This window comes from Rattus norvegicus, chromosome 20, assembly GCF_021556685.1.
Source record: "Rattus norvegicus strain SHRSP/BbbUtx chromosome 20, alternate assembly SHRSP_T2T, whole genome shotgun sequence".
Lineage (NCBI taxonomy): Eukaryota > Metazoa > Chordata > Mammalia > Rodentia > Muridae > Rattus > Rattus norvegicus.
The window spans coordinates 51,384,993-51,457,081 of NC_141553.1; positions in this window are offsets into that span (position 1 = coordinate 51,384,993).

Below are 72,089 nucleotides of genomic sequence, written 5' to 3' on the forward strand. Positions count from 1 at the left end.
AGCCTAGATTTCACTGAGACTGAGCCCCAAAGGACCAATGGGGACACGATGTACGATAAACACTAACTAGAGTCTGCTGTGTACTCTATCATCTGGCAAAGGAACGGTTCAAGTTGCCATGAGTGTGACATTGGAGAAACCTTTGACACATTAAGCATGCTGTGTGATACTCGGGCCAGGACCCTCCAGGACAATAACCTGCTGTCAAAGTGGAGAAGCCACTTGGAAGATTCCTTCCTTCCCACCATTGTGTAAACACCTGAGCAGTGTTACTGGAGGGACGTGGAGGGCCAGCCTTGACCTCCAACAACTGCAAAGGGTGACCTGTGTCTGAAATGCACATCAGCCAGACACAGAGGACACTTTGGTGCTATCTGGCAAAGGGCTGACTGCCTTGTTTATTGTTTGTTGTGGGAAGAAGGGTCTGGAGACTGGAGAAGATACTTTGTAAGTACAAGTAGAATCATAAAATGAGACCCGAAGCAAATAGTGTTCTAAGAGAATCCTAAGGTTCCTCCGGTTGATCAGCTCTCCAAGGCCAACTCTCACAGGGGAAGTTTATGAAATCCTCTTGATTACAAAGTCATGAAGGGGCTCGGTGAAGACGCAAGGCAGATTCTCACCACGACACCCTGTCCTGTATCCATAAAACTTAAGTTCTAAAGAGCTATTCCTACCGTGGACACAGGGGAAGCAAGACAAAGCCACTCAGATGTTTTGGCTGTGTCTGCTAGAAGAACTCAGTGTTTGCAGACTGTGTATTTGCCTCAGTGGAAGCAAAGACCTACTCTCCCGGATGCACAGCACTTACTAAGCTGCCAGGGCCCGAATGCCTTTATTGGAAGCAAGGAATGGGAATCAATGTGTTCTGCTGGGATTGTTGCTTTGAACAGAAAAGGCTGGAACTGTCTCACTTTGGAGGGAGGGGGTATCACGAAACCAGTTGGTAACTGTTCACCCTCAGAAGTTTTCGGGCTCGTCTCCAATGGAGAGCTCTGCAAGAACACATAGCATTATCATCAAGACTTAGGTCCAAATACCAACCGCTTTATCAGAAAGAATCCCAGAAGCTATTTTCCTACAGAACCATTCTTCCCTGACAAAACCCAAAAGCAATCTTTCTTTCTCCCCTGGCTACTCAAAACTGAGACCAGGGATTCCTTAGCCCCATATTTATATTTCCAGACTGACTAACCAGGCTGAAGAAAATCCTAGTGTCGTCTGAAAACTTGGATCTGAAGGTCAACTCTTAAAATTGAAAGCCTGGTACTTCCGGATGCTGATGGGGTGTGGGGGAGGGGCGCAGATCAGTGCCTTGCTCAGCCACCATCAGAGAAGTTTCCTCTTGCAGCACGTGGGGACAGACACAGAGACCCACAGCCAGACGTCATGCAGAGAATGAGAGACCTTGGAACACTCTACCCCAAATGGGATGTCTCCATCAAATTCCTCCCCCACCATAGCTCAGGGAACAGAGAGGAAGAGAGGCAGAAAGAGTGTAAGAGCCAGGGGGTTTGGTGAACACGAGGAAGACGAGACCCTATAAACCAAAGGACTGATGTACACGTGAACTCAGAGAGGCTGGGCAGCAGGCACGGGACCTGCACGAGTCTGCACCAGGAGGGCTGCCTGCCCAGCAGGAGACACTGACAGAAATGGAACTCAATGGTGTTATCAGGCCTCCCTCTTCCTGTGTGTGTGTGTGTGTGTTTTAAATTTATCTTATTTTTAATTTAACTTTTTATCTACTTCTCTGTCTCTCTTCTCTACAGGCTTTACTTCCAGCTTTAGTGGGTATTTTGGCTTTTTATCTATTTTTTTGTGGGATTTCTGAGTGATAGAATGAGTGGCTCGCCTGTCTGTGATACTTCTCATGCCTCTTCTTGGGCTCTTTTCCTTCTGTTTGTTTGTTTTGTCCTATTCCAATACATTAGCTTCTGTTTTCTCTTATGATGGTTTATTTTATTGTTATTCCTTAAAAGCTTGTTTGTTATAGAGTGAGAGGTAACACAGGAGTTGGATCCAGATGAGGGGGAGGTCGGGAGGAACTGGGAGGACTAGGGGTGTCAGAAACTGCACTAAGAATACATTATGCATGCGGGGGTGTGTGTGTGTGGGTGATACCCTACTTTTAAATTTTAAATAAAAGGGATATTTTTTAAAGAAAAAAAACCTTCGAAACTTGAAATTGAAAGTTTTATTTCAATTGTTAGTTGATTTTACTCAAAAATGAATCGCCAAGAAGTACCTTTGGGGCGGCGATGGGGGTGGTGAAACCTGAACTTCATGGATTTTGCAACTTACTGGAAGATTTGTACAAAATAAATTCTCTTGAAACTCAACACCTGGCTTGACAGCTTCACTAATTACCGCCCTTCCGACAGAGGAAAGCCAAGGCCTGAGGCCCCGCAGACAGATTAGCCACAGTTGCTCAGAAAGGCAACAATGTAGCAGCGGAGATAAACCCTGGGACAGAAACCCGAAGTCCTGTGCATATCCAAACAGGCTGCCTCTCGCCACCAAATCCCCTAAAGTCACCCTCCGCTTCATTAGCACACGAAAAAGAGGTAATTGAACATCCTCCAGCCGTCCATCAAGGGCCCAGATCAATCATTCATGGAAATTAAGTTTTGATAAGAGGTGTTTAAATGTTGTCAAAGACTTTCTGACTATGCCCTTCCTTTGGCCTTAAGAAAATTCCAGGCAGCACTCACTGTCCTAGGCAGCAAAGGCGAAAGAGTTAAAGGTGGAAACTGGATCACTAGACCCAAGCATCCGAAGAAGGAATCCAGTAGGTTCGTTTCCATAAAAATACTGATTTGGGGAGAAGTTGTTCCCTTTTCTTTACAGATACATCATTTGGACAGTGGCATGAGCCTCATAGAAGGATATATATATATATATATATATATATATATATATATATACATATATATCTTAGTTAAACATGTATTCTAAGAAAAGATAAACACACACACTCTCTCCATATATATGTATATATATATGAATATGAAACAAGATCTTGCTATATAACTTGTGTCAACCCTGCTCAGCCTTCCCAGTGCTGGGACATGTTGGTTTTATGTTGTCAGTACTTCTTAACTATAATGGCAAAATGTAAGTGGATATACCTCTTATAATATTTATAGTGTGTGTGTGTGTGTGTGTGTGTGTGTGTGTGTGTGTGTGTTTCACGAATGTGCGTATGCATGAGCCATGGTGCATTTGTGAAGGTTAGCCGGCAACTCGTGGGAGTGGTTCTCTCCTTCCACTGTGTGGGTCTCCAGAATTAAACTCAGGTCATCAACTTGACCGTAAGTACCCTTGCCTACCTAGCAATCTCTCTAGCCCTTGGAAGCACCAATTGATGACATGTTGAAGTGTTTTAACACATGCATGTATTGGCTCACAGCTGTATTATTACTACAGGAGGCCGAGGCAGGATGATCGCTATGAGTTCCAGGCCAGCCTGGGTCATTGAGATGCAAACGTTAAATGACCGACCGATCACATGGTTAGCATTGCCGGTATTCCCCCCAAAATCACCTGGTTTCTGCCCCCAAATCTGAGAATGGAAAGCAGCAATACTAATAACTCCCCAGAGATAATAACATTGTAAACACTATATGTCCAATGCAGCCAGTCCCCATAGACTTTCTAAGATACACTATTTTCTAAATTATCGGATGCCCAGAGAATTCACTGCTAAGATATTCCTTGGTTCTTTTTTCCAACTATATTTATTTCTTTTAGCCTGCAAATATTTGCAAATCCTCAGAAAGTTACTGGGGACATGCTTCTCTTTGGTGCCACAAATATCAGTCTTTTAAACAGTATGGGTCAACATTTCTATCCATCCTTGCTTTGGAAGAGCATTCTAAACCAAGAGTAACCTGTTTTACTTGTCAACAATGAGTTTTGGTATTTGTGTGAATATACGTCACCACCTTTTCTTCAGTCTCCTCTAGCTCAGACTTACCGAGCCCAAACACAGACTCACACATTCCATGCAGCCCAGAGCTAATAGAGCAGAGTTCCCAGACACAACTTTCTGTCTGTCACTTACTCAAAACCCTGGCTACAGTGCAGAGTGGAGAGGTCAGGCTACAGAAAAAGACCAGAGCTTCTTTCTCCTTTCAGGTGGTTTAACCCCTGTGGAAACCTTTGATCTGTCGGTCAACAAACACACACTCCTATATTTTGTGTTCCCCGGTATAGATTTCAGAAGTAGGAGGAGAGGCATGACCCACAATGCCCACAAAAAAAAAATGCCTTTTTACATCAACAGTCCAGACACCCTACTCAAAGAGCAGCAACCCCTTTCCCAGCAGCCACCTCCATGTTGACTGGCACCACGCACTCTCCCTCAGGAGGGAGAGACAAATTAAAGCAACTGAGGCACACAAAGCTGCTTTTCGTTTTGAGAACCATATGCATGCACTCACGTCCAAAAATGAGTGAGCTCTAGGCTGGCAAGAAAGGCTTTGCTACCTCTCACATATCCCTTATTTTTTGAGATAGGGTTTCATGTAGATCAGGCTGGCCTGGAACTTGCTATGTAGCCAAGGTTAGATACTTTGAGCCTCCTGTTTCCTTCCTCCCCTCCCCCGGTGCTGGGATCCTGCTGGGATCATAGAAGTGTGCTGCCATGCCTGGTATATGTGGTGTGGGGAGCAAGTATATTCCACATAGTCCCTCAGACTCTTTATAACCAAGACATGTCTTGATTGATCAAGAAGGCTAACACAAGGTCTCTAGGAGGCCTTCTTTCCTAGTAATCCCCCTCCCCAAAAGTGAATTAATTTACTTAGATGAATACAGTTAATCTATAAAACTATAAAACAAGAACACAAACAGAAATGGAAGAAAGACAGACATATTATGAGACTTAGAGGAAAGAATTCAGGGCAACATTTTTAAATGTCAAGGATAACGAGGAGTTAATAAAGACATAATTCCTACAACCACTGGGCACACAAATTCAAGGCAGCTAACACACACAGCTCTCTTAACACCCCTTTCCAACCAGGCGGTTGTGTGTGTGTGTGTGTGTGTGTGTGTGTGTGTGTGTGTGTGTATGAGAGAGAGAGAGAGAGAGAGAGAGAGAGAGATATTAATAGGTACAGTGCCTATGCAGAAACCTCCCTCCCTTTCAATCAACTCTCTCACCCTTCTTTTCTCATCCTGAGAGCTAAGTGAGTTATTTTTAAAGCTTCTTGGCTGTAGGAATCATGACACACAGACGTTTGAGCCTCATGACTTGCCAGGAAGCCTCCTGGCGTGTGCTTATTATCCTGACTAATTATTCTCAACGTCACATTTCACTCTTAAAGTGTCCTGCGGTAGCCGATGAGTTATATGGTCGCTTTAGCCACAGGATGCACGCATGCACACGGCGGCTGAATGTGTGAGTCAGGGTTCTCCAGAGTCACAGAACTTAGGGAATGTCTCTATGTAGTAAGAGAATTTATTGTCGTGATTTACAGGCTGTAGTCCAACTAAGCCAACAATGGGCAGCTGGGGATGGGAAGCTGGGGATGTAGTTGCTCAGTCTCGTGAGGCTAGTTATTTAAGCTCGCCTTCTATAGAAATAGGCTCCAACGGATGGACTGGCAAGTAAATGTAAGCAGTCAGAAAAGAGCGAGTCTCCAATGTTCCGTGTAGGCCTCCAGCAGAAGGTATGGCCCAGATGAAGGTATGTTACCACCCTGCCTGCTTCTTCAACTTGCTTTGTCCCGGGCTGACTTTGAACTCAGAGATCCTGGGATTAAAGGCATGTATTGCCTTGCCTGGACCTAAGTTTTTCATGGCCACCATGCCTCAAGATTTCCATGTCAAGATGCAGGTCAGAAACGTGTGTCTTCCGGCCTCAAGATCTAGACCGCAGCTGTGCTCTCCAATTCCAGATTGTGAAGTTTATCCCAGATGTTAGTCAAGTTGACAACCAGGAGCAGTCCAACCACAGTGAAGGAATACATGCATTACCCTAAGTGTAAGGGATCTATCTGTATCTTGGGGTGTATCTTGGTCTTTACTCACTTGGAATGTATAATTAAATTGATATATGTATATAATGTATAATTAATTTAAACATGAAAAAAAGAAAAAATAACCCTAAACTAATACAATCTCTCTGAAATAACCCAGAGTCTTGCTGAATGTGGGCTCTCTTCTCGTTCCCTTGACCGTACACTACTAAGGAACCCAGTCAAGTAAAGTCTAGAATAGAAAAGGAAGATGAAATTAGGGGCATGGACTGGTGATTACTGCTGGCATAGATGCCTCTCAGACCAGCGCAGAAGTTGTTCCGGGAGGGAACAAACTGCTTTACATATCATTGCTGCCCACCCCATGAAGGGCAACAGCAGTAAGAAAAAAAAGAACTCAGTGAATATATTAAATTATGATGGAAATTCACACCTGAGACACTTGATAAAGACGATCCAGAGATTTTTCTAAATTTGCATAAAGCAAAATATATTTTAAAAAAACAAACAAAGCTCTAGACATCTTCAATTTTAATATTAAGGCTCATAGCTCATACCGTATGTCTTACGTATAAAAAAGATTCAAACTGAATTTCCAGTTAAGCAAATCTACGACAATTCTTTGTTTAATCATTTGTCCAAAATAAGCTTGTTATGAGGAAACTTATCTTTACTGGTGGCCATCCTTATCTAAGTATTTCCCTGGAATAGTTAGATTTCCCTGGCAAGGTAAATATTTCTAAGCAATTCTCAGAAGTTCAGGAGTTAAACATTAAATTTAACAAAATTGAGACTCCACTAAGAGCCTTGTGATGACCTGCAGGCATGTTCCAGAGTGACAAAGATTAGAGGGTGTTCTCAAGTAACACCCATTGTTCTGGCCCCCCTTAAGGACAAAAGGAGAAGAGAAAGCCATTACTGCTCTTGCAACCACTTCTCAATTCAAATGCTCCTTAAGAAAGCAAAACAGAACAAAACACCTCAATTTTTGCAATCTGATACTCTTCTGCTTACTCAAACTTTCAGATGTTTGTTTGTTTACTTTTAAATTAAATGAGCTTTCTGACTTTGTTCACGGACCAAAATTCAGGACCAAGATGGCCAAAAGAAATGGTAGACTGGAAGTTAGTGTTTATTTTCCATTATGTAATGTGTTTTAATTTCAAGGATGATCCAAAAATCACATAGAGAACGTATCAAATGCTTTCACCTGAGGGAAGCTATTTGTGGCAGTCCGAGTCCAAAATTAAATTTCGAAGGACGTTTTCTTCAGTATGGGAAAAGTACATATGCTAACCTTAAGCCTCGAGGAAGAATCAAAGGCAGAACACTCTCTGTGGAACTCGTGGCTTACCCATATGGGAAGCTCCGGGTTTTTGTTTGTTCGAAAACAAAGGAGATGAATTTTAACACTGCGGCAGGTGACTCGGTCTACCAGACATTAAAGACAAGGCAGTTTTCTCGGCTGCAGTGATGCAGATGGTGAAAAGGAAAAGGACAGACACAAGGACAGACTATAAGAAAGACTGACAGGTGAACAGCATAAACCCTTTACGTGTAGTGTGTCTCTGGGAGTGTGTGTCACATGTGTGCAGTGCCCACTGAGGCCAGAAGAGGACCTTGGATCTCCCGGGGCTGGGGCTGCAGACAGTCAGTTGTGAGCCATCTGATGTGGGTGCTGGGAACCAAACTGGACACCTCCGGAAGAGTGACATGTGCTCTTAGTGGCTGAGCCATTCTTTAGCCCGAGGAGCTAGCATTTTTAAAGTATGAGGAAAGGACTCGTGTGTTGATAAATAGAGCATAGGTACTCCGTAAAAAAGCTAAAGCTATATCTTTGTATCTGTTTGTTTTCATGACAGAGTTTCTTGGTATAGCTCTAGCTGTCCTGGAACTCTATAGATCAGGCTGGCCTTGAACTCACAGAGGTTCGCTTGCTTCTGTCTCTGGGGAGCTGAGATAAAAGGGGTGCGACATTACCACCTGGCTTTGTATCTAGTTTTTGTATGTATGTTTGTTTGTTTGTTTATTTCTTACTCGTTTTGGGGGTGGTGTGGGGAGTGTTATTTATGTAGTTGGCTTGGAACTCTCTATGTAGACTTGAACTATTTTGCACTAGAGAGATGAGCCAGCTTCTGGTTCTGAGGGCTGAAATGAAAGGTAAGCACCACCATGCCTGGTCTAACTGTGTTTTTTTTTTAAACAAACAAACAAAAACATACACTTTAGATAAATTAAAAGCAACATCAATATATCTCATTATGTTAAGATGAAAACAGTTTTGCCTGTGCCTCCGTTCAGACAGCTCGTGTAATCGGGCCGGACTCTAGTTCTTTCAGGGTGGTCCTCCTGCCTCGGCTGTCCTGGTGCTTGAATTACAGGTTTTCACGCACGGCTAAATTTGTGCATTTTAAAAAGATGTCATATACTATGTAAAGCTGAGCCGCAGATAAGGAAAATCTTTCACGACGGGAGAAGGAATTTGAATCTTGGACAGATGGAGAGAAAGATACGAATAATAAGATCAGCCATCCAATGCTAAAGGCAAGCTATAGAGGAAATCAAGCAACTCAGAGCAGAAGGCACATCAGTGTCCAGAGAGAAACACACGCAAGCTCAACGGTCACCAGGAAATAAGCAACCCAAGCGGGAGTCACTGCTGTATGCCTGTCTGAAATGGGAAAGTGTCTGAAAGCCTGACCTTACAACGACGTTGGCGATGACTTGTTTGCTGCACCACACATGCTGCCAGTAGGGGTGCAAACTGGTGTAACTGCTCTGAAAATCAATTTGGTGATATTTCTTCAAGGTTGAAAAAAAATGCATGTTCTGTACCTTCACGATCCCACTTCAGGAGTATCTTAAAGAGATAGCTATTGCCATGTGTAAGATGAGCCATCCGAGGAGGTCACAAGAGCCTCCTCCGCACGGTGAACATTACCATAGTAGAGATAAAGAAGTGAATGGAGTCTCTAGAAGTGGAGCACTACAATATCAGTAATAAAACTGACCTCAGCAGAATAGCCAGACTAAGAAAATTCACCATGTCTACTTAGAAAAACGTTAAGTTGGACAAGCAGAGGTAGGCAGAGCTTTGTGAGTTCAAAGCCAGACTGATCTTTATAGTGAGTTCCAGGCCAGCTAAGCTATATAGTGAGAGCCTGTCTCCAGAAGAAACAGACACACACTCTCTCTCTCTCTCTCTCTCTCTCTCTCTCTCTCTCTCTCTCTCTGACACAAACATACACAGACACACAAATACACAGGCATTCACACGGACTGACCCCTCCCCACACACAGACACACAGACACACACACACAGACACATATACTGACATACACACATACACTGACACACAGACACACACACATACACTGACACACACACACAGACACACACACAAACACACACACACATAGAGACACACACACAAACACATACACAGACACACACACACACACACACATACACACACACAGACCACCACCACTACCACCACCAAACAAAAACCCAGCAAACATATATACACCCTGATTGTATTTGACCTATTTTCGAATCCAACAGTACTATGGAAACATCCAAACACAAAGTGTAAAATCACGCATAGAAATAACTGGTGAGAATAGGGGAGAAAATGGAAAAGTATACAGGTTTGAACATATACAGACACACATAAAAGTATAAAATGTTATGATATGTAACTATATTATATATGAGATATTTATATATTATTTATAAAGAGTGTATATGTGTGTGTATATGTGTGTGTGTATATGTGTGTGTGTGTGTGTGTGTGTGTGTGTGTGTGTGTGTGTAAAGTTAGCAAAAATAGATTTGCTGAGTCTTGGAAAGTAGACCATTAGAGAATTAGATGTATTAAGATAAGAACTGGTTGTATTCTTGGCGTTGTTAAAATATATTGGTTAATAAAGCCTTATGTCTTAACAAAATTTATAAAGATATGTGTGGCTAGAGAGATGGCTCAGTGGTTAAGAGCACTGACTGTTCTTTAAGAGGTCATGGGCTCAGTTCTCAGAGCCCACAACAGGCCACTCACAACAGCCTGTAAGTCCAGGTCCAGAGGATCCAATGCCCTCCTGGATGTAAGCGCATGGTTTATATAAACTCATGAAGGCACACATTTTTGCACATGATTAAAAAATTAATCTTGAAAAAACATGGTGTGAGCTGAAATGTTGGGAGACTGTTGAATTTTAGTTGGTGTTTTTTCAAAGATGTGTAACTTTAATATTCTCTTTGATGCAGAATGATACTGAGCCGCTGGAGTGAGAGCAAAGGTTGCAAAACTTGTTGGACTTGGTCTGCTTTGCCTGCCTTTGGGGCTGTGAACCAACACCAAACCACCGAGGGCAGAGAATCCTGCTTCAGTGTGCCTGAGCCCACCATGTTGTGACATTCAGCCATGTCTACTCTGAACAGCAGGAGCACTCTGTATCGCCTGTGACCAGCAAAGCTGTGGGGAAACACCGGTGAGTAAGGGATGAGAGGGCACGTGATACAACACAGGGTCCGCTGTGTACCTGGGGCCTCAGTTCTCTCTGTGAAGAGGTATAATACCTATATGATGTTCCAAAAATCAATAACCAGAAACTGGTCTCTTGGTCCAGTTTAATGCAAGTAAAAGGAATTATATGCCACTTTTGGGTAAAAGTTCTCATTATAATGTGCCTGCCAAATTTGAATGGAAAAAATACTATTACAAAGAAGATAAGACAGAACCTTAACCAGGTTGATTACAATGACCAAACTAAAAAAAAGATGGGTGCTACCAGCCTCGCAGAAGCAGGCTCATAAATGAGAAAAGTTATTATCTTATGATGAGTGGAGGATAAATACTTGAGGTTAAAACCCTGGGCCTGGGCCATTGTAGACAGGTCCTCTGACAACTGCCAGCCCACATTACTTTGTAATAAAAGTTGACTAACTACTCTTTAGGCTGAAAACATATGTTAACAAAAGAAACGGATACATGGGACAACTGAAAATTGATGTCGCGATTTTTTTTTTTTTGGTTCTTTTTTTCGGAGCTGGGGACCGAACCCCGGGCCTTGCGCTTCCTAGGTAAGCGCTCTACCACTGAGCTAAATCCCCAGCCCGATGTCGCAATTTTAAACTAGGTCTGATGCAGGAACAAACTGAGACAGCTAATCCTGGGAGAGATCATTCTTTAGCACAGTCCTGTCTGGAACTTACTATGTAGCCATAGTAACTTGATGTAATCCTCTTGCTTCTGCCCCTGGAGTGCCAGAATTACAGATATGTTCTATAGCTCTCATTCCCCGCCCCCATCACTCCCTTTATCCCCCGCTTCTCTCCCTCCCTCCCTGTCTTTCCTCTCTCCTTCCCTCCCACTTTTGCTGAAGATGAGACCCAGAGCCTTGCACATGTTAGGCAAGTGCCTTAGCACCGAGCTGTATTCCCAGTCCCACAAATCTTAACCAAGCACCCCCTCCCCCCGTCAAATGTTGGCAGGAAAAGGCCTAGCCTGTCTTAGTGGTTTATGTAGAGTATGGATTTTCTATTACTGATGCCTTTCAGGTTTTAGATCAATTTCTGTTAGATACTGGATATACATATTGTTAGAAGTAGAGTAGCTTTTCAAAGCTTTTTTTTGTTTTTTTATGTGTGTATCATATTTAAAGTATCTTCTTTCTAGCCAACAACGGAAGGAAAAGCTGATATTTAGCCACGAACACTTTGATGTATCCAGAATACCATACTCAGACATTTCAAGTGTGAAACACTGAGAGGCAGCTGGGCTAACTGGTCAGAACGAAGTTGTTGGGGACCTCCACCAGAAAAGAGTCAAATTAGTAACAGAGACACCTAAAATTCATAGATTCGAGCTGCTTGCAGTCTGCCATTGCACGAATGAATGTAAAAGAGAAACCACCCAAACATACAATTTTCTAATAGGAAGTTTCTAAACTCTAACATCCAGCTTGCTTTGAAAGTTCTTTTCCAGCACACAATATCATCTTAATAAGTGAATTAGTTACAAATTGACCGTCCACTGTCAGATGTGAATTGGGTATTTTTTTTTCAAGTAATGACCCCCATCATTACTAAAGCTCAAAGTATCCTTCCAGTTAAAAGAGGCAAAATATTTTTCTTTTACAGTACTAATGTTCGACACACACGCCTTCGTTCATATATTGTCCACATGTTGCATTAGGAGCCACAGAGCCATATTTAAAATTTCATTAGGGAAAACCCCACACATACTCATCTCAGGTGGCTGTTGAAAGACGGCCGCATGGTGCACACAGCTTCCCACTGCAATCCTGTTTGTAGAACTTTGTGAAAGCTACAAACAAATATGGCTAAATTTGGGGGAGAAAAACCTCCTTCCACTTAAGGTACATTTTGAAGGTCACGAACTGTTAACATATTTAAGATTTTAGTGTGGGGTTGGGGATTTAGCTCAGTGGTAGAGCGCTTGCCTAGGAAGCACAAGGCCCTGGGTTCGGTCCCCAGCTCCGAAAAAAAGAACCAAAAAAAAAAAAAAAAGATTTTAGTGTGGAACGAAAAAGATTTACTGAAGTAGAGGCTGTATAGTTCTTCCTAAAAAAATATGTACTCAGAAACTTTCATCCAAATACTCATTATAAGACCAAGAAATCTATTCCCCAACAAATGTTAGCAAGTTGTAATGCCTCTGATGACTTTAGCATTCCCAACAAGACAGGAAACAATCCAAACTTCCTTTTAAAAATAAAATGCACAGGCTAGAAACTTTTGGAAGGCACCCTCTCCAACCTACTTCCTTTTGGGAGGGCTGAGGAGTCACTGGCAACAGAACCCAGGACAACTCTAACACCCTCACCTGTAGACTGCAAGGAGGTCCGCCTGGAGCTTTCCCTAAATACAGAGCAACCCAGAAATGCCAGTGGGCAGACCAATGGGCATTTGTTTATAACTGCCTGAATCATTTATCAATTAAGCCTACATCCTGGTCTGAGGCCGAAGAGGAAACAGACAGAAATAACTTGAGACAAATTCAATCCTGGTCTAGTCGTCAAGCTGCTCACGGTGCCTGAAGGAACCTGATAGTAATTTAGATGGTTAAGACTGGTTTGTGAATGACTTAGATTTATCAGTGAGACTCATTTCTGGGCACTGAGTTCCTTGTCTTTGCTCCTGTGCTCAGCATACACGTGTCATTCATGTAAGCTTTCCGCCTAGGAAGATCCCAGTGCTCAGACCTCTATCAGCGGCCAGTGGGCAGTATCCTCAGAGAGTTAAAGAGATCCTGGTCTGAAAACAAGCAGTGGCCTTTGTAGCAGAAGTTTGTTTTCTTGTAACCTAAAGAAGACAATTCAAAACCCAGTGCTGGGACTCCAAGGCAAGAGAGAGTCTATTTGGTTAAAATAATGTTTACTTTGTGTCGGAAACAAAGGATTCTAGTTTCTGTCTGCCAAAGGGGGTAATTTTAACTCTACCTGCCCCTAAGAGACATTGTCACAAGGGAACAAGGAGGACCCAAAAAGCTCCAATGCAGAGGGCCTCTTAAGAAGATGCAGACCGCACAATGTAATATCCTCTTGGCCTTTAACGTTTAAACACATTGAAAACAGGCACTGAGACTCACAAAAGGGTGATAGGCTATTTTTACACAGAAACAGATTTTTGCTAAACAGTTTTTGAAACATGGCACGTATTAAAAGCCATTCAAGCTGTAAGAATTTTTTTGGCAGTGGATTTCTTGAGTACTATAGAGGACAGCTTGACTTCCTGCATCTTCCAATGTCTAGGAAATAGATAATTTATAAAGTCAACTATGTACCATGCAGCATAGAGTCTAGAAGAACATCAAGTCATAGAGGAAAAACGAGATGCAGAAGAATGTTTAGTTTAGGTTGATGTCATATACTTTTATTCAAATCAGAAAGGCCCAATTGCTGGTTTTACCACACCAAGAAAAGCTACCATACATTCCACTTTTCAGGCAACTATTGGAGAAAATCTGTCTTTATATCTATATTTCAGGGTACAAAAGATTTGGTAACATTAATTAGGTATGTGTATTAAAAAAACCATAATTAACAAAAAAGTTGCTTAACCCTCTCTAGGACACATAGTTTATGATAAAAGAAATGAAAAAACACTAAACAAACTTTAACTAATTGAGAACGCGCTGTGTTTTAAGGATTTCACTTTTTTTAATCAGAAAATATTTTTTAAATTGGATTTCCTAAGAGCCAAAAAGAATTTAGAGAGGTACCAGAAGGAGAAGGGTCAAACATCCTACTGAAAACTTTTCCAAGGCAGAATTAGGAAGTGGTGCTGCTACTAGACTCTGGAACAAATGTTCCTCGTGGTTTTGTACCACAATGTTTAAAAACATCATATTTTAATTTCAGGCCTTATAAACTAAAGCTGCCCCCCCCCAAAACTAATTACACTATTATTTTGGATCAGAGTTTGTGGCTGACAACATCTGTTAGAAACTCAATTGTGCTTCCTAATTAAAGAACTAAGTCTAGTTGATGAAAAAAAAAGTTTAATTCAAAGGGAGCTGCAATGCTGTGAAAATAACCAAATAATTTTCCTCCACAAATATTCTCCCTGGGAGAAAGAGGATTTCAGTGGGAACAGAGCTTCCCAACTGTCTGTGTCATGAATCTACTGCATATTTTATTTATTTTTTCCTATTCACTGGGTCTTTCCTGTTACTTTATTTACAGCTGAAGACGCGCTTAACCAATGTTTTTTCTTCCCACAATTATTCCTCCTCCACTGTTTTATTCAGCAAAACAGAACAGTTTCAAAGCAAAGCAGTTTTAAGTCAGACCTTTCCCTTTTGTCCTGTTTACAATTGCCTATTGCACCAAAATATTTAAAACTTTTAAAAGGAATCCTTGAAGGTTCCTTTTAAAAAGAAAAAAAAAAATCAAACCCTCGCAGAAAAAAACGCCCAGCCTGCCTGTGAAAGAGGCAGCGCATGGTTCATTGACCCCCACAGCGAATGAACGTGACCACGCAGGGTAGGGAGTCACCTACCTGGCACCTGCCCAAACCATCCTCTGCCGGTGCCTAACCTATTCACTAGCCAGGAACTGAGAACCTAAAGAGGTTCGGAAAGGTGAGACTTAACCAGGAACTTAAAAGTATAGACCTGAGTAGGACTCATCTTTCTAGATTTCAAAATGGGAAAAGGAGGAGCGGTAGCTCCGGGCGCCACCGCCCCCCCTCCAGCTTTGCACCCCCAAGCTCAGCACGACGCGGTGCTTACAGGTAGGGAAGGTGTGAAGGCTGGGAAGCTCCAGTGGCCCTGACTCTGGTTTAGGGTGCCTGCCCCAGGCAGATTGCCTGGCTTGTTTACCAATTACTCTGGATCGCAAGCCCAGCCATCCATGCTACAGAATCTGCTCTGCACTTAGAAAGTGACTGGCAGCACCCTAGCCCGAGACAGTGGGAGTCCCCACCCCACCCCCCACCCCCGCCAGGAGTTCTCGCAAATTTGTCTCGCACAACCCATTCCTCCCAGAGCCTGGAGGGACGTGACACAGAAAGATCTCTCTGTGACCCTCAGGGTCTCTGTCAGCACCCCTGGCTCTCCGGTTCTCCTCATCTCTTCTGAACGGACGCAATCTCTGGATCACCCTAAACCTCTCTCCTCCTTTCTTCCCTCCTCCTTTGATGACTTTGAAGAAAAGGGCTTCAGTTCAAAGAAGATGCAGGAAGGCTATGTCTGCTCCCTCTCACCTATTGGAGGGTCTGGCAGCACCAGTGTTCCTGCAGGGTAGATGTCCGCCCCCACCCCACCCCACCCCCGTTCCCGCCTTTAAAATAATTTGCGCTGTCTTGTACTGCGTAGTCTAACTGTGAGTCGCTAGCTCCGAATTCCTTTTCCAACTTGGGATGGTCCTGAGTCTCCCTCCTCTGGGTCTTACCTTGTCCCCTCGCCTCCCACCGAGTCTCGGAGTCCTAATGCTGGCATCTGGGACGAGCTAGCGACAGCCCTCAGCTCCATCCCCAGAGTGGCTCTGCCTCTCACGTCCCTCTTCCAGCGCCTAAAACTTCGGGGGCAGATTTTGAGGTACTGACGAAGAGTAAAACATGGTTGTCCCTGTTCATTTGGGGCAGGCCTTTCAGAAATCCCGACATTATATTAAGTTTTCATTCCAAAATGAGGTGTATGCGACTCTGTTTTATTAACTAACGGGTGACATGAAATTCGACCTGTTCTTTGAACAGACTGAAGGGATAGATCCTAAGTTCTTCCCTTCTATCCCGTTTTAAAAATTTAAATAATGAATGCCTTCGGAGGGATGAAGCAACAGGAGGTCCCCTCTGGTTAACTGTCCCCAACACTGGGTGTCTGTCTTTCCCCACACAGATATCCTAGTTTAAACACTACCCCCCGGTTCCATTCTTTGAAAGCACATTTCCAAAGGTAGCAAAAGTAACGTTTTAAAGACCTTCCACTGACCCACAGCTCTTCGCAGTCCTAAGCCGCACACCTGAACAGCCCCGGCAGCTCCCGACGATCTCCGGCCGCAGAACCTTTGGTCTTCCCAGTGCAAGTTTTCTGCGCCTCAACAGACTGGGAAAACAAGCAACTTCAATGAATGCAAACTAAGCTTTCCCAGGAGAAACGTCAAAGCGGCTACAATCCGTCTCTGATTACACAAACATACCTAAGGGCAGGTTGGAGAGTGACGAGGGCTTTGGGGGTGGGGGTTTGTCTGCTCAGAGGTGGCTGAAACCAGCTTCCCCATTGTTATTTAGCTAAGAAAAGCCAGCTTTTGTTTTGTGGTAGATATTAGGGGTTAAAAAAACGCAGATGCCACAGTTCCCAGGAGTCTTTGAGATTACGGAAAAACCTAACCTCGAGTGAGGAATTTGGTTCTTTTAGATTACAGCACCGTATGAAGTGTTAAGGTGTTATGAGGGGAAAACGTTCAGTCATTTAAAAGTATTCTAGAGAGGGCTGGAGAGGTGGCTCAGTGTATTAAAGCGCTTACTGTCAAGTCCGATGACCAAGGTTCATCCCCCATATAGTGGAAGGAGAGAATCGACTTCCACAAGTTCTCATTGTGGAACGACCCCAAAACCTAAATATAATTTTAAATCTTGCATCCTACTACCTGCCCCTATATTTCAGTAGCTCAGCTCCCCTCTGGTGTCTGTCAAAGTAGGAAAAATGGCAACACCAAAACATACTGGATTTTTGCCCTGAAAACCCGAATCTCAGAGTTCCTCAAGTTACCCTTATGCAAACTTGCATTAATGGAAGGAGGCACACACTTCTGGTTCCCTCCCTGACCTGCAAAACAGAGCCAGAAATCCCTTCGTTCCTGGGCCCACATGTGCGAGGGAAAAGCACTTTCCCCACCCAAACAGCTCCGGCAGCTAATGGAAGTGGCTCATCCAACAGTGGAAGTGTGTTTGTGTGAGGGGGTTTGGGGGTGGCTGGTGCACACGGGGCTGCAAACCACTCGGTTCTGGTTCCCGCAGTACCAGCCGGGCCAGCTCGCCTACAACCCGCTTGCCAGGCTTCGGAGGACCGGGTCGGGTCCCAACCAAGGACCTCTAGGATTGGACAGCCTCCCGCCACGTGACCAGCACAGGGCGAGCTCGCGCCCCGCCCCTTCCCGCCTCGCGCGCGCGGGCGTTCCACGGAGCACTGCGTACCTTGTGCTCACTTTCACTTTCTGGGCTAGAGGTTCACGCACGAGTGATTACTTTTTTGTTTTGTTTCGGCGCTTTTAGATTTCTTTTATTTTTTTTTGAGGCAACCAGTGCAAGAGGGAGACATCGGAGGAGAAAGGAGTCGCACACGTTCATGGTTGGGGGTTACGTGGGAGGAGTGGGAAGGTTGCGTGGGGGAACGGTTCTTGGCGGAGGGAACCCGGATTGCTCGCCTTACAAGAGCACTGCTGTCTGAGCTTGTGTGTCCGTGAAATGTCCTGGGAAGTGACAGCAACCGCCAGGGCATAGTAAGCAAAACTCCAAACCAAGTGGATGCTACATCCTTCAAACACTGAACGAGCCTTTTGTTTACCAGAAGGAAAACCTGCCAGGTAGTTTACTAGGTTAGCTGAGGTTAAAGGGTTACTTGTTAGCCCAGGTGGGTGACTTGGTTGGAATTAGTAACGCAAAAATGCAAAGAATAGTTTCTGCTAGCTCTGGGATTAGTTGTGACTCAGAAGCTATCTAAAATGTTTGCCCACGCACTCCCCAGCGCTTAACTCCTATCTGTGTGCAGCTGACCCTTTAAGACGCTCTCCCATGGCCTGGGGAATCTCATCTCTTGGAATTCAATAGTCCAGGTCATTCTTTTTATTATACAGAAGTTAGTTTACGTTTTGTACATTTTTACCTGTGAAGTTCTGGGACATGTCATCAAACTGCCTCTCTCCTTCTCCGTTTTTTTCCTTCTTAAACTGCACCTTCAACTGTAACAAGGGACATTGTCAGGGAAAGATTGGGTTTTGGAAAGAAAGTTGCTTTTCCTCCTTTCAAAAGATGCCTCCACCACTTGAGGGCATTTAACGGGTTCTGAACTGAGCCCTTTGTCTTTGTTGTGTTTGCTTTCCTAAAGAGTAAGAGGAAACCAAATTTACAAAGAGTGGACAATTATCTACTCTAGTTCCTGGCACAAAATAGACGCTCAATAACTTATTATTTAAATTAGGTTTACTCCTCCTCCTATGGAGTGAGTTCTCAGGTTCTCAGTGACATCTTTTATTTTCACGTAGACGTTTGATTAAGGAGGAAGCAAAGCCACGTGCTTCAATCCTATGTTGTGATAAGTAGCTTCCACTGACTAATTACATGTCCTCCTGGAAGTATTTCCTCAAATTTGTTTTGAATATGTAATATCGCCCTTGACTTTCTTTAACTTCTCCCATGTACTTTTACCAAATGACAGAGTTGGGCTTATACTACCAGCTATTTCATAACCAAACACGGTGACTTTCAGAGGGGAGACGTTATTATTTTCTCCGGGCAGTTAGCTGAAAGTCTATCATAAAGTGCAGTCTAGAATGAGAAATAACTACATACAAAAATCAAATTCGTTTTTGCTATCTGGGCAAAAAAAAAATATCACATAGAACAGATACATAAATTCTTAACTTAAAACAGCTGTGTTTTGGGTCCCTGGTTGAGACTTGAAATGAAAGTTGTTTTCTCTTTAAAACTAAGTGTAATTACTGTTTGGTAGAAATGAAAACCTCTGGACTGGGGATTTAGCTCCATATTAGAGTGCCTTCTGATTAGCATGCGTATTACCCTCCCAAGTTGGATCCTTGGAAGAAGGGAGAGGGGGATCTGAGTCCCAGATTTTGTCTTCCACATGTCTGGAGAGATATATTCCTATAGATCTATTTCTCTAACCATAGAGAGATACATGTATGCATGCATGCATGTATGTATGTATGTACACTATCACCTCATAAACATACCCATCACCTCTCTGACTACTCCCACTCCCACCCACATTCTAGCTGTCACTTAGTTTAACCTCCCAGTTACCTATGGGGCAACTCTGAGAACTGTCCTGGGAGTTCTTTTTTCCCCTCCCACTGTGGCAGCCATCAAAACATGCCTAGTTTAAGCTATTGTAGTACCACAGATGTGTGTCTTCCCTTCTTGTTCCCACTGGTCCTTGCCTTGCTGCCTCTCTGTCTCCAGCAGCACCTTTACTGTAAGGCTGTGCTGTTACCGTTCTCTTCAGGGCCTTTCCTTGAATGATTTATCGAAGATGCAGATCTGAACACACCACTTGCCTTTCAAGCGTCCCGTTACTGACCAGATAAAAATCTAAGCTCTTTGCCCCAGCATTCAAACCCTCTTCAGCTCTCTCCAGCTTTACTTTTCTCTACTTCCTACCCTGACGACATTCTGGCCACACTTCATCCACTCTAAGCTAGTGTGTACCAGCAGCTATACTAGGCATTCTGGGAACCTAAAGGAGCAAAACTGAAGGACCTTTATAAGTTCCCAGACTTATATGGGTAGCAGTAATGAAGGGCTTGTCGGCAAACAAAAAACCCTAATAAATTAGTATATTTTATCAGGTAGGGTGATTTGTGATAGTCTGATCAGGATTGGCTTAATGGCAAGTACGACATTTTAGCAGACATGAGACAGTGAGCTGCTATGTTGATGAACAGGATGATTATCTAAGCCCAGGGAAGCCAGAGCAAAGCACGGAAGTGGGTGAGAGTGGGCTTGCCACATGGAGGAGAGGAAAAGAGGATGAAGGACAAGAGAAGGAATAAGGTCGAGTATGCACATCTCCAAGTACAAAACCCTGTAATACTTAAAATGTAAAACTTGAGTGTCAAGGAGTGGAAACTCTGAACCCTAGCTAATAATATGTGATAAGCTGTAGTAAGAAGGTAACCAAACCACAAAGATAATAACAAGATTATCTTCAGGGTTTTCAGCCATTTATGAAGTAGAAAATAATACCATGTTTAAGTCAGGTGTGATGGCTTAGGCCTTTAGACCCAGTACTAGGGAGGCTGGGGGAAAAAAGGAAAGATACTGTGTTTAGATTTTTACCCAACTCCAACTAGGCATTCAAGTTTTCCCAAACCCAAAGTGTTGCTTCTTCCAGATAAGGGCTATTTAACGTGTAAGTAAGAGGTGAGGGCTGAAGAGAAAACAGGAGATGAGTACGTTCTTGGGCAGGTTCTCACTAGTTCTGCAGTGCTCACCGTGCATCACATGGGGGTCAACCACTTGTGGTCACATTCTCCCACACGAGCCATCATGCTCAGACTGCAGAGCCTTTCATCAGGTTACTTTCTATTTGAATTGTATCCCTCTTTCTAGCTATGTTGCTACACGTAGCTGTGGATACAAAGTTTGGGTTTATTTATCTTAGCATCCGTAGTGCCGGAAGGTGGTCCTCAAATCCTCTGTGCACTAATGACAATAATGGTCACTTGTCGCTCTATATGTTAGGTGCACATATTTCATCCTAAAACAACCAAAAAGGGAGGTTTGCTCTTCCTGTTTTATGGGGAGAGAAATGAGGTTTGTTCCTCTAACCATCACACAGCTAGCACTTGACCTGGGTGCCAAAGTCAGGTATTCCTGACTTTGCAGACTCCTTCAGAAGACCCAATAAAAGACAGGATTTGTCTTTGGGTTCCCATCTTGCTGTTGGCTTGTTTGTGCCTAAGCCAAAAGAGGAAACAACATGCCTATCGATTTTAGCATGTCCGTTTGTGAATTTAGTTCATCTAATAGGAATCTAGTGCTGGCCAGGCACTTAGAACTCAATGCTGAACGAAGCAGACTGGGTCTTTCCCTTCTGGAATGCAGGCCAAGGCAGGGAAACGCCAGGATTCTCAGCACACAGTATAGCCAGAGCTTCTGACCCAGGCCTTATGAGAGAGGGCATTTACCAGAAGATGGTTCTGTGGAATGTACCACCAGCTGGAGGACACTGAAGTTCAGAAGAAAGGAAGGACCTAATTGTGAATGAATGCACTCTCTGCAAACTTGTAGAAGATGCTATGAAAAAATAAAGGAAGTTTGTTATAAGTCTGCTTTGTTCAGTTTTTCAACTTGGGGTAATATTAGTGCCTTCCTTCCCACTAACTCCGTCTGCTGTCTGTGATACACAATTTGAAGCAGGAGCTTTTAAACCTTTGTTTTTAATCTTTTTTTTTTGGTAAGTTACATGACTGGTTTATTTGACTTGGTGAAATATGTCTGTTTTAGGCACAAAATTCCCAAACTATGAAGTCTGAGGGCTTATTCAAATTATTTTCGCTTCACTGGAATTTGGTGGCGAATTGCATCATTGGCTGGGATTCCAGGACTCGTTACAGAATGCAGTTTTTAAAAACTACGCCCATTAGGAATGAAGTTTCATGCTTGCTAATTTGTAATTACCATTCAATAGAAGAAATAGCTCAGGGAAGCATGCGTGGTAGTGCGACTGAGAGAGACAGGAAGAGAGCAGACTTGGAAACCAAAGACAGAAAGTAGCATTTCAGTCCTTTCTAGCTGGTGGGAAATTAATAGGTTGTTCTCCATAGATTTCCTCTGGTTTCCAAGTAAGGATATTGTATTTGCTACCATAATAGCTCTAATATATGACTTGATTTTTCAAAATTAAAAATTTAAGGGTGAAAATAGTCACTCAGACGGCTGGAAAGCGGCGGCCGTGGCCGCGGTGGCAAGAGCAGTTGTTTTTAATAAGAAAATGACTGGAAGATCAAAGAGAAGCAGGATCAGGATGTGGGAGTAAGCTCTCTTTATTGTGAACTGCTTCGGAGGGAGGCGAGAGATGAGGTAGAGATGAGGAAGCCCTTTGCTTTGGTTTCTCTGATGTAGCCTTGGGTGAGGAGAGTCCCTCTGGACAAGCGGCAAAGAAAAGGCATGGTTAACTGGGTAGTAAAAAATAAAATCGATGGCCCATAAATGCTAAGTGTTTTAAGCTTATGTTCCTCCTAGATTAAAACGAGGAGGGAAGAAGGGAGCCTCTCTCTAATGCAGTTGTCCTCTGCAGCTTGTAGAGCACATGTCTCCTAATGGAGCAAGCCCAGCCCCAGCCTTGCTTTCAGAGATAGGAGAGACAGCGCCGCGGTGATTCAAAGACTTCTGGCAAATGGACGTTTTAAGGTTTTAAAAAAGTTCCCCAGAGGAGGAGGAAATATGCTGGGAAAAAATAGTCATAAAGTACCTTTTTATGTTAAGTACAAAAAGACAGGAAATGTTTCCCCCCTCCAAATATTGTTGTGTTTTCTCCATCTGGTGTAATAAAAACAAGACAGATATGTTATATTCCACTGTTGCAGAAGAATTTATATATATGTATGTGTGTGTGTGTGTGTATGTGTGTGTATGTGTGTATGTGTGTGTATATGTGTATGTGTAAGTGTGTGTATATGTGTGTATGTTTGTGTGTATATGTGTGTGTTTGTGTCTGTATGTGTGTGTGTTTGTGTGTGTTTGTGTGTGTGTTTGTATGTGTGTGTTTGTGTATGTGTGTGTTTGTATGTGTGTGTGTGTGTACATGGTATAGTTAGATGCTAGAGAGCAGCAGTCCCTCATGCAGTAGACGTGTTACTATTGCCCCCTCCCTCCCAACCCTTCATGCGGTGCTTCTCTGAGGCCATTAAACCTCATAGCTTTTCACATAGACATTTTTTGGTTAATGGAGTTACAGAATCACAGAACTGTCATCATTACGTCTAAGAAGGCCTTCTCCGTTTGCTAACTTCCTTCCAAAACATGTTCACCCTAATGACATTTTTGTTGGTGGTTTGAGAAGCCCAGGACAACCCAAGGGAATAATTTCATTCTAATTTCATCTTTCCTTTCCCAGGAGGTCTGTGTCCCCTTCATATCTACCAAATTGATTTGACCCCTTGATTAACTGTTGTCCACTTTTTAGTGAAAGGGAAAAGCAAGGGAGCCACCAAAAGCCAGGAGAGTCTGTCTGCTTTCTTTTTGTTTCACTCTTTCCTTGATGAGGTAACAGAGTTTGTATAGGGGTTCAGTCACGCCTTGACTCTTATCCAGGGCTCTGAGTGTGATACAGGAAAGCAGTGTGTGTGTGTGTGTGTGTGTGTGTGTGTGTGTGTGTGTGTGATATGTCTCCTGGACTCCAAATTTTGGCTCTCCTCAAGTGTTGGGTGTCTTCCAGGCTTGGATCTTTAGCCTTAACCCAGTTTTGAAGAGACTGGTGATTTCTGAGAGGTAAAAATCCACTGCCTGCAACAGCCATGCTAATCTCTCCATGGCAGGGAGACCTGGCTTTCTAGGCCCAGGTAATGAGGATACATTTCTTCAGGGACCAGGGTGGCCTTTGTTGTGAGCAAGGCTTCAGGCTTTCTTCCCAGCAGAGCTGAACCTCTTCTGTCCTACTGTTTCTTTTTTTCTGTCTGTCTCTTTCTGTCTGTTTCTCTCTCTTCTGCCTCTGTCTGTCTCACTGTCTCTCTCTCTGTCTCTCTTCCCTCTCTCAGAAATCTAAGAGGTGACAGTACAGGAGAACAGGGTCACTTTCCTTTGAGCCAGTGACTGGAGGAAGGTGAGTTCCAGCAGATCCATACCTTCCTCGCCTGCAGGCTGCCCCTGCGGCCCTGAAACCTCTCAGACCCAGCCCCTCAGGCTGCTCAGGTCTGAGTGGGAGTTGCAGCAGCCAAGGGCTGCTGGAGAATGCACATCCTATCATTGCAGGGGTACTAGGGTCCTCAGAAGGCAGGCTGGGGTCACCAGGCCTGGCTCTCCCAGGTCTAGTCTCAGTCTGTGCCCTCACCTCACCTGCCTGCCAGAGACGGCTGTTTCCCAGGGGTGAATAGTTTCTGTTCCAACTTTCTTGCTTTAAATTTTTTTTTCCGGAGCTGGGGACCGAACCCAGGGCCTTGCGCTTGCGCAAGTGCTCTCCCACTGAGCTAAATCCCCAACCCCTTGTTCCAACTTTCTTAAGCCACACCTCCAGCTCCTGCTGGTCAGCTGCCCACTTGGCTGGACAAGGAGGACTCAGGAGGCTGAGACAGGAGGGTGAGGACGTTACTATAGGCCTGGGATACATTGTGAGACTTTTGTCTTAAACAAACAAAAAGCAACAAAAGAAAGCAAACAAAACCCCAAAACCTTCACAAAGCCACAACCCAACGGCCAGCTTGATTGGCCATCTCCGCTCCAATAGCTGAAAACCCTTCAAGTTTAAAGCAGCTTTATCCTTCCCTGAGCGGCATTTCCCCTTCAGATTTGCAAGAGTTGTGTAAATCCAAAATCATGGCAGGAGGACTTCCTGATACCTTAACTCACACTCTGAAAGGTCCCAGCTTCCAAAAGCTGTACCTCAGTCGGCTTCTCCCATATCCACTCTGTATCCATTCTGAGCAGTGTTTCCTAACGACGTTTCCTGCTACTACAGCTTGGAACTTGCTCTGTCTCACAGAGGTGATTACAACAGCTTCTTAACCCATCTTCCTGGTGCCTTTGCAGTGCAGCCTAGAGATACTGTTACGCACCAGGGAGTTTCGGGAGCTCCTAATACCCACCTCAGAGAAGAAGTCTAAGTCTTTCAGAGCTGAAAACTGACCTCTCCACTCTGGTCCCTTCCAGCTTACCTGCCCCCTCTTAGATGTCTAAACTTGACTTGTTCGAGGCTTTCCTCGTTCTCCTCTACCTACATTGACCTTCCCGCATCTCCCGCCTCGGGGTGTAAAGACGGCTGCTCCTTCTGCCTGGAGCATGGTTCCTCAGACAGGAAGCTTTACGCCATCTTAGGGGTGAAGTGTACATGGGCTCCCCCCTCCCACTTTCTCTTCTCTGTTTTTCTTCATGGTACTTAACTTCTCACATACAAAATTACTTTCCCCTCATTTACTGCTTCTGGCCCCAAGAGGGTAAACAATCTGACAGCAGGAAATTTGCTTTTCTTCTTAATGATTTTGTCTCCCATTACCCAATGCCTGGAAATAAATACATTTTTTTTTTAAAATGAGATTAGGCAAAGGAGTGGCTTCAGTATATTCTATGACCTTGGAGGAAAAATTATTTAATTGCCCTAAACCACAGTTCTATCAGCTGTAAGGTTCTGGTATCTTCTATGTTACAGGGTCATTAGTTAAGAGTTAAATGACATATAACACACTGGGCACACAGGAACATAATACATAGTACTTACAGTGATATAGGCATTGAGATGCATGTAGGCCTGACTTGTGTTATATACTTGATATAGCTTTAGATTTTGAATAATACATGGAAATATATGTAACAGCTTGCCAACCTGTCTTAGTGTTTTCTCTTCGTCTATTGCTGGTACATAGCACCTGGCTCAGATTTCCTTTGTTTTGATATTCCTTGGTGCCCCGGAAGTGTGTCGGTAATATTACTTGTGGACGCTGAAAGGAAAGGAAGAAAGACATGGAAGAAAAGGAAAGACAGAAGGAAGGAAAGACAGGAATTTGAGTGCCTGGTAGATTTGAGTTTGCCCGTTATAACTCTGTTTAAAAGGAATATAAAATATTTATTTTTTATTTTATGTGAGTGTTTTACCTGAATGTACTACAGGAATGCCCTGTGCCCGGGGAGGGCAGAAGGGCATTGGATCTCTTAGAACTGGAGTTATAGACCATTGTCAGCTGCCACGTGGGTGCTGGGAATTGAACCTGGGTCTTCTAGAAGAGCAGTACATGCTGAGCCACTGCCCTACCCTACTTTTCCTGTTGTTGGTATCCTATCTGGGGTGAGTAGACATTTGTTCTCCTCTCCTCAAAATTAGTGTCACACAACAATGAGAGAGGAGTAGGCTGTATCTGGAGCAGAAAAAGAGTGCCTGACAAGAACCCACTAGCTACTGGGGCTGTTCCCGCTGTCCTTCTGTAAGGTCTGGAATCACTGGACCAGACAAGGAAGACACACAGGCCAGGCTGGACACCCGGGTCTGGAAACGTTTCCATTTTAAAATTTGGCTCGAACAACAGAAATGAATTTTCTCTTTATTCTGAAGGCAGGAAGTTTAATACCAAGGTTAGCAGGTTTGCGTTCCCCCGAGGCCTCTCTCTGGCTTGCAGATGGTGTCTTACTGTGTCTGATGTTTTTCCTCTCTGTAGTCCCCTTGTCTATTCAGGGGAATTCTTCTGAAGACCTAAGGCAAGGGGCTACAGGACTTGGAGGAGGAGACGCTTGACTTCAACTTCCTTAAATGGGGACGATCCCATCCAGATTCCCATGGGCTTTCCAGCTTGCTTCCTAGGCAAACCTCCCTGAGGTAGGCTCATGCTGTGGTAGGTTTGTGTGTGGGAATGTGACAGGATTCAGTGCAGGAACTCGGAAAGCCGCTCCCCGTTGTGCCTTTCCTTTTGTCTTGACAACCTTTCCTCTAGCTATGCCCTCTCACCTGGTTTTACTCATGCCGTGACACCCCACCTCTGCCTGAACCATGCAAGTAGGTCAGCAGAGCAGACCAGGGGAAGGGGTCTGGTGCACTAAGTCACCTTCAAACTCTTGACGTAACCTGGAGCTTAATTTCGCTGAGCAGAGCTTACAGCAACCAGGTAACACGAGAGGTATCATCTCATTGACAAAGCAGCCTGTAGAGCCCCTTAATTTCACAAATTAAGAAGAAGGACAGCAAGGCTGATTAACGTGGGCAGGGTCACACAGCAGTTAATAAATGGCGGACCTAAATAAGAATCCACATTCTGGACGCAGCCCTAGACTTCTTTGAAAAGACCGCAATAGACAGGCTCTGGATTCCGAAAGTTCGGGAGCTGAGAGGTCAGAGGCTGCATCTGAACCTCCTTCAAGGCTTTCTCTGTGGGCGTGGCCTCCGCCCAGCTCAACTGCCCCTGAATAAGCACCAGGTCTGGCATCTCTAAGAGCCTCTGCAGGTACCCAAACAATTCTCACAACCAGCAGCTAGTGGAGAGGCGTCGCCAACCACAAGGGCCTTGGGTTTCCCCCAGCCATGCTTGGCATACCGGGATCCCCTCTGAAGATCCCCACGGCGCTTTTTCAATCTGTGAGGAAACTAGAAATCAGGAACTGTGGCTTTGGGAACCGAGAATCTCAAGAGCACTGGCCACAGGCCGGTGCTGTGGGCTCCCTCACCCCAGCTTCAGGGAGATATAGGTCGCTGTGGGACGAGCCTGCAGAATCCACGTGGGAGACACAGCTCCAGGCCCAGGCTGGAGAGGCTCAGGGGCTGAGGCACCCGCATCTCCAGAACTCAGCTTGCAAACTAGGGCTCCCGATTGTTCCCCACCTCCTCAGCAGCAAGGAGCACAGGTCTGGCAGTCACCCTGACTTCTTGTCGCCACCGCTTTTACAAAATAAGGAAGCTGGGTAGCAAATAGTTTTACTTTGTGGAGTCATGAATTCTCAGGAACGGTTGGTTAGCTTATTAAAGGGATCCTGAAAACGCAATTGCTCATCTTGTGGACTTCTAGGAAAAATGCGAAGGTTAAGATAATTGAAAATTCTGATGATTTTTTTTTTTTTTTTTTTTTTTTTTTTTTTTACCATGGTGAGTCAGTTAAAGCCTTTGCTTGCTGGAGGAGGCTGCCAGTATAACAAAGGGACCAGTCAAAGAAGAAGCTTTCTTACTTTGATGGTTCTGTTTGGAAATCCGAAGGCAAACAGCCCATGCTTTTCAGTCACAAATTAGAGTTTCAATTTGAGTTCACCTTAATTACCTTAAAAATGTAAACATTTGTCTCACGCTGGGGTTGTTTCTCAAGCAACACTTTTCTCCTTTAGATACGCTAATTCACTGATTCATTAAAACAAACAAAAATCTCATTATTTTTCTTATCAACTCACTTTTTTTTTTTGCTTTTTTTTTTTAAAGAAGGGGTTGTTTTTTAAATGAATTCCGAAGAAAAAGCAATTAAGATGTTTGGCAACACCACGGTAAAATATAATAGTGTGATGGAGAGAAAGACGGATTTTTAGTTCCCTTTCTTACTCACTCACTTGATGTGGCCTCTGACAAGTCGCTTCAGTGTCCTGAGCCTCAGGCTCTCTCTCTTCCTCTGTAACAAGGGGGATGTCTTGCCATCTCCGTGCCTCCTGGGGGTGTTGCAAGGGTTAATGAGATATGTGATGACTGCTTTGATTCCAGGGTGAATGACCCTGCACAAATAAAGCATGATTATACATCAGATTCATCTTGATTCATCTGAATAAGTGGGCCTCCCCTTATTAACTCTCTTCCTGTTAAAATTTCAAAATTGGGCTGTCTGGTTTTTAAATATTCAGTGTGGTAGCATTCGATACTGGGCACCCTTTGTGAAAGTCCTCTGCCTGTTACATTACCCAGGAAGGGAGACGTTCTGTTTGATCACAGATACTTAATAAATTACTCTTCTCATTGTGCTACCCAATGTATCTATCTATTCAAGTGTGACCAATAATGTTCTTTTCCCAGAGATTTACAGGGGTGCAGAGGGAGCATACAGAGCTGCACGGTGCAATTCTAACACATTCTAGTCGAATTTCATCTAAGCCTCACGGCGACTCGCTGAGATGTGTACTGTGTATGCTGCCGTTACCATAGGCACAGAATGCAAGCAGAGGGGTCCCCATTTAATTAATGGATACAAAGAAGCCACCTCAGAGTAGCATAGGCTTCAAGATCATTTGCAGGAGAGAAGTGCTTCTTGGAAACTTCTCATGGAAGTCTTTGATCAAAGACTATTTATTGCAACACTGTCTAGCAGGTATGGGGTTTGACTGAATTGTTTTCTTTACCAAGTCAAATTGAAATGCTGAACTAGAAAAAGTTTACTTATTGGCAAACTATGGGGACTCAGGATTAGCCAAATATTGAAAATCATACTACTATTCCTTCACTCTAAAAGAAAAGAACCAACAGAAGCTTTTGTGGGGTCACTACCTGATTTTTAGATGTTTCCCAAAGGATAAAATCTTAAGGGGTATAAAGAGCTGTCCTAGACTGGTCTCAAGTATTAAACCGATCACTTCCTGTAACCACTCCTTGGAGTCCACGCTGACATTTTCTAAGGTATGCTATATTTGAATAATAATCCTGCAGATATTAAAGAAGATCATAGAGGAAAATGCAAGATAATGCAATATGATCAGTAGAAAATTCAGAGGCAATTTTTTTTTGAAAATTAGAGGGGTTTCTTCATATAACATATTCTTCATATAACAAAGAGATCACACACCTTTACTAGTGAGTGGAAAGAGAAGATTTGCATGATTAGGCCTCTTTTTCATGAAGCAAACAAACAATACAAAAGAAAGATCCTTTGTTCATCCCTAAGAAATATTATCTACCAAATTATAACTCATAATTCTGGACAGAGGGGAAGGGAACAAACCAGAAAAGACAGTCTTATCTTCTGCTTATAGACAAACTGCTTTAGAAGTTTATGACGCACACACACTGGCGTGTGATGGCTTTATACCTGTGCTGCGTGTTGACAACGTGTTGAATCATCCATGTGTTGGGAGTGAACACTCAGGCCAGTTTGTTAGTGTCCTGGTTTACAGTTTAGAATATAACACCGACACATACAGCGAGGAATAGAGGCAGATTGAGTGAGCCAAGTGTTAGTGACTTAGATATCTAGGAACCAGTGCTTTCTGTGCGTGAGAGACTAGAAAGTGAGAGCTGTATGCGAGTCACATAGTCAGAGGGGTGGTTCTTGGGAGAGTTAGAATTCTTGCCTTGCTTACAGCAAGCTAGTTGGGAAAGTATTTCAAAAAATGTTTTCTTTGTATTTCCATGTATGGGTGTTTTGCCTACGTGTATGTGTTACAGTATCCACAGAAGCCAGAAAAGGGAATCAGGTCCTTGGGAAGTGGAGTAACAGTTGTTTGTGAGTCTCCATGGATACTGGGAGCCAAACTCGGTCCTCTGCCGTAGAAGCACAGTGTTCTTAACTGCTGGGCCATCTTTGCAGCCCAAGGAAAGGATTCTTGATAAGGAACCGATGGGGATTTCAGAGTGACAGCGTCCCAGTCAGAATGAGAACAGTGATTAGGGGTCAAGATGCAACTTCTCATTTTAGGAATAAAGAAACAGGCCAGAGTCCTAGCTAGCACCAAATTAGTAGCAGATGTAGAAAGATGTAAAGCTGTTCTGGTCTTCTAAAGGCCTGCTGTGCCAAGAGACATCTTTGTTTGTTTACTTGGGTAAGTTTTTGTTTTTCTACTTGTTATTGTAGAAAATTTCAAATGGATACAGAAAGTAAAACAGTACAATAAACACCTATCTGTCCATCTTTTTCCATCTAGTTTTATGCTATTCATACTTTAATTCCCATGTTTTCATTCTTATTATTGTTATTTATTATTATCATCATCATCATCATTATTATTATTATTATTATTTTATCGAGGCAGTCTCTGATAGCCAAGGGTAACTTTGAGAGTCCAGTCATCCTCCAGTCTCCACCTTTCAAGGTTTAGAATTAGAAGCAGGTGCCATTATGTCTGACTTACTTTTATTAATTAACTAATCAACTGGAGTATTTAAAAACAAATTCAGATATCCACATTGTTTCACCAGCAAAGGTAAACGCTCAAAAACACAGCAGTCACGTGGACGGCAAATTCAACAACAATATCAATGAGCCAATAAACCTTTTTGCTTTGTTCCTTTGAGACAGACTGTTATGTAGACTGTGGTGGCCTCTGACTCTCACTGTCGTTCAGAATGACCTTGAACTGCTAACACGTCTGTGTCTACCTCCTGAGGGCTGCCATGTGCTACCATGCCTTGTTTATGTGGTACTGTGTGCCGAAGCCAGGACTTTGTGCATGCTAGAGGGTACTCTCCTGATTGAGCTACACGTTCCAAGGGACGGCATTGACAAGCTTCAATGTCATCGAATACTTATGCCTTCATAATTATTTAACAGTCATTAGGGCATCTTTGTACCGTTGACATGATTGACGGGACCTCCAGTGCCTGCTAAGTTACTGTTTAACAGTAACAGGTCTTTTGCTCCCTAATGAGAGAATGTTGATGATAGTCGTACAACCACTAAACTTATAATACCTAAAGATTGTGTGATGGTAATTGTTCGTGTGCATGGTAGCAAAATTTATCGAGTTCTCAGGATGCCACCTGTGATTTAGGAATCTGGGAGCTGAGGCTACAGGTTAAGGCCAGCCTGCACTACACAGTGAGACCCTATCTCACACACAAAACAAAACCAAAGTTGTTGGGGTTGATGCAATTTCTTGTTACTCTGTCCTTTTCAAACCCTATTTTTAATGTTGGTTCTTAAACACTTTAATCTCCCTTGTAGCCCACCACCCACCAGAGGTAGTGGAAAAGAAAGGGTAAGGGGGAAGTGGACCTGTTTAGAAAGGTTCTTTGGAGCAGATCCCATCTGTGTTGTCAGGTCAGTTCACAGGCCATCAGCGGCAGCTCGATCCACTCGCAAACACTTCATGGATACATCAGCAGCCCTGTTCGGTAGAGTCAGGATAGCAAATAGGAATCTGCAGCAGTGGCACTGGCCAGCAGAGACAGCCAGGCCTCAGACTCAGCACAAGTCAGCAGGAGGGACCAGGGCCAACGGGAATGCCAGGAAAAGTTCTCTCAGCAAAGCAAAGATCATCGAAGACTTCAGACCAACAAGCACTGCACAGCTAGCTCTATAAGCAAGTCATGCTCTGCTTCCATCACTATCTGTGGTGTCCTTTTTATACTCCCTCCAATCATCACATGACCTCCACAGGCCTTGCTTCCCCGTTGGTCTTACCTCAGCACATGGGTCTGTCTCATCTGACATCACTCTGTCAATCATCAGCCTGAGTCCACAGAAGTGTCAAGAAGGCTTGGCACACCACCAGAAGTGTTTTGGTGAGTTTCTCTCTACGGAGTCCTGACAAATGGCGCTCAACTATACAGTGTAAAGTGGACCAAAACATGTGTGTTGTTACTGACAAATCCTCCATCACGTGTCCTTTCTTGAGCTTGCTTTGGCAGAACATCTTTTCACCTGTGTCTGCTTCAGCTAACTGTTCCTTCACAGGTTTGCCTTAGCAACACACCATCCAACATAACCGACTTTCTGCATGGCTCTTAGGTTTCCACTTCAATACTCAAGTCATATGATATAAGGAGAGAGGAATAAAGGGGAGAACACACAAAGGCTTCTCTTCTACATCCTAATGAATACATTTTGGTTCAATTAAAAATTTTAAGTATGTATAAATTATGAAACCAGTGAGTAGATGAGGAAATATTCTAGGTTAGCAGAGGGTAAAAAGATAATATTGTATATTACGAAGTATTATTCTGGATTGGATCTCAAATATAGGAGAAAACATTAAAAAAAGACATGATTGGAACAACTGGCAAAATTTGGATCTGGACTTTGTATTAATCCTTTTGGTAAGGTGTCCTGTGGTATGTTTAGAATCTTTATCCTTAGAAAGTATGCATTACACTGAAGGAGTTTTGATAAAGGGACACTACTTCTGAAATTACTCTCCAATGATTCAGGGAAAAGTACAGAGTAAGTAGATGGATTTCTAGGTATCTTCCATTTTGTTTTGTTTTCAAGACAGAGTCTCCATATGTAGCTTTGGATATTAGTGGCTTGGAACTCACTATATAGACCAGGTCTGGCCTCTGCCTCCCAAGAGCTGGGGTTAAAGGCACGCACCACCAAACCTGGCCAATGTACTATCCATAAAACTTCTCTATAAATGTAAACGAATACCAATTCCAGCATGCAGGGCCACTCTAGTCTAACCCTCAGTAGAGGGGATATTCTAACAGGGGGGCCGGGTAAGTCAAGGATACAGATGGCCTTGGTTGGGTGAGTTTAAAGCTTCATGACCTGCATTTTCTCTACTTAGAAGTAATTGAGGATTGACTTCATTAAGTGCTAATTTATGATTTTGTGCTCATCCTCCAAACCTTAACATTCGTGAGGTGATTTTGTGGTTGTGAGATCAATGGATAGCCTTTGATATGTGGCTTGTATTGTAAGTTGGGTCTCTCGTGGGAAGGGTCAGATCTTCAACGCAAACTTCGGTTATTCATCAAGTATTTGTCACACCTGTGTCGTGGGCTTTAGAACACAGGCAACAGAACTTTTATAAACTCCGTACTGTTATTTTAAAACAGACAAGCACGAATGCTTAGAGGGGGGCAAAAGGCAGAAGTAGTCTATTGGCTTCACACTGGTGTGTCTGTTGGCAAGGCCATGTTTGGCTCATTGTCTGTGGGCAGCCGGACTAGCTCTGCTGGTTTCGGGGTGGAGGTGACTCACAGATCAGCATGGTTAGAGCAGGAGATGAGGCCGCAGAGCAGACACTTCAGACCCAATCAAACGGGAGTTGGTATAACATAAGCCTCTGTAGTCGTTGTACTTCAGTTTTCTCCAAGTACTTAGCCTTCGGTGTCTTGCAGTTTCGAAGCAACTTTCTTATTTACAAGGCTAGGTTACGGAAATAGAAGTCTCTTCATGGTTGTCTGTGCTGACGTTAATGGGCCCTGGCTGTGGCATCCTCTCAAGAGAGATCTTCAATTTAGCCTTGCCAAATGAAAGCTTCCAAGAGCACAATAGCGTCAGTTATGTCCATCTCTTCTTAGGCCGAACGAGCGTGTTGGGTTTTACTAGTAGTTCACTGTCTGTCTCAGTTACATTCTTCATCTTTTAAACCCAATTTAAGATATTATTTCTCTCAAGCCTTGCCTGTTTCAATATTGAGGAAGTAGGGGAAGTCCCCAGTGCAGCGCTACATTGATTCATTCATTGATTGACGCATTGTTTTGAGATGACGCGTGTGTCATATTGGATGAAGAGAAAGTAAAATTTCTTTATTTTAAAATTATAGCTGTTGCCCCCTTTGTAGGCTCTTGGCAAGAAGGAGTCTGATGCTGCACTGATCAGTCAGTTCCTGAGCTAAGAGAAGACAATGCTTTTCAAATCAACAAGAGGCCAATAAGCAAGGTAGAGAGTGACAATTATTCTGATGTGGATAATTTTTCTTTCCTTGGTCCAAGGCAGCCGCTCTTCATCCAGACCATCCAAGGAGGAGAGAGTAAGGTGACTGGGACAAGGAGCAGTAAAAAATCAACTTCTGTAACTCTTGAGACATCCTCTGGTATACTAGGCTACAGGTAGATCAGCAGAAGTGGAGACATTATGTTTGTTAAGGCTTTGAGTCACAGGGGATTTATTTTAAATATCTTGGGTGGGTGAGGACTGTTTGCTTGGTGACTGTGCCTGGGCCCTGAAGTTTGTGGGTCAAGTGGCCTGGAAGATATGATAGACATGAAAAGTGGGACCCATGAGAGTAGCCCTGTGTCCTCGTGGCTGTCTTCCACAGTTTCATGGTGAGGATAGGAATGACCTTGTAGGACAGGCCAGTGTCCTTTTCCAAGAACTGCATGTATAGCAGCTCTGGAAGGTAGACAGGTAGGTAGAGATCTGTAGGAACCCTACCCTGGCCAAGCAGCTGCTTTGTTCTGCACCTCAAACCGAATTTCATGTGCACCAGGAACAACGAGGGAAATTCTAGGAAATATAATCGAGGTAAGGTGTCATGGTACACAGGTACCACACTTTTGTCAGGTGTGCAAAGCCAGATGATGTTTATAGCACTGAACTTGGGAAGCAACCTTAGTATCCACGGACAGGGATGGGCCCAAGATGTTGATCATACTCTACAATATCCAGAAACATAGCATTAAAAGAGAAAACAGCAAGTTGTATAATGATATGAATAATATGTCACTTAAATAAGTTTTTTAAAAAAACTAGAAAACATACAATTCATCATTTGTTGGGGAGGGAAAAATACTCTTCATATTCTAAAGTTCTTTATTTCTGGGGTAGGAGTTATAAAATTATTTTCTTGAGGATGATAATACTGCGTTGTAAAATGACATCATTTCCTTCTCCTCTCTGTGTCTGCGTTTCTTCTAACCCACCTTCCATTTCCTCACTCTCTGAGCTGATATAATGCAGAGTCACCATTTTTATTGGTTGGGATCTTGTTTTGTTTCTTTTTCTTTTTTTTTTTTTTTGGTTCTTTTTTTTTCGGAGCTGGGGACCGAACCCAGGGCCTTGCGCTTCCTAGGCAAGCGCTCTACCACTGAGCTAAATCCCCAACCCCTGTTTCTTTTTCAAAAGGGATGCAAGCGTACTTTCTATCTCACGTAGACCTTTATTCGAGACAATGAGGAATCCGATGCTTTTCAATGCCTATCTTAGGTCAGGACAATAAACTTTAACTGATTCTCAGTTAGGATTTTGCCCCTTGATAGCAATCTTCCATAAAAGATTGCTTCTTAAAAGAAATCACTGTATACTGCAAGGTGAAGTCTGATCTTTTCTAAGCCTTTTTCCTTCCCCCTTCCCCAACCTCTTTTTACCCTCCATAAAGCATATTCTGTAAGGATAAACATTTCTCAAAGACACAGGACCACCAGATGGTCCTTTAGGATTCTTAAACCTTTAGGATTCTTAGGCTATCGTTTGATGTCAGCATCTTGCTAGACATGTTATCCCCAAACTGACAAAGTACAGGATGGACTCAAATACAAGACTTCAACTATGGATGGAGTATCAGGTCAAACACAAAAGCTAGCAACAGCATGCTTATGCTTTTGAGGAGAAAATGGTTATCTTTAGATAGACCTTGCATAATTATTGAAGGCCGGACAATTCTATGTGTAACTTCAGTGAGGCATAAGTCATCAAGTATTTCTATTCTTGTGCTATTCTAAAAGGAGTAAAGCAAACCAGAAACTCTATGTATTGGCACAGTTTAAAGCTGGCTCCCATCCGTGCTCCTTTCCTTTTATTCCGACACACTTTTCTGCAATTAACTGAAGGTACATCCTTATTCTTTCATAAATCCTTGTACCATATTGTCTTTCATCCATGTGTTATCTGTGTAAATCAGAACACCTACATCTATCACGTTTTCGGCTACCTTAACAGTTTGAATTGCTGGCAGTCATAACCCATGGGCAATTGATTGACTAATGTCTAATTCATGGCTAACAGATAATTGTATTTTCTGAGATTGATAGGCCAGGCAGCTTAAGATTGCTGCAGGAGAAATTGATGAGCTATAACCAGTCAGGACATAGAGCACTATCCCAATGATCACAGGCCAAGATGGCCAAGACGTTGTCTCCTATGTATTATAAGGTTCTCTCTAGAAAGACCTCTGCTACTGTCTAATACATTGCCTGTAGACCAGGCTAGGCTGCTGGCTGCTTACCATTCACTCATCATTGGCTGACTAACAACATTTTTTTTAACAAGAGCACAATCCACTATTTATTTATTTGCTCTTTGTTGGTTTAAATCCAGGAGAGGTACAACATTACATGGCTTCTGGGATTCTGTGTCCAGTGGTCTTTGCGGACAAATTGCATTGGACCTGGGCATGAGCTGTTTCCATGGGCCCAAGCTATCTTCCCAAGAGTACTCAAAGGTTTTTGTTTCTATGCCTCTATGAGCCACTGCTGGTTTTTGTTTTTGTTTTTCTTTATACATTATGAATACATCAGTCACCTAAGGAGAATTCAGTTTCATCTTGGACATAAACACCTTCAATTTTCAGCAGAGCTGTGTGATCTCTTTGGTTCAGAGGACCTTGCTTATACTACCCAGAAAGACATATTTGGCTTCTAGACGGCCTGGTCCTAGCAGGCATCCAAAGGCACTAAGATGGCGAACAACTCTTAGTCACCCCCGTATTCCTTCCTCTCCTCTCCCTTCCTTTTTTAAGTCCTCATAGTTTTTGTTAGATTCATGCAATAACTTAGTCGTCTTCCTATTTTATTTATTGCTTTGTTTTGCTTGAGACAGGGTCTCACTATGTAACCCTGGCTGGTCTAAAACTATGTGGGTCATCAGGTTGGTCTAGAAACCACAAAGCTCCATGTGCCTTTGCCTCTGAATGTGGGATTAGAGGTGTGCACGACCACACCCGGCTCTTAACACTTACTGAATTTCATCTGCTGCCACACTGTCTTTTCAAGAAGCTCCTCTCTGTTTTGACAGGGCTGTGACCTCCCCTGCTGTTCCACCGTCCCTTGTTACATGGGTTGTGCTCTCCTGCATGGTGTCTCTGTTCTTCTGCCCGTTGTTCTCTTTCTGGGTGATTTCTTTCTTTTTCTGTGGTCAAGAGTTGTTCCTCAAGACCACATCCAACTGCCATTGCTATTTCTTATGAAATGGATGACTTCACAGAAGTGAAATGTTTGAACAAATTAAAGGAAACTATCTTTATTACTCGGCAGGGACATTCTTTCTGAACTCCTTCTTTTGCTTTAACTCAGCCTAATAAATAGGTCCTTACTCTTAGGTTAAATGTCAGGATTCTGTGGCAAGTGGTATGGAATCACATTGAGGTAAAAATTGAGGTACACATACTTTTATACGTTAAACTATAAGTTTATATTATATAACATTCATCAACCTAGTATTTTGGAAATGCCAGATAATTTCAGCTTTCTTAGTTGGACTATGGAAATGCACTTAGTAATCACTCAGGTAAGTGAGATAGCCCAGGAACAGTACGTGAGATAATCCAGGAACAGTAAGTGAGATGGCCCAGGAACAGTAAAGTGAGATAGCCCAGGAATAGCACACGCAGGTCATGAACTTATTCTTTCTACTCTCCGGCTGCTTACAAGATGAGATGTCAAGGTCTCCCTACACTAGTTTCCTCCTACCCTGTTACAGCATGAGGGAGAAGGAAAGATCTCAGTTTTTACCAACCCCCCCCTCCCCATTCAGGTAGTGTAGAAAGTGGTCAGTGGTTAATTCCCAGAAAGTTCAGAAGTAGAGCAGGGTCAGGGGTAGCTAATTCATGGTCTCAGTAGTTTTGGCAGGGTCTGGGTGGTCTTCCTCTCTTGTTTTCATTTGGTATCTTCCCTAGGAGGTGCAAGGTGGCTGCGTGGATTCCCAGTTCCTTGTAGAGACTGTAATAAGCAGGGGACAGAAATGGGATCTTATTGTTGGACCTGGCTGACCAGCCTCTTCCTAATTCATCATCCAGTGGACTCAAGGCTCCTGGACATGAAAATCTCTACCTTAGTTTCCCCATGCTTCAAAAGAAACTAGGAAACAGAGATTGATAAAGGAACATTTGATAAAGAAAAATTGGTTTGTCTATTGTTTGGACAAATAGGGAAGAGAAAGACTCCAGGTTTCTCTACAGCGTTTCCTGGAAAGGTGTAAAATCTTCACAAAAAACAAACTGGGTAAACAAATAAAGAAGTATGCATATGTTGATTTAGCTATGAGATAAACTGTCAGAAATGTGTGAATCTCTGCTTGTGGGGCAAGTTCCTCTGACACCAAGGCTCTAGCCTACTCTTACCCTCAGCATGGAATTCCTAAGGTAATTTTAAATCTTTAGGGTCCATTGTTTTAGAGTCCTAACATAGTTTAAACAATGTCACAGACTAACCAAAATTACCCTCTTGTCCCTGGGTCAGACTTACCCCAAGTTCTTAGGAATGTAAAGTTTTTTTTTGTCTTGTTTTGTTTGAACCTGGATTGTGCTTTTTTAGCCTGAAGAAAGGCCACCATCAATGTTGTTTTTACAGTTTTCCATGCACTACCACCACCACCACCACCACCACCACCACCACCACCACCACCACCACCACCACCACTACCACCACCACCACCACCACCACAACAACAACAACACATTTCTTGCTTTCAATTAGAAACTGGGTTAAGAAGCTGTCTTGTTAAGTGCATTGTTTCCTTTGTTTGTTTTAGGGTTTATTATTTTATTTTACATCTATGAATGTTTTGCCTGCATGTATGTCTGTGTACCCCACATGTATACCTGGTACCCACAGAGTTTTGAAAAGAACATTGGCTGTTAGGCTCCTTGCTATGATGGTCATAGACTCTAGTCCTTTGTAACTAGGCCCCCGATAAACCCTTTTTTTCTATAAGTTGCCTTGGTCATAGTGTTTTAGCACAGGGATGGAAAACAAACTAAGACCTTTGTCAAAAACTGTACAGCAGGGACTGGAGTGATGGCTCAGAAGTTAAGAGCACTGGCTGCTATTCCAGAGGACCTAGGACCAATTCCCATCACCTACATGGTAGGTCACAATAGACAGTAATTCTTGTTCCAGGAAATCCAACATCATCTTCTGACCTCCTCAGGCACTAGACACACATGTGGCACACATGAATTCATAAAGGCAAAACATCCACACACATAAAACAAACCAATTTAAAAAATAAAACCATACAGCAGTAGATTCAATATATATACAACAGAAGGAATTTTAATTAAAAGCCAAGTAGGACTAGGAGGTAGCTCGGTTGGCCAAGTGCTTGCCTACCATGCATGAAGCCATACATTCTGTCTGCAGCACTGAAATGAACTCTGCATGAGGGCACACACTCGTGATCTGAGCACCCGTGGACTAGAGGGAGGAGGATCTGAACGTTAAGATCATCTTAGGCTACATAGTGAGTTTGAGGCTGTAAGAGACTCTGTCTTCTGAAACAAACTAGAAGTAATCTAAGCTGAAGAGCAACCAACCAACCAATGGACCAAATACACCACCCCTTGCCACACCAAAGCCAATCAATCCAATTCAATCCAATCCAAACCAAACCAAACCAAAGCAAACCAATCTAAACCAAACCAAACGAAACCAATCCAAACCAAACCAATCCAAACCAAACCAAACCAATCCAAACCAATCCAAACCAAACCAAACCAAACCAAACCAAACCAAACCAAACCAAAGCAAACCAAACCAATTCAAACCAAACCAATTCAAACCAATCCAAACCAATCCAAACCAATCCAAACCAATTCAAACCAAACCAAACCAATCCAAACCAAACCAAACCAAACCAAACCAATCCAAACTAACCACACCAAACCAATCCAAACTAACCACACCAAAGCAAAGCAAAGCAAAGCAAACCAAACCAATCCAAACCAAACCAAACCAAACCAATCCAAACCAAACCAAACCAATCCAAACCAATCCAAACCAAACCAAACCAAACCAATCCAAACTAACCAAACCAAACCAAACCAATCCAAAGCAAAACAAACCAAACCAAACCAAACCAAACCAATCCAACCCAACCCAACCCAACCCAACCAAATCAAACCAATCTAAACCAAACCAAGTCAAACAAATTGTTGGGCTTACCAGGCAGTCTGCTCGCTTGTCTCTGATCTATGAAAATTAGGGTGCTCTTGTTTTCTTTCACTTTGTATCATGCAGATAAGACCAACTGAGATATTAAAAGATAATGAATGAATAATTCATATGTCTGACTAATTATGTTTTGAGATAAAATAGTATATTGTTTCTGAAATCTGGTGGTCATATGGAACACATTAGAGCACACCGTTTACAGCGCCAGTGTGTAGAGTAGAGAACGACTAACATTTAGAAAAATGTGTGGCTCTGAAGAGTGTGGCTACCAGAGCAAGCACAGTCATGGATTTACTCTAATAGTTTTCTGGAGTCTCCGTGGTGACAGACCTCGTTCCAAAGCTTGGCTGGTTAGCTTTATCTCTTAGTGCAGTACCCTAGATGGGGTTGGCAGTAGAAGAGGGAAACGGCAGATTCCCTTGCTTCTGCTTTTTGCAAGAACTTCAGTTTTGCACTTCCCATAATGCATCTGAGAAGGCGGCTTGACTGTTTATGGGCTAATTGTTCAGAACAGAAGGTACAAAAATTAATAGTCAAAACCCAGTGTCGGCCCTCTAGGGAGTTTATAGAGACAGTCACAGACGAGACCTACAAGAAGACAAGCTTCGAGTTTCATTTATGATAGTAAATGGATTCTTGAAAGAAAATAAGGAACACGTTAAAATAGACTATTACCCTTTGATGCCTCTGAAAAGAATGTCTTAAAATTAATTTTTATAAATGAACTACTGATGTTTAAAACAGCTGTAAGAAAAAAATAACAGTATCATAAGAGATGAACACAGCAGCTGTTTGAATTGCTTTGTGGGAGGTGATGGCTCTCTCCTCTGAAGCAGGCTTCCCAGAAATATTTGGACTCTTGTTAAAAGACGAGGAAGGAAGGGCCTTTAAAAAAAATCTGCATTTGTGGAAGGAACCCAGATAATGTTGGTTCTCCTGACTTGGGACTCACACGATATACAGCAGAAACCAGACAATGGCTCCTTAAAGTGTGGGGTGATCCTTTGTAGGTCTTGTTGAAGTAAATATTTAATATTCATTGGGAGTTTCTATCCCACCTTGAATCATGTAGTTCCCAGATGAAAGACATACAACCTCTATGTTTATAATAAGCGCTTAAAACACTAGAGTAGGCAGATATGTACTGTCTAAGCTATTTTGCCTACTTCCCTAACCCTGAGGTATAACTTACCATGTCCACTCCAATTGGGCAGCCTTCATGGCCATGTTTCCATGATTAACTTACCCCATGGTGTCTTTTCCTCTCTCTCCACCTTCCTCTCTTCTCTTCATTCTCCTCCCTTTCCTGGTCCTGCCTCAGACCCTAAGCCTGGGAACTAAACTCCACCTACCTCTTATGGCCGGCTATAGACTGGAAGCATCTTTATTGACCAATCAAGGATAAGTTGCAGGCAAGGTTACATAGAATATTTTGGTATATATGGGATCTCTCCATCCATGAGTGCAAACAGACCTTGAGGTCCAGCATTTTTTTTTTTTTTTTTTTTGGTTCTTTTTTTTCGGAGCTGGGGACCGAACCCAGGGCCTTGTGCTTCCTAGGTAAGCGCTCTACCACTGAGCTAAATCCCCAGCCCCGAGGTCCAGCATTTAACATTGTAATATATAGCAGCAGACTAAACTTCAACAGGAGCTGTGGGACCGTGCGAGAGTTCTGTAGAGCCTGACCACAGTACAAGGTTTCTGAAGGCCCTGATTCCAGATAAGGTTGTATGTAGTCTTTTTCTATATGTACAAGGTTTTCAGTCCTTATAGAAACATAATGGAAAACACATTCCCAACATGCCCCTACTATCATTCTTCAGTGTGTTAGGTACTCAGTTACTGTGTCTGTGGGCCGTCTTGTGTCGGAGTGTTTGATTTTTAAAATGACTGTCTTCTGACCCAAGTCTCAGAAAAGAACCTGTTCAATGGGTTTAGCTTGGTATTGGAACAGAATTTCTGAAATGGCCCTAAGCACTCTTTGCAATTTTGTACTATGGATTTATGTAAAGTGGTGTTTCTCAGAACTGGTGATTATAAAATACAAATATTGATCTGTTTGGAAAGCATTGACAATGCTCTATATCTGCAGTGTCAAAGACTGTGGCAAGAGTCAGTTCTTCCTGAAAACACGTAATTTATTTCATTAGAGCATAAAATTTTTCTTTCATAGATGACAACATTATATATATATGCCAAAGGATTATCATAAAATTATAAAATTGTAACATTTCTTATGACTTATTATCAATAATTTTTTTTGCACATCTTTTTATTTTAATTTTTGAGTCAAGATCCCACACAGCCCAGGCTGGCCTTGAACTTGCTATGTAGTAACTAAAACTGGCCATGAATTCTTGTTCTTCCTGACTCACTCTCTGAATACCCATTTTATGTGCCTGTGTTTCTGGGGGTCACATTAATATCTCCTGGGCAAAAAGCAATCATGAGTAGACTTTAGGAAGGAAGATACCCAAGATAGAAGCTACTAGGCTTACCTCTAAGATAAGATGGTTAGACTCTCAATTTTTTTCTGATTTATCAATTTAAATGGTTATATTAAATATTAGGTTTTAATACCAAATTTAAATATTAGAACTCATTTTGTTGGGCTTTCTCTTCTTCCTCTTCCACAAGCTCACTTTCCCATGTCCTTCTCACCCCATCAGCCTCTTACCCACCTTCACAGTGCTGTGTTCCGCCCTGCCCCTTCTCAGCTCTTCCTTTCACCCGCTGTGGTCCCTTTCTGGTTAGAAGACCCATTCATACCTTCATCTACACATATAACACCTAAAGCTCACTTCTGCCCACAACAGAGAACAGTGTTTTTTTCTTTCTGAACCTCTATTGCCTGCTTCCTTCAATGTAACATTTTTAAAGTTTTTCTGCATTTTCTCCGTAAGTTTCATAATTTCATTTTTCTCTGCAGCTGTGTAAAATTTTCTTTTGTGCCTATGCCTCTTTATTCCGTGTCTTCATTATCTGTCCACTCGCTGATGGACATCTTAGTTTGGTTCCACTGTAAAGAGAGCATCAATCAGTATGCTTGTGTGCGTCTCTTTGTGGAAGGACGTAGAACCTTTTGGGTATTTGCGCAGGAGTGGTATATATGGTAGTTCTGTTTTTATTTTGTTGCGGAATCTCCAAGCCGATTTCCATGATGACTACACTGGTGTATGCTTTCATCAGCAGTGAAAAGGCTTTCTCTTTCCCCACATCCTCACTGGCATTCTCTGCCTTTTGTTTTCTTGATCATAATCATTCTGACTAGGGTAAGACAGAATCTCAAAGTAGTTTTAATTTGGATTTCCCTGGTTGCTAAAAATGTTAAACTTTAAGAAGTATTCATTGGTTATTTGAGATTCTTCTTTTGATGACCATCTGTTCTTTTTCATTAGCCCATTTACTGACCGGAGGTTTTGTTCTTTGGTGTGCTTAAGTTTTGCTGTCCTTTATTTATCCTAGATGTTAACTCCCTGCCTGGGAAAGATTGTCCCCTGTTCTCCAGTCTGTCCGTTCTGCTGGTAGTTTCTTTTGCTATGTAGAAAACATTTTTAATTTCATGTAACCCTATTTGTCAATTCTTGGGCCTATTTTTTTTGCTGTTAGAGTCCTGTTCAGATTTCTCTTGCCTATGCCTATAATCTTAAAAGTATCATTATTATTATTATTATTATTATTATTATTATTATTATTAAGCTATTTTATATGAGAGCATGCATAGGCCCTGGTATAGGTCAAAGGACACTTGCTGGAGTCTGCTCTTTCCTTTCACCCTGTAGGTCCTGAGAATCAAACTCAAGTCCTCAGGCACTTACTGGGCCATGCCAATATAGCTGAAGTCTGTGTATCTTTTCCTGACTTTTTTTCTCTAGGCATTTCAGAATTTTATATTTTTCACTAAATATCATCCATATATTATGGATTTGTGCAGGTTCTAATTTCGTTCTATGAGTAAACGGTTTAGTGTGAGCATTATCTGTTGTCTTTTTTCCCACTGTATGTTTTTGACATCTTTGTCAAATATTGGCTGGGTATATCTATGTGCATTTATTTCTGGGTTGTCTATTATGCTACATTGGTCTTCTTCTCTTTTATTCTCTCCTCCTCCTCTTCCTCCTCCTCCTCCTCCTCCTCCTCTTCCTCTTCCTCCTCTTCCTCCTCTTCCTCCTCTTCCTCCTCCTCCTCCTCCTCCTCCTCTTCCTCTTCCTCCTCTTCCTCCTCTTCCTCCTCTTCCTCCTCCTCCTCTTCCTCCTCTTCCTCCTCTTCCTCCTCCTCCTTGTCTTCCTTCTCCTCTTCCTCCTCCTCTTCTTCCTCCTCCTTCTCCTCTTCCTCCTCCTCCTCCTCTTCCTCCTCCTCCTCGTCTTTCTCCTCCTCCTCATCTTCTTCCTCCTCCTTCTCCTCTTCCTCTTCCTCCTCATCTTCCTCCTCCTCTTCCTCCTCCTCCTCTTCCTCCTCCTCCTCTTCCTCCTCCTCCTCCTCCTCTTCTTCCTTCTCCTCCTCTTCTTCCTCCTCTTCCTCCTCCTCCTCTTCCTCCTTTTCCTCCTTTTCCTCCTCCTCCTCTCCCTCCTTCTCCCCCTCCTCCCCCTCCTCTTCCTCCTCTTCTTCCTCCTTCTCTCCCTCCTCCCCCCTCCCCCTCCTCCTCGTCCCCCTCCCTCCTCCTCTCTTACCAGTACCGTCTATCTTTGTCAGTATAGCTCTGTAGTACATTTCGACACCAGGAATTACGGTTCCTCGAGTGATACTCTTTCTGTTTGTATTACTATGACTATTTCTATTTCCACTTGGGTTTTTGGATCCCCCCCTTGCTTGGTGACGAATGTCATTAGAATTTTGATCAGTAGTCCATTGAGTGCGTAGTTTATGCTTTGTAATGTAGCTATTTTTCACAGTATTAATTCTTCTAGTCCAGGAGCATGGGAAAAAAATCTCTTTTTCTTCAATGTCTTTTTTTTTTCATTTAGACTCTTGAATTCTTGCACAAAAAGAGTTTAAAAGTTTTGAACTAGAAATATAGTTAAGATGAAACAAAATCTGTTAAACAGGATGAAACGAGATTACTAGGATGTGTAATAAGTAGCAACTGCATAGTAAGTAATAATGCATACCAAATAAAGAGAAGTCAGTGAAGAGGAAAACATTGAACCATAAGATCTTGAGCAGGAAGAAAAATTAATTAATAAAGAATATCTAATTAAAATGCTAAAGTACTTTCACCTTTCTCGATTTTAGCAGGGTGCATTTTTCAATAGACTTTAAATATTTTTCTATCTTTGTGAACAACTAGTATTCGATATCTCCTTTCCCTCTAGAACTGGGGCTTGAACTAAGGGCTTCATGCATGCCAGGCAACCCCTCTACCACTGCTCCTTGTTCCTAGTCCTCTTTAAACATTTTTGTTTTGAGATAGGGTCTCACTGAGTATTGGATGTTTCCAAACTTGGGGTCCTCCTGCGCCCACTTCCAGAGTAGCTGGGAAGCAGTCGTCATGTTCTCCTCTTCCTATCGCTCTATCTTTTTCTATATGACTTATCGATATAACTTATCAGTAATATTAAGTAGGCTCCCTTCAGATTAGATTCCTTTAATGACCAAAGGCTTGGCTCAATTTATAATTGATGGGCCTAATTAGAATTATTCATCAAGTGTTTATGGTATGGCAGGGACTATGCTGTATTCTAAGAAGATAATTCATGGTTTGCTCGTGAAATTATTTTCATTGCCATCATATTCAAGGTGTGAAAGCAAGTGTATTTCCTGCTGGTTGACTCGTTCCCAAAGAAAGAAGATAAGCACGAGCAGAGCATGCTTATGTCTTCCTTTCAAACTGACAGGGCTTGGAGACAAGGCCCAGGAGTCCCACTCTTTAGACGTTTGGTCAATGTACGACACTGTGGCAGTTTGAATGAAAATGGCCCCAACAGGCTCAGAGGGAATAGCACACAATTAGACACAAAATACAGACACAAAATACAGACACAAAACATACACACATACATAAAGATAGAATAATTTTAAATGTCTTTAAATTATTCTCCTTGTGATTGTCATTACAATATCTCAGAAAATTTGCTGACATTTATCCGAAGACTCATGAATCAAAACTATCGATGTATGTTGTTGTGGATACCCCTGGTTCTGTTTGTGTTTTGATGCTAATTATGCTTCCCCAAGAGTTGCTACCTGGGATGATAGTGAATCAAATACTCGGGTGACACCTTGGGAACTTTCTCCTAAAGAATAAAGATTTCAGGGGACCAATCACTGGGCAAGGAGTAGGCAGAACTTCCAGGTCAGAGAGGGGAAGAGAAGAGCCAGGAAAAGGTGATGGGCTTTTGGATGGGGAGAGCTTGGTGGTGGGGGTGGGGCAACATATAGCAAAATAGAGGCCCCTGGTTTAAATGGCAGATCCACCAGGATTCACCACCAGAGGCTTTAATTTATAATGGCTTACACATTAGGATGTTAGTCCTTGTGCCCAGTGATTGCGTTACCTGTCGACTCTAAACTAAGTTTGTGTGGTGTTATCCTTCATGCAGCAACTCAACTGAGTTCCAGAGAAAGGTACAGTGGTGGGGTACCTCAGTCAACCACAGAATTTGGATGCATGGGGCTGGTGTGGCAGTGACCTCCCATGGGAACTTAGCGAGTTAGATGGAGAGATTTCACAGCAAAGGTTCAGGAGTCTGACGAGATGAGCATAGAAAAGGCCCACTGGTGCTCTGTTGCAATAGCCTGGGTGTTTAGAAGTCATAGAAGCCACACAAGCACTGGGACCAGAGAGTAGCTGAAGTTAGGGTGGGATGGTGGATTTTTTATTATTTCTCGCTACAGTACATCATTAGATTAGCAATCAGATTAGGTCTAATTAAACATTCTGTATGTAGAAGTTAAAAGCTATACATTCCCTCTGAGGTAGGTGTAAGGACCATTAGAGTTTGAATCATCTCTATTTAGAGGCTCCATAACCTTGCAGAGTGGCTTTGCTGTCTGCACGGAGCCATATTGGATTTGGGCCTAGCCACTTTTTGAACTGCTTGGCTCAAAGTGGCTAGGTGACTCTGGGCTGTTTTGCCACAGAGACTCACCCCTAAGATGACTGCCATAAGTCTTAAGATTGTTGGACAAAGCCTCTCCCATGAATTTACGGCACAGGAAGATAACATTCAAGGGATGCCTCAGCTCGAGCAGATACCAGTTATCTCCTGAGTCTACACCCGGTGTCTCCACCACCTGACCTCATCGCCTGACTTCTTTGCCTATACCCTCATCTCCCCCTCCTTCATATTTCACAAAGGTCACTCCCCCTACCTGAAAGCCTTAAAAGCTGTAACGTTCATGCCAATAAACGAGACCTTGACAACAGAAAAAAAAAAAAAAAAAAAAGAAAATGGCCCCAACAGGCTCAGTGGGAATAGCACACAATTAGAGGCGTGGCTTGTTGGAGTAGGCGTGGCTTTTTCGGAGGAAGTATGCCACAAGGAATGGGCTTCGAGGTCTCAGATGTCCAAGCCAGGTCCCGGGTTTCACTCTCTTCCTGCTGTATGCTGACTCAACTGTAGTACTCTCAGTTATCTAGGCACTACCGTGTCTGCCTGTGTGCCACCATGCATGTACTTGACAGTATGTAAATGCTTAGCTACAAGAGGTGACATACATTTCCTTAGATGCATTGCAGATTAATTGAAATAGGTAATATGAAATGAACACAAATAAGTCCATTATTAACATTAATTAATTCATTATTAAAATTAAATAAAAGTAATAATAATAAAAATATCTGAGACTAAAGCAGGAGGTAACTTGAGCCTAGGAATCCATTGTCAGCTTGACAATATACTGAGATCTCTCTCTGTCTCTGCCATGCTCTTAAAAAATGTCTTCATTATTAATTTAGAGGAAAGAAATATAGCCAGCTGGTGGTGATGTAAACCTTTAATCCCAGGACTTGGGAGGCCAAGTGTCAGCCAGGTCTCTAGTTCAAGGACAGCCTGGTCTACAGAGCAAGTTCCATGACAGCCAGGGCTACAGACAGAAACCCTCTCCTGAAAGACAAAAATAAATGACAACAACAAATCCTGGAAAAAACCTCCAACAACAACAAAAACAAACAAACAAAGGAAGAAAGAAAGGAAGATGATTTCATATCTGAAATATCCTTAAAGGCTTGGAAAAATAGAAGAGGAATATTGTTAATTATAAATTTGACTTTTAAAAATAAATAATGATTACGAAATTTTCTATTTCCTTTTGTGTCACTTTCAACAGTTTTCTCAGTGTGACTTCATTCACAATTTCAAATTAATTTAGTACATTATTTTTATTGTGTCTTCTTCCTTCTTCACTTTTTTTTTTTGTGTGGAACTAAGGGTTGAACCTAGGGTCTTTTGCACACTAAACAAATGCTCTACTACAGACTGTTAGTCCAGCTTCCTGCCCCACCATCCTTTTAATTCTGAGGCGCAATCTTTCAAAATCGCTAAGGTAAGCCTTGAATTTGTTTGTGATCCTCCTGCCCCATCCTCTAGAGCAGTTGGGATTACAAGTTTATATTATGGGGCATTCGGATAGATTCAATCCATCAATAGCAATACATTTAAATGTTTTCAAAGTTTCTAGTGTTATTTTGTGGAAGTGGATGAAGACCCAAATGAGTGTGTATGGTTGACGTGAGTATGGCCATGTCAAGGTCTCCAATGTCCCAGAACTGTAGGAATGACAAAGGCTTTCTCAGGTTTGGCTCAGGGGAAAGGCAAGGCCTTTCTCTGGCTGTGTAAGGATGTTGACAGCATGTACAGAAAGTATCAGTCACAGCTTCCTCTTCCCAGATGACTGTGTCCTGACACGGCTCCCCTACACAGATCCCCTACTGAGATTAGCTGACCTGTCTCTACAAGTTTCTCTGTTGCTACTGCATTTCCATATGAGTGCACAGCTCACCAGATCCCAGCTCTACATTATTTGTGTCTATTCACTCCCAGTGGCCTTATTTAGGTTCAGTCCAAAGCCATGCAGGTTGTGGTAATTATTACCTATTCCTAACTCAACCCGGTTCAGTGGCTTTGCTGTAAATCGCCTCTATTATGTTGGGGTGTGTCTTTTGTAATTCCTAGTCATTACAGAACTTTTATCATGAAAGGATGTTGGGTTTTGTCAAAGGCCTTCTCTGTATCATATGTAATAGGTAATCATATGACTTTTGTTTTTGTTTGTTTTTGTCTTTCAATCTGTTCGTGTGGTAGGTTACATTTATCTGTTTATGTAGCTTGAACCATCCCTACATGTCTGGGATGAAGCATACTTCATCATGATGGATTATCTTTGTGATGGTATTGGATTTGGTTTGCAAATATTTTGAGAAAATTTGCCTCTATATTCATAAGGGATGTTAGTCTAATTCTCTCTCTCTCTCTCTCTCTCTCTCTCTCTCTCTCTCTCTCTCTCTCTCTCTGTTTTTGTTGGTCTGTATGTGGTAGTTTTGGTGCCAGAGTAATAGTGGCTTCATTAACAGAATTAGGAAATGTCCTTTCAGGTTCCTTCTGTTTTGATTTTGTGAGATAGTTTGAGGAGTATTGGCATTAATTCTTCTTTGAAGGTTTGGTAGCATTCTGCACTGAATCCATCTGTCTTTGGGCATTTCCTGGTTGGGAGAGTTTTAATTACCATTTCTATTTCATTGGGGGCCATGAGTCTGTACATATTCCTTGTTTCAGCTTGGTTTAGTAGACCATGGTATACCAAGAAATTCATTCATTTCTTTTGGGTTTTCTAGTTTGGTGAAATAGAGTCTTTTACAGTATGTCCTTAGGATTCTCTGAATTTTCTTGGTGTCCATTGTAATGTCCCCTTCTTCAAGTCTAATTTATTAATTTGGATCTTCTATCTTTGTTTTTTGGTTAATTTAGCAAAGGTTTTGTTTTTTTTTCAATTTTGTCAATTTTCTTAAAGAATTAATTCTTCATTTCAGTGATTCTTTGTATTTTTTTAAAATGTTTCTTTATGTTTGCTTCTATTTTATTGACTTTTCAGCTTCAAGTTCAATTATTTTTTTTCCCCACGTAATTTTGGGGTGGTGTGTGGAATTTTTTTTAATTTCTTCTTGTGGTTCAAGAGCTTTCAATTATGTTGTTAAGTTACTAATATGAGTTCTCTCTCTCTTTTTTTTTTAAATGTAGTCACTTAGTGCTATGGCCTTGCCTCTTAGAACTGTCTTCATTGTATTTCATAGGGTTGAGTATGTTGTATTTTCATTTTCATTCAGTCCTTAAAATTTTTAAATTTTCTTCTTGATTTCTGTCTTGACCCAGTTTTCATTTAGGAGTGAGTTTTTCACTTTTCATGAGTTTGCATAATGTCTGCTATTTCTGTTCTTGTTAATGTCCAACTTTAATCTATGTTGGTCATAGATTAAATAGAATAGAATTGAATTAAATAGAATGCAGGGTGTTATTTCAATTTTCTTATACATATCTTTTGAGATGTGCTTTGTATCTTATATAGTCAACTTCAGAGAGGTCATCATGCTCTGCTAAGAAGAGCATATATTCTTTAAAGTTTGAGTGGCATGTTCTGTAGTCGCCTGTTAGGTCTATTAGGTTCTATAGTGGTCTGTTGGTCTGTATGATGTTATTTGACTCCATAGTTTCTCTGTGTTTTTATCTGAATGACCTGCCTGTCTCTTTAAAAGACTGAGGTATTGAAATCACCCACTATCAGTGCATGAGAGTCAATAATGTTTTGGCTGTAGTAGTGTTTCTTTTATGAACTTGAGTGCTCTTGTGTTTGGTGTATAAACATTATGAATTGTAATATCCTCCTGGTGACTGTTTTCTTTAATAAGATTATATTGTTCTATCCTATCTCTTCTGATTAGGTTTTATTTGACGATATTTTATCAGATATTAAAATAGCTATACATGCTTGATTCTTGGATCTATTTGCTTGGAATACCCTTTCTTCATCCTGTTATCTTAAGGTAATGTTTATCTTTGACGATGAGGTATGTTTCTTGACTGCAGCAAAAAGGTGGATATTGTTTTCTAATTTGATATGTTAGTTCATGTCTTTTTATTGGGGCATTGAGACCTTTAATATTGAGAGGTATTAATGAACAATGTTTATTTTGTCGTTGTGGAATGGAATGGTTGTTTTTCCTCCCCTTTGATTTACTATTCTCGGATTATTGATTGTCTTCTGTCCTCTTTGATATAGTTAACTTGTTTAGACTGAAGGTTTTTTTCCCCTAGTGTCTTTTGTAGAGCTAAATTTGTAGATAGAGATTGTTTTAATTTGGTTTTGTTGTAGATTTTTTTTCCTTTGTTGATGGTGACTGATGGTTTTGCTGGATGTATTAGTCTGGGCTGGTATCTATGGTATCTTAGAATTTGTAGAACACCCATCCAGGTCTCTCTGGCTTTTAGAGTCTCTGTTGAAAAGTCAGGTGTTATTCAATGGGCCTGCCTTTAAAAGTGACTTGCTCTATTTTACTTGTGACTTTTAATATCCTTTCTTTGTTTTGAATATTTAGTGTTTTGATTATTATGTGTTGTAGATAATTCCGTTTCTGATCTTGTCTATTTGGTGTTCTGTGTGCTTCCTGCATACTGATAGGCATATCTTTCTTTAATTGGACAATTTTCTTCTCTGACTTTGCTAAAAATACTTTCTGTCACCAGAGTTTCTTTTTCTCTTTCCTCTAAACTAGAAGTGCTCAACCTGTGGGTCATTACCTCACAGGGGTCCCATATCAGATATCTACATATCAGATATTTATATTATGATTCATAGCAGTCATGAAGTAGCATAAAACAATTTTATGGTTGGGGTCACACACATGAGGAACTACATTTAAGGGTCGCAGTATTAGGAAGGTTAAGAATAGCTGTTCTATAACTATTATTTGTTTGTGGATTTTATCCATTCATAGTGTTCCAGATTTCCTTCATGTTTTGTCCCTGGATTTTTTTTTAAGGCAACATTTTCTTTAAATTTCTCTGCCTTGTCTTCAAGACCTGAAATTCTTGCTTCCATGTCTTTTAATTTGTCGGTGAAGCTTATATATGAGTTCTTTGTTTGACATCCTAAGTTTTTCAGTTCCTGTTCTCGTTCATTTTGAGTTTTCTTTGGTGATTCTATTACTTTGTTAAATTCCACATTCATGTCTTGTTTCATTCAACCGTTTGTATTTTCACAGCCTTTACTAAGGTATTTATCTATTTCTTCTTTAAGGCTCTTGAATATATTCATACTTGCTATTTTCAGATCCTTTTCTTGTGCTTCAGCTAAATAAATTGCTTATTGCAACAGGGTTGCTAGACTCTAGAAGACATTTATCTCGGCTGTTCATATTTGCATTTCTTTGATTCAGGGATTTGAGCATCTGGAGTCAAGATGCTGAGGTATACACCCCTCATTTTGGTTTTGTTGGGTGGGTGTTCAGTTCTTTGGTTGCTGTTGCCCACTCTGGATACTAGGCAAGTACGGTGGCTGTGGAGTCCCTGAAAGAGTGTTTCTGTGAGTCAGAGATAACACAAAATAATGGAGATGGGCTATGAGGAAAGGCTGAGAGGGGCAGCAGGAAAGAGGTAGGGGGACACTGGTTCTGCACCAAGGGGTAAGGAGAAGCCCCAGGAAATGGTGTGGTGTAAGAGGAGGGGCTCTTGCAGGCAGGCCATAGCAGGACTCAACTCCAGTCTGTTTTCTCAAGTCTTTCCACTGCGAAATTGCTTTTCTCCTTTTAAATAGTCTTTCTTGGAATATGTGTTTTCACATTCAGATCTGAAGCCCATGTCTGGAAGGAGTCTATGTCTTCAATGGTATACTGCCTTTCAATTCTTCCTTTCAAGGCTTTCCTGTATTCTCATGGCTCATTTCAGTATATTGTCATTAAGTTTATCTCGACAATTTATTTTTTCTGCAATTAAGGTAAAGACAGATCTAGATAGCTTTATAGAAATAGTAATATTGAATCAAAATATGATGAACATAAAAATAGTAGTTTCTAAATGTTTCTTTTAATGTCACAATAAGGCTTAAATTCTACTTTATAAGAAAGTTCTTTATTCCCATTATAATAGTAAAGAGAGAGTAAAGACTGAGGATCTAATCTCATTCGATCCTCTTGGGATGCCACCTCAACATTTTGGTAGTCATATATATATATTTGGAAAGGTAGCTCCTGGCTGGTTTGACTGAGAATGGCCACCAAAAGCTCATAAATTTAAATATTTAGTCTCTTGTGGCTGGTTCTTTGGGGAAGATTTGAGGGGACTTTGAGGTTTCAAAAGACTTGTGACATTTTGAGTTAGCTTTCTCTGCCTCCCACTTGCAGATCAAGATGTGAGCTCTCAGCTTTTCCTGCCTTTGCCCTGACAACATGGACACTAACCCTCTGAAACTATAAGCCTAATTAAACATTTCTTAAGGAGTTGCTTTGGTCGTGCTATTTTGTCATAGCAATAGAAAACCAATGAAGTAAATAATGTTTCTAAATTTTTAGATCTCATCTTATTTTGGAAAAAGGGACTGGGTGGTGGTAGCTCATGTCTTTAATGCCAGAACGTGAGAGGCAGGGCCTTTTGGCTCTTTGAGTTTGAGGTCAGCCTTGTCTACAGATCAAGTTCTAGAATAGCCAGGGCTACACAGAGAAGCCCGGTCTTGAAACATAGCAAACCAAAGCAAACAAAAAGAGAAAGAAAATAAAAATGAATTTTAGTTAATGTATTAATGTTTTTTTAGACAGGGATTCTCTGTATCATCCAGGCTGTCCTGAGACTCACAGGTATCATCCTACCTCTGCCTCCCCAGTGCTGGGACTAAAGGCAGCACTGCCATGCCTGGCTTTCGAAAGGAATTTTAATCAGATTTTTTTTTTTTATTAACTTGAGTATTTCTTATATACATTTCGAGTGTTATTCCCTTTCCCAGTTTCCGGGCAAACATCCCCCTCCCCCCTCCCCTTTCTTATCGGTGTTCCCCTCCCCACCCTCCCCCCATTGTCCCCCTCCCCCCAACAGTCTAGTTCACTGGGGGTTCAGTCTTAGCAGGACCCAGGGCTTCCCCTTCCACTGGTGCTCTTACTAGGATATTCATTGCTACCTATGAGGTCAGAGTCCAGGGTCAGTCCATGTATAGTCTTTAGGTAGTGGCTTAGTCCCTGGAAGCTCTGGTTGCTTGGCATTGTTGTACATATGGGGTCTCGAGCCCCTTCAAGCTCTTCCAGTTCTTTCTCTGATTCCTTCAACGGGGGTCCTATTCTCAGTTCAGTGGTTTGCTGCTGGTATTCGCCTCTGTATTTGCTGTATTCTGGCTGTGTCTCTCAGGAGCGATCTACATCCGGCTCCTGTTGGTCTGCACTTCTTTGCTTCATCCATCTTGTCTAATTGGGTGGCTGTATATGCATGGGCCACATGTGGGGCAGACTCTGAATGGGTGTTCCTTCAGTCTCTGTTTTAATCTTTGCCTCTCTCTTCTCTGCCAAGGGTATTCTTGTTCTATTCTTGTTCCCCTTTTAAAGAAGGAGTGAACCATTCACATTTTGATCATCTGTCTTGAGTTTCATTTGTTCTAGGCATTTAGGGTAATTCAAGCATTTGGGCTAATAGCCACTTATCAGTGAGTGCATACCATGTATGTCTTTCTGTGTTTGGGTTAGCTCACTCAGGATGATATTTTCCAGTTCCAGCCATTTGCCTACGAATTTCATAAAGTCGTTGTTTTTGATAGCTGAGTAATATTCCATTGTGTAGATGTACCACATTTTCTGTATCCATTCCTCTGTTGAAGGGCATCTGGGTTCTTTCCAGCTTCTGGCTATTATAAATAAGGCTGCGTTGAACATAGTGGAGCACGTGTCTTTTTTATATGTTGGGGCATCTTTTGGGTATATGCCCAAGAGAGGTATAGCTGGATCCTCAGGCAGTTCAATGTCCAATTTTCTGAGGATCCTCCAGACTGATTTCCAGAATGGTTGTACCAGTTTGCAATCCCACCAACAATGGAGGAGTGTTCCTCTTTCTCCACATCCTCGCCAGCATCTGTTGTCCCCTGAGTTTTTGATCTTAGCCATTCTCACTGGTGTGAGGTGAAATCTCAGGGTTGTTTTGATTTGCATTTCCCTTATGACTAAAGATGTTGAACATTTCTTTAGGTGTTTCTCCGCCATTCGGCATTCCTCAGCTGTGAATTCTTTGTTTAGTTCTGAGCCCCATTTTTTAATAGGGTTATTTGTTTCCCTGTGGTCTAACTTCTTGAGTCCTTTGTATATTTTGGATATAAGGCCTCTATCTGTTGTAGGATTGGTAAAGATCTTTTCCCAATCTGTTGGTTGCCATTTTGTCCTAACCACAGTGTCCTTTGCCTTACAGAAGCTTTGCAGTTTTATGAGATCCCATTTGTCAATTCTTTTAATCAGATATTTTTACTACATCATTGCCAGTTTCCCAGGATGTACAGAGGTAGACTCACCCCCTATCACCAAAACAGTTTAATATGTGAAGACTTTTTCTTTCCAGGAAGCATATAACTTTTGTTGGTTGCCAGTCTAGACGACTATTGTGGCTCCCAACTGAGAGGTCATAGCCCAGAAGGGGAAAAAAGAGACAAATATTCACTTGACACTTATAGGAAGAAAGTTCTAGAAGGGGAAATGCTAGACTGGGTGTTCTCTAGAACCAGTAACGGTGCTGTGGCTTTCCCCCTTCTCTTCCCTCCCTCAACATTTCTGCACGCAATTGATCCTCTATTCTGGGCGTGAGAATGAGAATACAGTCTCTTGGTAGAACATGTAGTTCCAATTCCTGTGGTAAAAAAATGATGTCAGTCATTTTTTTTCTTTGTGGTTTGGTGAAAGAAACAGATGATATTTCTCACCTCAAATTTCAGAAAGCAAAAGGAATTGTCCTCAAGAAGAACTTGTCATTTCCTTGGAGTGATTATGAAACCTGTCTGTGGTTGTGAACATTTTTTTTTCCTTCTCCAGAGTAAATTTATGAAAGCTCAGAATTTTCCAGACTTGAGAAATAATAGTTTATTAATAAAAATTGGAGGCTCTTTGTTGGATCCATCCAGCTTTTTTGATATGGTTCAATGTTTACAACATGCCTGCGGCACAGATGAGAGAAATCTAAAACCCACAGAAGCATTTAAATGTAAATTCATTATTTTTTATTTTATTTTATTATTATTTTATTATTATTTTATTTATTTATCTATTTATATGTGTGTGATGGTGGCAGGGGATGAGTAATATTGTATGCGTATGAAGATTCTCATCTGTGGGAGCTAGATCTTCTTCTACGATGTGGGTACCAGGGAACCAAACAATGGTCGTCACACTTGGTGACAAGCGTCTTTGCCCATTGAACCTACCTACCTCCCTTTATCCTCATCATTTTGAATAGTGTCAGTGTGCCACAGATGACTGTTCCTCATTTCTGGAAGCGGAAAGATGGAGGAGAAGTGTGAGCACCACGCTCATTTGACACGAATGCATGTGAGAGCTTTGCAGGCCCTTACAAATTAAGAACTTTTATTTAATGAATATGATACTATGGGTGAAGGCATGAAGAGGATGCATTAGGGTTGTTGGGGGAGACGGCTTAGTGAACAAAAGCACTTGACAGGCATGAAGAGCTACATTCAAATCCTCAGTAATGATGTAAAAAGTTAAAGGTACCCACCCATACACCTATAACCCAGTGCTGTAGGAAAGGAAGGCAGGGGGATTGCTAGGGCTTGTTGGCTTCCAGCCCAGCTTCAGCCTTAGTGTTAGGGCCTGTATCAAGGGAATAAGGCAGAGACTGACAGAGAAGAACATCTAACACCTTCCTCTGGCTTCTATACGTGTACACAAAAACCAGTGCATATATGCACACACCACGTTATCATAGACCACACACACTCATCACCATACCCCCACAGAAGGTAAGAAAACATATTAAACATCTTCACTGAATGCCTTACAGTGTTGCAAAATTATTTTTTTTAAGAATCCTCATGTTATACACCAAGGATAGTATATTAGGTTTTTCTAAGGGAACAGAACACACACACACACACACACACACACACACACACACACACACACACACACACTCAAATTCTATTATATTGGATTCTGTAATAAGGGTTAGGTAGTCCCGGCCATCTGCTTTCTGGGGAGGCAGAGAATCCAGTAATAGCTTCTTAGTTCCAAACCTAGATACCTTGACTTTGCAACTTGGTTCTGAAAGCCCCCTGGAAAGCCACTGGTACTGTGCCTATGTTAGAAGGCTAGAGAAGCTGGTCTGCTGTGAGAGATGGCAGGGCTACAACAGAAAAACATGCTTTTGCAGAAGGGGCACTTGTGGAACGTGCTGCCCACTTTGAGAGCGGTCCTTTCTTCTCTGTTAGGCCTTTGTTGGAAAGCAGAGGTCTCCCAGGTAATTCTGAATCCGATCAAGTTGGTGATAAAGACCAGCTACACAGACAGCTTGGAGTCCAGAGAGAACAAATTGACAGACCTTTTAGTATGTGATGCCTCCCTTCTGAAAACAGGTCAGTGTTTTAGGCACATCTCTTTACACTGTCAGGAGATCCAAAGGTGAAAACAAAATCAAGAAACAAACACCAAAACACTTTCTGAAAATGTCCCGAAGGAGACTCCATGGTTGTACCAGGCTCCAGATTAGTGAGTGCAGCCAGTTGTTTCTCGTATTCCATTATTGTTCAAACTGGTGACTTGTCATCTCCAAGGGTCTAGAATCACTTAGAAAAAAAATGTTGCTTTTCTAATGTCAACTGCAAATGTGACTTTTATTGACCAGAGAAGGCAATGAGATGAGAGGTCTTCCCAAGCTTTTGAATTCACGGCTTGGGCTGAGCCCAGAACATTTCTATTTATGTTCTAGCTAGCCCTAGGCCTAGGCCTGGAAGCTTCTAGCCTCTGTGTAACCTGCCTGCTTACCTGCTCTAGAATGTTTTCAGCCTCTCACTCTCTATGCAGGGATTCTGTGTGGCCTTAGCTTGCTCAGGTCTTTGTAGGCTGCCACAACTGCTATGAATTCCTATGTACATTTGCTGTATTATATGGAAGACATGGTTTCCTTGAAAGTCATTTCCCACCTCTGGCCTTACAGTCTTTTCACACAACTTTTCCATGAAAATCCATGAGCCTCATGGGGAAGTGGATGATATAGATGCCCTGTTTAGGGATGGTATTTCAGTCTCTAGCCTCTGCGTGTTGACCACTTAAGGTGTCTGTGTTAATTGCTGTCTACTGCAAGACAATTGTGTGATGAGACTTAAAGCATGCGCTGGTCTCTAGGTCTACTCATCTGTTATTAGGAGTCACTTGGTTAGGGCTGGAGAGATGGCTCAGCGGTGAAGAGCACTGGCTGCTCTTCCAGAGGTCCTGAATTCAATTCCCAGCAACCACATGGTGGCTCACAGCCATCTGTAATAGAATCTGATGCCCTTTTCTGGTGTGTCTGAAGACAGCGACAGTGTGCTCATAATAAATAAATAAATAAATATAAAAAAAATAAAGCAGTTGGTTACTCTCATAACATCCATGCCAATATTGTACCAACTGGTATACCTCGTTAGGCCAGTCATTATTGTAGGCTTCACAGTTGGGTAAGAGTGATTGTACTTTTCTCTTCTGGCAGCCTACATAGCACCTTCAAGCATTTTGAAAGCTAGCCACTAGGGATGAAGCTTCCAAGCGAGTATCAGTATGATTTCTCCATTCCCTGACTCAAGTATGTGGTGATTTCAGCAATAGGGCCTTATTATCAAATTCTGGAAGATAACTAAGAGCATCATTAACATCCTATAACATTTGGAGGACTGTCTGAGCCCATTGACCAACAACTCAAAATTAGGTAAACCCATTCCTGGTACTGGAGATTTTATTTGCCAGCATGTGGTGTCTAGTTGAGGTATTGTCCCTCACTGCCCCTTCCCCAGGTCACTGTAGGGTAAACTCCTTTTGAACTACTTTTATATGTGTGTATATTTTCAGGAAATTCTACAGTAGTAGGTTTTTTCAAAAGTTATCTCTCCCCATATTCCCTTCTTTTCTTAGGTCTCCCATCTCCTACCCCACTTAATCCTTCCAGTTCTATCACTTCCCTTTCCTTCTTTACATCGATGTGTTCTATGTGTCCTATCTTGAAAGATCTCCGTGTTCATGGCTGTTAACTAGTTAACACTGACCTCCATGGGTATTCCAAGCGGCACACACATATCTAAAGAGTCAAAGCTAACATCTGTATGTGAGCGAAAAGAGCTGATATTTGTCTTTGTGTGTCTGGATTACCTCATTCAGAATGGTTGTTCCCATTTCCATCTACGTACCTCATAAGTAAAGTTCATAGTTTCATTTCTAAAACCAGTCAAATAATAAATATAAATGTACTACATTTTCATTATTCTTTCATTAGATAATAAATATCTAGGCTGTTTTTATTTCCTGGTTATTGAATAACAATGACATGGGTGGGCAAGTATCTTAGTAGTAGGATATGGAGCCTTTTGGGGTATATGCCCAAGTGTGTATAAATGGATTATGTGGTAGATCTACTTCTAGCTTTTTATTTTTTTCCGGAGCTGAGGACCGAACCCAGGGCCTTGCGCTTGCTAGGCAAGCACTCTACCACTGAGCTAAATCCCCAACCCCTACTTCTAGCTTTTTGCAGAGTCTCCATGCTGATTTCCATAGTGGTTGTATCAATTTACACTCCCACGAGTAGTGAGTAAGCCTTCCTCTTCTCCCACATCCATAAGAACATCTGCTGTCAATTCTTATTATTTTGTTTGTTTTTGCTCAGTTCTTTTGTATTTATTTATTTACTTAAAAACCTTGGCCATTGGAACTGGAAAATATCATCCTGAGTGAGCTAACCCAATCACAGAAAGACATACATGGTATGCACTCACTGATAAGTGGCTATTAGCCCAAATGCTTGAATTAGCCTAGATGCCTAGAACAAATGAAACTCAAGACGGATGATCAAAATGTGAATGCTTCACTCCTTCTCTAAAAGGGGAACAAGAATACCCTTGGCAGGGAAGGGAGAGGCAAAGATTAAAACAGAGACTGAAGGAACTCCCATTCAGAGCCTGCCCCACATGTGGCCCATACATATACAGCCACCCAATTAGACAAGATGGATGAAGCAAAGAAGTGCAGGCCGACAGGAGCCGGATGTAGATCGCTCCTGAGAGACACAGCCAGAATACAGCAAATACAGAGGCGAATGCCAGCAGCAAACCACTGAACTGAGAATAGGTCCCCTGTTGAAGGAATCAGAGAAAGAACTGGAAGAGCTTGAAGGGGCTCGAGACCCCAAAAGTACAACAATGCCAAGCAACCAGAGCTTCCAGGGACTAAGCCACTACCTAAAGTCTATACATGGACTGACCCTGGACTCTGACCTCATAGGTAGCAATGAATATCCTAGTAAGAGCACCAGTGGAAGGGGAAGCCCTGGGTCCTGCTAAGACTGAACCCCCAGTGAACTAGACTGTTGGGGGGAGGGCGGCAATGGGGGGAGGGTGGGCAGGGGAACAACCATAAAGAAGGGGAGTGGGGAGGGGGATGTTTGCCCGGAAACCAAAGAATTATTATTAAGTATTAAATAAATTAAAAAAAAAAAGAAAAAAAAAGAAAGTTGTTTTGCTCCACCAAATGCACATAGTACCCTGCCTGGTTAAACACTGTGCAAACTCTACCCCAATTGTTTGAATTCTGCCCCAATTGTTTGCAAGGTATATAATCCTCTGTTAAAATCTGCTTGGGTTGTCTCTCCCTTGAAGTGAGATGACCTCAACATGTACGAATGATTAAACTCCTCTTGCTTTTGTATCGAAAAATAAAACAAAAAACAAAAAACAAAACAAAACCTTGGCCATTCTCACTGGAATAGAATAAAACCTCAAAGTAGTTTTGATTTACATTCCTCTCATGGATAAAGATGCTGAATGTTTAAAAATGTTTCCCAGGCATTATCTTTTAAGGATTCTCTATTTAGTGCTATGCTCCACTCCATGTTTTAATTGGGTTATTCACTTTATTGATGTTAAATTTTTGAGTTCTTTGTGTATTCTAGATACCAGTCTTCTGTCAGATGTAGATATGGTAAAAAATTTTGTCTCATTCTATTTGCTTCTTCGTCAGCCCAACGATGTCCTTTCCTGTACAGAAGATTCTTAGTTTCATATGATCTCTTGTCAATTGGTCTTACTGCATATGCTATTGGGGTCCTGTTTAGAAAGCCATCTTCTGTTCCTATAAGTTCAAGCACAGTCCGTACTTTGTCTTCTAGCAGTCTAAAGGCATCAGGTCTTTTGTCAACGTCCTTTATTCATTTAGAGTTTACTCTATTGCAGGATGAGAGTTAAGAATCTTGCTTTATCCATTCACCTGTAGCTATCCAGTTTGACCGTTTGTTAAAGATGCTGCCTTTTCTCCAGTGTGTATTTTCGATCTCTTCATAAAAATCTGGCAACAGTAGGTGTGTGAACTTATTGCACTCAGGTCCTCAATTCTTTTCTCCTGACCAATGAGCATGCTGCTTTTATGTAGACTTAGATTTTTTTAAAACCTTCTTTAATAAGGGTTTTCAAACTCTTTGCCACACCCTGCCCAGTCCCCAACCCAATGTCCAAACATGGGGAGAAAGGGGTAATAGGACAACGAGGATATAGATCTGTTCAGAAGTAGTTCTTTGGGGTGATACCAATCTCCATTTTCAGGATACCAACAGTCCAGTTCAAAAAATGTATCACCAAACAGGAATCAGCAGCAGTGGCATGATCCAGCAGAAACAGCCAGGCCTCCGCTGAGTTGGTATGAGTCAGTGGGAGTGATCAGAATCAGCTAGAAAGCCAGGAGTTCTCTGCAGTGCCTTTCTCAACAAAGACAAGTGGAGCCTCAAGACCAATGAAGCTTTGCATGGCTAGCTATGCAAGTGAGCAGGTACTGTCTGTTGGGTCTTATACTTTCTTCAAACATCACGTGTCTTCTCATGGGTCTGCTTCAGCAAAATATCACACGAAACAGCCCAAAATTTCCACTTCACTTTTGCTACTATAACTCTGTAGTACAACTTAAAATCAGGGATGGCAATCACTCCAACAGTTCTTTATTGCCAACCTCTCTGATGAACATAGATGCACAAACTCCCAATATTGAATGGGAAAGGAGAATGGTATCCTTTTCTTCTTCTTACTGTTAGTGGAAGTGTTTTGAGTTTTTCTCCTGGTAGCATGATGTCAACTGTGGGTTTGTATGTTGCCTTTGTTATGGTGAGGCGTGTTTATCACGAAGGGATGATGGATTTCGTTAAAGGCATTTTCCACGTTTGCTTTGTGTCTTAATATTGGCCAGTTTTGGAGAAAGTTGAGTTAGTTGCTGAAAAAAAAAAACAACAGAAGTACTTTTTAGTGTTTAGGTAGAATGTTCTTTAAATGTCCATCAGGTCCATTTGTTTTACAGTGTCATGTAACTTCAGTATTTCTCCTTTTAGTTTTCATTCTGGATGAACTGTCTGTTAGTGAGAGTGGGATATTGGGGTCACCCACTACCACTGTTTTATAGCTAATCTGTAATTTTTAGTTTGAATACTATTTCTTTAATGAAATTGAGTGTGTTTGGTGTATAAATGCTTGGAATTTTAATATTATCTTGGTAGACTTTTCCTTTAATGAGTGTCTTTGTTATTTTTATATCATTCTGACAATCACTATGGCCCAGACTACTTATAAAAGAAAGCGTTTAATTGGGGTTATAGTTTTAGGAGGTTAGAGTCCATGATGGCAGAGCAAAGGCATGGTAGTAGGAAAAGCTGAGAGCTCACATTTGTTTGTAAGTAGGATGCAGAGAAGGAGCATACTGGGAATGGTATGAATCTTTTGAAACACCAAAGTCCTCCCCAGTGATACATCTCCTCTCACAAGGCCACACCTCCTAATCCTTCCAAAATAGTTCTACCATTTGATGTCTAAGCACTCAGTCATATAAACCTATGGGGGCCATTTTCATTCAATCTGTCACAATGAATATGTAGTGTCCTTCCCTACCTTTTTTGACTAGTTTTGATTTGAAGTCTATTTTGTCAGATATTAGAGTAGCCATATCTGTTTCTTTAGTCTATTTGCTTGGTGTACTTTTCCCCCTTCATTTAACTCTGAGGTTGGGGTCCATTGTTGATAGTGATGTGTATTTCTTAGGGGAAGCAAAAGGATTGATTCTTATCTAATTGAATTTGTTAATCTGTGTCTTTTTTATTGAGAAATCAGTAGTACTAATATTGAGAGATACCACTGAACAATGTTAATTTCTGTTATTTTATTGTTGTGAGGTTGTCTCCTTAGACCTCTTTTAGTTAATTGTTCTGAGATTATTCCTTCTGTCCTATTGGGTATTTTTCATCTTCTTTTCAGATTGAAATATTCCTTGTAGTTGGCTTAGTGGACGTAAATTTTAAATCTCTTTTTATTGTATAGAATTTTTCTTTGTTTTTTGGTTATAACTACTTGTTTTATTGTGTATAATAATCTGGGTTAGCACCTGTGGTCATTTCAACCTTATAGTGTATCAGTATATGACTTTCTGGGTTTCAAAATCTCCATTGAAAAGTCAGTCTATATTCTGATGGGCCAGTTTTTATATGTGATTTAGTTGTCCTCTCTTGAGATGTTCAATATCCTTTCTTTGTTCTGTACACTCAATGTTTTGATTATTATATGGAATGGGAGATTGCTTCTATGGTCCTGTCTTTTTGATGTTCTGTATACCTCTTGTACATTGATAGCTCTATTTTTTTAGTGTCTTAGTTAGGGTTTTATTGCTGTGACCAAGGCAACTCTTATAAAGGACAACATTTATTTGGGCTGACTTACAGGTTCAGAGGTTCAGTCTATCTTCATCAAGGTGAGAGAAGGGCAGCATCCAGGCAGGAATGGTGCAGGAAGAGCTGAGAGTTCTACATCTTCATCTGAAGGTTCCTAGTGGAAGACTGACTTCCAGGTAGCTAGAATGAGGGTCTTACAGCCCACACCCCCAGTGACACACCTACTCAACAAAGGCCACACCTCCTAACATTGCCACTCCCTGGGCCAAGCATATACAAACCATCTTAGATTTAGAGAATTTTCTTCTATTTTATCAAAAATATTTTCTATGCTTTTAATCTGGGTTTCATTCCTTCCTTCCCTCCTTCTCCTCCTACTCCTCCTCTTTCTCCCCCTTCTTCTTTCTCTAGACAGGGTACCTTGGCTGTCCAGGAACTCCCTCTGTATACCAGGCTGACATTGAATTCAAAGATCCACCAGCCTCTGCCTTCAAGTGCTATGTTTGAAGGTGTGCATTGCCACCACCCAGTGCTTTGATCTAGGTTTCTTCTCTATTTTCTATGCCTATTGTTCATAGATTTGGACTTTTAACAGTATCCCTAATGCCTGTATGTGACCTTCCTGTCTTTTTGGTTTGTTTTTTCTTAGCTTTAACATATTCGTTTATTGAGTGATCAATTTTCTCCATTTCCTCTACTTCTGATCCTTTTGATGTTCTCTCTTTCACACAATCCAGTATGTTGGTGAAACTTTCTTTTGAGTTTTTTCTTTGACTTCATGAGTTTTTAATTTTGAGTTTTGTTTTTATTTAGGTTTTTATTCAGAGATTCTCTCTTTAGGTGGATGTGCAACCTGGATGGGGCGGGGGTCCCTAGGTTCTGAGTCAGAATCCATGATCAGGTGGTGGGTGGGTTGCCTGATTGATAGGTAGACAGGCAGGTAAACTAGGTTTGTGAGTTCTTACTAGTGGTTCCAAGTTAGATTTTATGTGCTGTTGGAGAGGCATGGTGCCTGGGTGGCTGACAGTCACTGTTTCCCTTCATACATCACGTGTCTTCCACGTGTCTTACCTAAACACATGTCTTGTTTCAGCATGTGCACCTGTCTCAGCTGACATCATTCTGCCAATCAGCTGGAACCCACAAAAGTGACAAGAAACAGCAATACAATTCTCTCTATGGAATCCTGCCAAATGGAGTTCAACTAGTCAATGTAAGGCAGACCAATACATGGGTGTCATTAGCAAAGAATCTTTCGTCACGTGTCCTTTCATGTGCTTGCTTTAGCAGAACATCCTCTCTCCTGGGTCTGCTTCAGCCAAATGTTCCTTCAGAGTCTGCCTTAGTCCTTCACTTATGTCCACTTCAGGAAAACACTCCTTCACCTGTTTGCCCCAGCAAAACACCATCCAACACAACTGACTTTCCAAAGAACGCTTAAGTTTCCACTTCAGAAGTTACCTCAGCCCACTGACAGCACTCATGAGGTCATTCGTTAGTTTGTAATTTCAGATGATTTTCTCTTTGAAGGCTCTATGTGATCCAGTTATGGTAATGAAACTCACAAAATACCGATGTGTAATCTAGAGTGTTAACGTCATGCTGGTGAATATTCCCTTCTGGTACCTAAGAGACTCTGCTCACTAGTAAGCATTCCAGAGAATTGAGACTCCTAATCAGATAATTTCCAGGGATTGGTGTAATTGGGGAAAGGTTAGTGTGAACTGTCTCCTGTACATTGTACATTTGTTGTTATGAATCTAATAGATCCACGTTATCCAACAATAGATTATATCTCCAGAATGAGGAGAAAGGACGTACTCAGCAATCCAGTGTGCTTTTGTTCTTTGTACAGTGATGAAAGATAAGAACATAGCCTCACTTTTACTGATGTATGTCTCATAAACAGAGAATGATGATGGCACTTTTAGGACTTTGTGAAGATTCGTGAGTTAGACACTTCCCAACACCATCCTAGTTCCATGTACAAACATGTGAACAGTCCCTGGACCTTCAGCCTCTGACCCACACTACTGCAACACCTCCAGCTTCTGGTGGGGTCAGGCCAGGTATCTTTGTGGAAACACATCCCAACTCTGTGGTGGCCCAGTGTCTCCTGCCACCACACACTTTCCTACACTCAGACCGTTACATAAAAGAACACACAACACAATAACCTTTGACCCAATTGATAAGATAGAATTGCCCACCTAAACATACAAAGCCCAGTACCATCCATCCCTTAAGAACATTAATAACAACCTGTAAATACACAGAGCAGAATCTTAACATCACCTGCCATGGCTTCTCTCCCTCTCCCTCCTGTCTCTTTTCCTTTCCCTTCCAGTCTCCTCCTCTTTCTTCAAACTTTTCTCCTGCCCATCCTTCCTTCTCGTCCAATGACAGGCCTCCTTCTATCTTGTACCTGCCTCACCTGTGACATCATCCCACACTTATGCCTAGTAATGTAAACTTGGCCATGAACCCAGGGAAAAATCTACTACTATGATTTTGGTAAGTAGACAATATCAAAGTGCCTTCTAAATATATGTCTTCCTTTATATAAATGAACATAGCTCTCCATCCTCATGATAGAAACTTCTTTTTGAAGCAACAATACAGAGACTCTTAGCTGGCCAAAGTGGAATGGCAGAGTGCTCAGCCCTAAATAGAACGTCTGTATCACACCTCCTTTCCACGGGGCTCAGAGAACATTGTGGAAGAAGAGACCGAAAGATTGTAAGAGCCAAAGGTTGGGACAGCCTGCCCTAGAACAATTAGAACAATTTCTCCTCCGCTCATAAACTCTCATTGGTTGTGGCTACCTACACAAAATTTGCATAAGAGTAAACCTGTCAAAATTCCAAGCATAGATTTGGGAGTGGCTTATGAAGTCCAACTCTAAGGGAAGAAGCTTTGAGTGTTGATGGCTGCTAGGATAGTTTTCTTCAGGGATGTGGTCCCTGGCAGGTTGTCCGTGCTATAACAGAATGCCCTATAGCCATGCCCATAAGGACAGCATTGCTTTTATATGATGTGTTGTTAAAATAAAAAAGAGAGAACCGTGACATTGGGAGGAGGACACAGTGATGGAGGTCTGGGAGGAGTTGGAAAGTTGATATGATCAAAATACATTGAATACTTACAAAACATTTACAGATAGATTAAGATTAGTGTGTTAGATCTTTTAATAAATAAAATTGAAAAGACCAAAAAAATGATTAGCATGCTAATGTATGTCTCATGGTTGGAATAATGCCTGATGCACAGTGAACACTCAAGTGATTGTTACTGTTTCTGTTGTTGTTTCCCCTGATTATACAGATAACTTTCCTCTTGCTGGAGGCTCTCCCAGTAGAATGATTTAGGTTTCAAATGTCTTCATTGCATTTTTGCCCTGGACACATTTCCCCGAGATGATGTAATCCCCCTGCACATGTATCTCAAAATTTCTTAAGCTTGCATTTACTGCTTGCTACGCATGTTTGCAGCCTCTGTTCTTACAACACATTCCCCATTCCTACCTTCTACTCGCATTCTTGGGGGAGAGTAGATGAACATTCTCAGACAGAGACATCCTAAGTGTAACTTCATTTCAGGAACATAAATCGAGCCCAAAGCATTCCGAGATTTATGTCACGTTCTTGTCTTCGTCTTGAGAGTGGCTCCACACCCAGTCCTTGTGCTGGGCACTCGATGGTATTTCCCCCATCTCTGGTTGTCAGTTGCATCTCGATTCCTCTTGCCAATGATCACTGTTGCCCTTAAATTTGTGTCCTGGTTACTCATGGCAATCTCTTCCTTTACAACATGCTTGCTTACCTTACACTTACCTAGCCTGACTCTCCCTGCCTCTGGCTTGTTCTCCCCTGTCAACTAGGACCTAGGCATCTATGGTATGTGTGGTGTGTCGTCTGAGCAAACTAACATACATCTGTGTACATGAAATTGTTCTCTCTCTAGGTACTCATTGGTAGCTCAGAACTAGGAAGAGGGAAGGGTCTGGAAGAGTGAGGCATTCGGGATGTATTAGCATGGTGACACTTCAGTTCTGGGGTGCTTTCCCAGTCACTGTGTATCAACATAGCAATTATTGGGTGTGAGGATGATTAGGACGTAGGGAAAAAACCCATCGACAATGATTAATCAATTGCATAAACTGATGGCAGTGAGAAGGATACTCAGTCTGATAGTGTGTGGTGGAATTTCCGGTTTCAGAAACAGTCTGGTATTATTTCCACAGAACCTACAAAACCTGTTTGTTGGTCCGACTATCACGGTATCACTTTATTATCAAACTGTATGTACCTAAAATGGTGAGGTGGATTTATCTTTTCTAAAATTAGTCCTGATACCAGTTAATCCAGTGTGGACGTCTTGTGTAGGAATAGTTTCTCTATGTCGTTTTCTTAATTTTATAAAAGCACTTATTCTTGTTTCAAAAGACACCAGCATTTCTAAAATTCACACAGTCTAGGTAGCAGCCCTGAGGGAAACGCAGAAGTATATGCCAGATGAGCTCTGCAAGACTGACATGCCTAAGTGTGTTTTTCAGACTTGTCCTTGATAGAAGTTTCAACGCCATGATACATACACATTTCAAAATACTTGGCTTTTTATTCCTGTTCTGATGTGCAACTATTAATGGAAAGCTGGCCTCATTGTCTCTGGAACTTGACACATTATCCTGTTATTCTATCCCATTCTGCCTGCCTACCAGGAGCTTGCCACCTTGAAACCTCGCCACCTAAGGTAAGCTCTGAAAGCCTGGCTCCAGTCACAGTGCCAACAGTGTTCCTTTGAAAAGTAAGGTTATGTTTTGCAAAGTGTTATGATTCAAAAGAAGTGCATTTTTTTTTTCAGATGTGGAATGTTTGCACCAATCTGCCATCGTTTTGAGGTTTGTTTTAAGTGAGTGCTGTTTGCCGTTGAAAACTGGTTGCTTTGCTGTGCAGTGGTGGCTCGCACCTTCAATCCCAGCACTTGGATGGCAAAGGCAGGTGGATCGCTGAGGTGGGGCCAGCCTAACAACAAGAGCAACAACAGCAAAAAAGAAAGAAAGAAAAGAAGAAAGAAAAAGAAAACTGGTTGCTTTAATTTTAATTATAGCAGCATGTTCAAAATAACTTGTTTTTCTGAAGTGTTGATGATATGAAAGTTTTAATTCACCCTATATACTGTAGTATTATTTAATAGATAGAGCTGATGTCTTTCAGTCACTAATGTGATGTATATTTCTTTGTTGTGTGATGCTCCAATAATCCAAAATGTGAAAATATTTGTATTTTAAAAATAAAGCCAACGGTTCAAAGGTTTAAAAAAAAAAGTCATCGTTTTGAGACAGGGAGAATTTGGACGTCACTGTTTGGTGAGTATGAAGTTTTGCTCTGGAAAGACGAACAAGGTTCTGGAGCTGGATGTCAGTGATGGCTGCATTGTGATATAAATGCCTTTAATGCCATTAAACTGTATGCTTCAAAATGGCTGAAATGCCCAAACTTTGCTCATGCAGGGCTATATTACATGCCTTGAAGTATATAGTACTTGGCAGCTTGCCTTAATTACTCAATATACTTGAATGCATTCATATGTATGTGTAAAAAAGTATTTTCTTTATATGTATCACTGTCCTTTATTGATGGATATTGGCTTCTCCTCCAAGGTAAGATGCTGTGTTTCGGTTAAAATGAACGCCACGTGTTCTTTCTATGATGTCTGATTTCACTGTCTCTGTAGAATTATTCATTCACTCATAGAATATTTGATGTGGTTCCACTGTCAGATATATACTAATCCTGATAGTTCTAAGTATATCATTGTCCTCTGGTACAACATGGAGAGAGCAAATGCAGCATGTTAGGTCCAAAGGAAACTCCATTTCCCCAAATCCTAGACAAAAGGCAGCATCTTTAGGAACTTGTGAAGCTGGTTCTGCTTTCCCAAAAGGAGTCATTTCCCTCATCAGTGTCAGAGGGACAGAAGGCTACCTCTGATGGCCACTAGCATACCAAAGTCTATGTGGTATGCACTTGAAGGCCTTTGCTAGAGCCTAGCTCTTAGCTCCTCTCCTCCTACCCTAAACTCCCTGAAGCTCATGTTTCCCTCCCCCAAGCTCCTCCTTCTCCTTGTAGCCCTGTTATTTCAACTATGCTCTCCCTTTTGCCCCCGCTTTCCTGCTCCCTCTTTTGCTTCGTTCTCCTTGTCTTCCTCTCTCTGTTTTCCCCATCCCCCATCTTTCTGCTCTGCTCCTGCCTTTCTCCTGGCCAAGTTCAGACGGCTGGCCATGTTCAGCCCACTACTTTCTCTGCTCTAGACCTTTCCAGACATCTATGGCTGTTCTCTCTCTCTCTCTCTCTCTCTCTCTCTCTCTCTCTCTCTCTCTGCTCCAAAAAGTGGTCATGTTGTCAGTCTATACACAACATAGTGTTGCTTCAAGGGTACTTTGAGCATATGAAGTCTCTGTTAAGCCGAGGTTAGGGTAGACGCTGTAGGCTGGCAGCTCTACACAGCAGTAGCTTTCAGTCTTCATCCTACTCCCCAGACTAAGAGTTCTAAGAGCTCCTTTTGTGTCCTTTGCTCCTGACGTTTTTTCTCTACTTCTCTCTCCTGTTGCTGAGTCTGTTATCTACTTCAAGAAGCCCCTGCCACAGGGCCTGCGGCCCCTTTCACTTCAGACTGCCCTAAGAGATGCAAAGCCATGGCTGTTACAGAGAAGCGTGGACCGAAGGTGCCCTTGCTTTTGAAACAGAGAATTCCCACTCTCTCCTACCCACAGTGGACCATAGATACAGCTCCCTGTTCTAGCACAAGAACTACCTGTGTTCTAGGACATCATTAGCTCTGTAGTTGACCCTAAGGCTAGACTTCGTGCCAGCAAACCCAGTCACTGTTAGTTACCCTTGCTCCTCCAGGAAAATGTGCTCCAGCTTTTGGTAATTGTCTTGTCAAATAACTTGAAATACAGTCTGTTTATAAGTTGCAATCAACTAAAACATGAATAGGATTAAAATACCCATTTTACAGATTATGTGAGAAAATGAGAGTTGACTCACAGTCATTATAAGAAAGTTGTCTCTTTTTCTCACATAATCTGTAAAATGGGTATTTTAATCATATTCATGTTGTATAGATGAGAAATCTGAGGCATATATACTAAACGACTTCTATGTGGTTACAAAAATAGTGGTTGAGTGAGCAGCCAGTTAGTTACATACAATGTAACGTACAGTTGAAGCAATTATTTTTTGTGTGCACACACTGAGTCTCTCTTCGGCCACATGTTGTAATGTGTATTTGGTAGCATTTAGAACTGTTACAGAGAGGAGGAAGTAGATAGGCCCCAAATAAATGACTTCGTTTTCTCTCTCTCCACTTCTCCTATTTGCTATTGCTGGTGTGTGACAGACACAGACCAGTTGCTCTTCCAACTAGATCTACACCGACAGCACCAAAGCTACAGAAAAGATAACACAGAGAGGAAAACCCAACTGGGAAAACTCACAATGGGGAATATTCAAAAGAAAACTGTGAGCCGGGCAGTGGTGGCACACACCTCCCCTCCCCCACAACTCCCAGCTACAGGAGGGTAGCCTCGAAGGTTTAAGGGGAAACAGAAACATTTTCCTGGATTA